Source organism: Mesoplodon bidens, assembly GCF_964165515.1.
Source record: "Mesoplodon bidens genome assembly, chromosome: 19".
Taxonomy (NCBI): domain Eukaryota; kingdom Metazoa; phylum Chordata; class Mammalia; order Artiodactyla; family Ziphiidae; genus Mesoplodon; species Mesoplodon bidens.
The window spans coordinates 4648074-4720162 of NC_138179.1; the positions used below are offsets into that span (position 1 = coordinate 4648074).

General features: G+C 48.3%; 1 protein-coding gene across 1 annotated transcript; it reads right to left on the bottom strand.

Moving 5' to 3' along the window:
- Positions 1-11582: 11582 nt before the first annotated feature.
- On the bottom strand, positions 11583-45595 carry AKAP1 (A-kinase anchoring protein 1). The gene is made up of 11 exons (XM_081218054.1): positions 45513-45595; positions 25492-27139; positions 22819-22952; positions 21180-21306; positions 20294-20421; positions 18252-18429; positions 16821-16971; positions 16353-16420; positions 15185-15258; positions 14917-14979; positions 11583-14492 (listed from the first exon to the last, which is right to left on the bottom strand). The coding sequence occupies exons 2-11, from the start codon at positions 27113-27115 to the stop codon at positions 14418-14420; spliced, it is 2622 nt and encodes an 873-aa protein (XP_081074180.1). The 5' UTR covers positions 27116-27139; positions 45513-45595; the 3' UTR covers positions 11583-14417.
- Between the last annotated feature and the right edge of the window lie 26494 nt (positions 45596-72089).

Consider the following 72089-nt stretch of genomic DNA (forward strand, 5'->3'; position numbering starts at 1 on the left):
GTACACTGGATGATTCCATTCCTATGAAGTTCCAGAATAGGTGAAACTAATCTTGAGGTGACAAAAGAATAATGATTACCTGGGGGAGGGAGCATTGACCAGAAAACTCCATGAGAGAAACTCCGGGAAATGTTCCTCTTTCTTCACCAGAGCATGGTTACCCAAGGTGTAATTATATGCAAAAATGTATACATTCTACACTCAAGATCTGGGAACTTTATACACAAATATAGAGTATACATTGTACCTCAAAGGTAATAATATATATACACACATGTATATATATTTACCTCAATGCCCAGGCTGCAGCCCAGCTCAGTTAAATCTGCATCTCTGAGAACAGGTCCCAGGCATTGGTAGTTTTAGAAGCAGTTCCAATATGCAGCCAGGGTTGGACACAACCAACCCCCCGGGACCAGTGCTTCTCAAACCCTGACGTGCACATGAATCACCGGGAGTCTTATTAAGATGATGTGGGTCCGTGGGGGGCCTGAGAGTCTCTCCAGGTGCTGCCAGTGCACTGGGCTTGTGGACCACACTTTGCTGCCCCAGTGAGGGCCTTCCTGGTCCACCCAGGGCTCTGGCCTGGTCACCCAACCAGGAACAAGGCCTTCAGCAGAGGACAGTCTACAAGACACAGAGCTGCCCCTACAGAGAATCCCAAGGAACCTCAAGATTCTGTAATTCTCAACGTCTGAAGACTTCACGGTTGGAAGAGGCAGGACATATTGAGTTGGATTTTTAAACTGGGGGGACAAGTGCACAAGTGTTTACAGTGGGGGGCGGCTCAGCCAACTTTCTCCGTAAAGGACTAGGTATTTGGGGCTTTGCAGGGCAGCTTCTATCACAGGTTCTCAACTTCCTGGCTGCAGCACAAACGCAATCCCTAGACAACAGGTAAACAACGGCCATCGCTGTGTGAGAGTAAAACTATTTACAAACACAGGCCTGGCTGTGGCCGTGTTTACGTCACACTATCATGCACGCGGCTGAAGAGGAACATGAGAATCTCATAATAGTCTCCCCGGAGAGGAAATGTATGTCTGGGGGACAGGAAAGGAGGCAGTCTTGCATTGTTATCTTCACGTATCTTTGGAATTGTGTACTGTGTACATTCATCCCCTTTTAAAAAACCAAAAACAGAGACAGAACTTGCCCACAGGACGTATTTGCAGACAGCCTGCTGTGAAGCTGCGTCTGCTCTTTGACAAGCCCCTTGTCCAAGTGCCGTGGGCCAGACCCACGGGACAAGCCCCATCTCAGCGGGAGGAGGGCCTTGCTTCTCCCCCCACTTCCCCCACTTTCCTTGGCCTCCCCTTCCTTCAGCGGAGCCTGGGGGAGGCCACCTCCTGCCGGGAGCCCCCCCAGCAGCACAGGAAGGTTGGCCTCACTTGTCCTTGTCCACATGGCTCCTTTGGCTCCATAAAGTGAAGCAGAGGCACTGCATGCAGGGAAAAGCACCGTCAAGTCTGGAAGGCTCGGGTTCAAGTCCAGCTCTGCCGATTCTGAGCCCCGGGTGCCCACCTCAACCAGTGGTTGCCAGGATCCCATAGGAAGTGAGGGAAGGCAGCTCCACAGCAAAGCGCCATCTGTGCAGACCTCACGGAGCCCACCTCCCAAACAGAGATGCTTCTTAAAGGGCCAGAGTGCGCCCCATCCTTGCAGCCCTCTAAGCAGGACGCTTGGCATACAGCAGGCACTCAATGGGGAGGAAGAGACTTGGCATACAGCAGGCGCTCAGTGGGGAGTAAGAGACTTGGCATACAGCAGGCGCTCAATGGGTAGGAAGAGACCAGTGGGAACAGTAGCAGAGCTCCTGCCCTTCACCAAGTCAGGGGGGCCGGGAGAGATGAGAAACCCACCCCTGGTCGAGCTAAGAGGTGGTCGCCTTCCCCAGCTTCTCACACGCCGACTGTCATCACCAGATGTCAGCTGGGCCTATTGCTAGCAACGAACAGCCAAGATCTCTCCTAGATAATCTGCTTTGTAAAAATACAAAATAAGTCAGCCTCATTAAGAGGAATCTCCAGGAAGGCCCTTACAGATCAGTCTAAAATCAAACCTGGACTTCCGGGTAAGATGGCGGAAGAGTAAGACGCGGAGATCACCTTCCTCCCCACGGATACACCAGAAATACAGCTACACGTGGAACCACCCCTACAGAACACCTACTGAACGCTGGCAGAAGACCCCAGACCTCCCAAAAGGCAAGAAACTCCCCACGTACCTGGGTAGGGCAAAGCGGAGAGATTCCCGCACAGAGGAACGGTGCCGAGCGGCACTCACCAGCCCGAGAGGCTCGTCTGCTCGCCCGCCGGGGTGGGCGGGGCTGGGAGCTGAGGCTTCGGCTTCGGTCAGGGCGCAGGGAGAGGAGTGAGGCTGGCGGCGAGAACTCAGCGTGAAGGGGGCTAATGTGCCACAGCTAGCCGGCAGGGAGTCCGGGGAAAAGTCTGGAGCTGCCGAAGAGGCAAGAGACTTTTCCTTCCCTCTTTGTTTCCTGGTGCGCGAGGAGAGGGGATTAAGAGCGCTGCTTAAAGGGGCTCCACAGACGGGCGCGAGGCGCGGACCCCAGAGAGGGGCGTGGCACACTGGGGCTGCTGCTGCCGCCGCCAAGAGGCCCGTGTGCGAGCGCAGATCACTGTCCACCCCCACTTCCGGGGAGCCTGTGCAGCCCGCCACTGCCGGGGTCCCGGGATCCAGGGACGACTTCCCAGGGAGAACGCACGGCGCGCCTCGGGCTGGTGCAACGTCACGCCGACCTCTGCCGCTGCAGGCTCGCCCCGCACTCCGTGCCCCTCCCTCCCTCCCGGCCTGAGTGAGCCAGAGTCACCGAAGCGGCTGCCCCTTTAACCCTGTCCTGTCTGAGCGAAGAACAGACGCCCTCCGGCGACCTACACGCAGAGGCGGGGCCAAATCCAAAGCTGAGACCCGGGAGCTGTGAGAACAAAGAAGAGAAAGGGAAATCTCTCCCAGCAGCTTCAGAAGCAGCGGATTAAAGCTCCACAATCAACTTGATATACCCTGCATCTGTGGAATACCTGAATAGACAACGAATCATCCCAAATTGAGGAGCCAGGAGTCAGTGCTGTGCCTCTGAGGTGGGAGAGCCAACTTCAGGACACTGGTCCACAAGAGACCTCCCAGCTCCACATAATATCAAACGGCGAAAATCTTCCAGAGATCTCCATCTCAACACCAGCACCCAGCTTCACTCAACGACCAGCAAGCTACAGTGCTGGACACCCTATGCCAAACAACCAGCAAGACAGAAACACAACGCCACCCATTAGCAGAGAGGTGGCCTAAAATCATAAAAAGTCCGCAGACACCCCAAAACACACCACCAGACGTGGACTTGCCCACCAGAAAGACAAGATCCAGCCTCATTCACCAGAACACAGGCACTAGTACCCTCCACCAGGAAGCCTACACAACCCACTAAACCAACCTTAGCCACTGGGGACAGACACCAAAAACAACGGGAACTACGAACCTGCAGCCTGCAAAAAGGAGACCCCAAACACAGTAACATAAGCAAAATGAGAAGACAGAAAAACACACAGCAGGAGAAGGAACAAGATAAAAACCCACCAGACCTAACAAATGAAGACGTAATAGGCAGTCTACCTGAAAAAGAATTCAGAATAATGATGGTAAAGATGATCCAAGATTCTATTTCCCAGATCCAAAATCTTGGAAATAGAATAGACAAAATGCAAGAAACAGTTAACAAGGACCTAGAAGAACTAAAGATGAATCAAGCATCGATTAAAAACACAATACGTGAAATGAAAAATACTCTAGATGCTACCAATAGCAGAATAACTGAGGCAGAAGAACGGATAAGCGACGTGGAAGATAAAATGGTGGAAATTACTACTACAGAGCAGAAGAAAGAAAAAAGAATGAAAAGAACTGAGGACAGTCTCAGAGACCTCTGGGACAACATTAAACGCACCAACATTCGAATTATAGGGGGTTCCAGAAGAAGAAGAGAAAAAGAAAGGGACTGAGAAAATATTTGAAGAGATTATAGTTGAAAACTTCCCTAATATGGGAAAGGAAATAGTCAAGTCCAGGAGGCACAGAGAGTCCCATACAGGATAAATCCAAGGAGAAATACACCAAGACACGTATTAATCAAACTGTCAAAAATGAAATACAAAGAAAACATATTAAAAGCAGCAAGGGAAAAACAACAAATAACACACAAGGGAATCCCCATCAGGATAACAGCTGACCTTTCAGCAGAAACTCTGCAAGCCAGAAGGGACTGGCAGGACATATTTAAAGTGATGAAGGAGAAAAACCTGCAACCAAGATTACTCTACCCAGCAAGGATCTCATTCAGATTTGATGGAGAAATTAAAACGTTTACAGACAAGCAAAAGCTGAGAGAGTTCAGCACCACCAAACCAGCTTTACAACAAATGCTAAAGGAACTTCTCTGGGCAAGAAACACAACAGAAGGAAAAGACCTATAATAACGAACCCAAAACAATTAAGGAAATGGGAATAGGAACATACATATCGATAATTACCTTAAATGTAAATGGACTAAATGCTCCCACCAAAAGACACAGATTGGCTGAATGGATACAAAAACAAGACCCATATATATGCTGTCTACAAGAGACCCACTTCAGACCTAGAGACACATACAGACTGAAAGTAAGGGGATGGAAAAATATATTCCATGCAAATGGAAACCAAAAGAAAGCTGGAGTAGCAATTCTCGTATCAGACAAAATAGACTTTAAAATAAAGACTACTAGGGGCTTCCCTGGTGGCGCAGTGGTTGAGAGTCCGCCTGCTGATGCAGGGGACGTGGGTTCGTGCCCTGGTCTGGGAAGATCCCACATGTTGCGGAGCAGCCTGGCCCATGAGCCATGGCCGCTGAGCCTGCGTGTCCAGAGCCTGTGCTCCGCAACGGGAGAGGCCACAACAGTGAGAGGCCAACGTACCGCAAAAATAAATAAATAAATAAATAAAATAAAGACTACTAGAAGAGACAAAGAAGGAAACTACATAATGATCAAGGGATCGATCCAAGAAGAAGATATAACAATTGTAAATATTTATGCACCCAACATACGAGCACCTCAATACATAAGGCAAATACTAACAGCCATAAAAGGGGAAATAGACACTAACACAATCATAGTAGGGGACTTTAACACCCCACTTTCACCAATGGACAGATCATCCAAAATGAAAATAAATAAGGAAACACAAGCTTTAAATGATACATTAAACAAGATGGACTTAATTGATATTTATAGGACATTCCATCCAAAAACAGCAGAATACACATTTTTCTCAAGTGCTCATGGAACATTCTCCAGGACAGATCATATCTTGGGTCACAAATCAAGCCTTGGTAAATTTAATAAAATTGAAATTGTATCAAGTATCTTTTCTGACCACAATGCTATGAGACTAGATATCAATTACAGGAAAAGAGCTGTAAAAAATACAAACACATGGAGGCTAGACAATACACTACTTAATAATGAAGTGATCACTGAAGAAATCAAGGAGGAAATTTAAAAATACCTAGAAACAAATGACAATGGAGACACAATGACCCAAAACCTATGGGATGCAGCAATAGCAGTTCTAAGAGGGAAGTTTATAGCAATACAATCCCACCTTAAGGAACAGGAAACATCTCGAATAAACAACCTAACCTTGCACCTAAAGCAATTAGAGAAAGAAGAACAAAAACATCCCAAAGTTAGCAGAAGGAAAGAAATCATAAAAATCAGATCAGAAATAAATGAAAACCAAATGAAGGAAACGATAGCAAAGATCAATAAAACTAAAAGCTGGTTCTTTGAGAAGATAAACAAAATTGATAACCCATTAGCCAGACTCATCAAGAAAAAAAGGGAGGAGACTCAGATCAATAGAATTAGAAATGAAAAAGGAGAAGTAACAACTGACACTGCAGAAATACAAAAGATCATGAGAGATTACTACAAGCAACTCTATGCCAATAAAATGGACAGCCTGGAAGAAATGGACAAATTCTTAGAAATGCACAACCTGCCAAGACTGAATCAGGAAGAAATAGAAAATATGAACAGACCAATCACAAGCACTGAAATTGAAACTGTGATAAAAAATCTTCCAACAAACAAAAGCCCAGGACCAGATGGCTTCACAGGCGAATTCTATCAAACATTTAGAGAAGAGCTAACACCCATCCTTCTCAAACTCTTCCAAAATATAGCAGAGGGAGGAACACTCCCAAACTCATTCTACGAGGCCACCACCACCTTGCTACCAAAACGAGACAAGGATGTGACAAAGAAAGAAAACTACAGGCTAATATCACTGATGAACATAGATGCAAAAATCCTCAACAAAATACTAGGAAACAGAATCCAACAGCACATTAAAAGGATCATACACCATGATCAAGTGGGGTTTATTCCAGGAATGCAAGGATTCTTCAATATACGCAAATCAATCAACGTGATACACCACATTAACAAATTGAAGGAGAAAAACCATATGATCATCTCAATAGATGCAGAGAAAGCTTTCGACAAAATTCAACACCCATTTATGATAAAAACCCTGCAGAAAGTAGGCATAGAGGGAACTTTCCTCAACATAATAAAGGCCATATAGGACAAACCCACAGCCAGCATCATCCTCAATGGTGAAAAACTGAAACCATTTCCACTAAGATCAGGAACAAGACAAGGTTGCCCACTCTCACCACTCTTATTCAACATACTTTTGGAAGTTTTAGCCACAGCAATCAGAGGAGAAAAGGAAATAAAAGGAATCCAAATTGGAAAAGAAGAAGTAAAGCTGTCACTGTTTGCAGATGACATGATACTATACATAGAGAATACTAAAACTGCTACCAGAAAACTACTAGAGCTAATCAATGAAGTTGGTAAAGTAGCAGGATACAAAATTAATGCACAGAAATCTCTGGCATTCCTATATACTAATGATGAAAAATCTGAAAATGAAATCAAGGAAACACTCCCATTTACCACTGCAACAAAAAGAATAAAATATCTAGGAATAAACCTACCTAAGGAGACAAAAGACCTGTATGCAGAAAATTATAAGACAGTGATGAAAGAAATTAAAGATGATACAAATAGATGGAGAGATATACCATGTTCTTGGATTGGAAGAATCAACATTGTGAAAATGACTCTACTACCCAAAGCAATCTACAGATTCAATGCAATCCCCATCAAACTACTACTGGCATTTTCACAGAACTAGAACAAAAAATTTCACAATTTGTATGGAAACACAAAAGACCCCGAATAGCCAAAGCAATCTTGAGAACGAAAAATGGAGCTGGAGCCTGGAGGGGTGGGATGGGGAGGGCGGCAGGGAGGGAGATGCATGAGGGAAGGGATGTGGGAACAGATGTATATGTATGACTGACTCACTTTGTTATAAAGCAGAAACTAATTTAAAAAAAATGGAGCTGGAGGAATCAGGCTCCCTGACTTCAGACTATACTACAAAGCTACAGTAATCAAGACAGTATGGTACTGGCACAAAAACAGAAAGATAGATCAATGGAACAGGATAGAAAGCCCAGAGATAAACCCACGCACATATGGTCACCTTATCTTTGATAAAGGAGGCAGGAATGTACAGTGGAGAAAGGACAGTCTCTTCAATAAGTGGTGTTAGGAAAACTGGACAGGGACATGTAAAAGTGTGAGATTAGATCACTCCCTAACACCATACACAAAAATAAGCTCAAAATGGATTAAAGACCTAAATGTAAGGCCAGACACTATCAAACTCTTAGAGGAAAACATAGGCAGAACACTGTATGGCATAAATCACAGCAAGATCCTTTTTGACCCACCTCCTAGAGAAATGGAAATAAAGACAAAAATAAACACATGGGACCTAATGAAACTTCAAAGCTTTTGCACAGCAAAGGAAACCATAAACAAGACCAAAAGACAACCCTCAGAATGGGAGAAAATATTTGCAAATGAAGCAACTGACAAAGGACTAATCTCCAAAATTTATAAGCAGCTCATGCAGCTCAATAACAAAAAAACAAACAACCCAATCCAAAAATGGGCAGAAGACCTAAATAGACATTTCTCCACAGAAGATATACAGACTGCCAACAAACACATGAAAGGATGCTCAACATCTTTACTCATTAGAGAAATGCAAATCAAAACTACAATGAGATATCATCTCACACCAGTCAGAATGGCCATCATCAAAAAATCTAGAAACAATAAATGCTGGAGAGGGTGTGGAAAAAAGGGAACACTCTTGCACTGCTGGTGGGAATGTGAATTGGTACAGCCGCTATGGAGAACAGTATGGAGGTTCCTTAAAAAACTACAAATTGAACTACCATATGACCCGGCAATTCCACTACTGGGCATATACCCTGAGAAAACCATAATTCAAAAAGAGTCATGTACCAAAATGTTCACAGCAGCCCTATTTACAATAGCCCGGAGATGGAAACAACCTAAGTGTCCATCATCGGATGAATGGATAAAGAAGACGTGGCACATATATACAATGGAATATTACTCAGCCATAAAAAGAAACGAAATTGAGCTATTTGTAATGAGGTGGATGGACCTAGAGTCTGTCATACAGAGTGAAGTAAGTCAGAAAGAGAGACAAATACTGTATGCTGATACATATATGTGGAATTTAAGAAAAAAAATGTCATGAAGAACATAGGGGTAAGACAGGAATAAAGACACAGACCTACTAGAGAATGGACTTGAGGATATGGGGAGGGGGAAGGGTAAGCTGTGACAAAGCGAAAGAGAGGCATGGACATATATACACTACCAAACGTAAGGTAGATAGCTAGTGGGAAGCAGCCGCATAGCACAGGGAGATCAGCTCGGTGCTTTGTGACCGCCTGGAGGGGTAGGATAGGGAGGGTGGGAGGGAGATGCAAAAGGGAGGGGATATGGGAACATATGTATAACTGATTAAATGTTATAAAGCAGAAACTAACACACCATCGTTAAGCAATTATACTCCAATAAAGATGTAAAAAAAAAAAAGAGAATCAGAATAAATAGATAATTCATGTTCTACAGGGACTAAAAAAAATCAAATCAAATCAAACCTGGCAAGTACCTCTGTGCTCATCTAATTCGGTCAAGGGGACAGAGAGGGCAAGGAGCTTGCTCCAAGGTCATGGCCAGAGCTCTGAGTCCTCGGAGGAAAGTCTGGGACCCAGAATGGTTCCATTGCTCAGGACAAGCTAGGATAGGCCACATGTGACCCCCAGACCTCGTGACTCATGCCAGACCTGCCTCGTACACCACACCCTGCCTTGGGTTGGCTGCAGCTCTGACCTACACCATCTTCATGCCGGGACCCAGGCACATGGACTAGTCTCCACCGGGAACTCAGTGGATGCTGGGCCAGAGGGAGAGGCCCAGTGAGTCACATGCTGGCTCTTGAAGCATCTGCCCTGGGATAAAGGCCACCTCGATCCACCTTTTGCTGAGATGCCCGAGTGCCAAGATGTGCAATCCTACTGTGCGGAGGGGAGAGAGAGGGTGGATTTTTTGGCAAGAAGATGTCCACTCCAGCAGAGATGCTCAGCCTGACAAACGCTGGTGTGTCAGGACAAAAAGACAGGATTCATACATGCAAGGACTCATACCTGTTAAGGAAACAAAAAAAACTCAAAAGAAATACAACAGACAAAAGTGAATCAAAATAAAGAACTTGGGAAGAGGTATATAAGAAACAGGTGAGCAAACAGAGCTCCCAGTAGGGAGCTGGACCAAAAACTTTCTTGATAACATGATTGAAGTTCAATATCACCATTAAAAGATTCCTGAGATAGAGGCATATGTGAGAAGTTTGTAATCCTGAACTGAATTCTACATGATTTCAACAAAACCCAGGAGACACAGAGTGTGTGTGTGTGTGTGCACACGTGCACTTGTAGGAAGGGCAAAAATTTGACATTCTGCTGAGTTTCTTCTTGTTCAGGGAGAAAGTGGATAACTGAAATCCACTGATAACATAGAATCAAGATGTTGAATGCTAACTTACTACAGGGAAAATTTTTGACCAAATAATGATGAAAGCAAAAGAAGAGCCAATTAGAAAACATAATAGGAAAATGAACTAAATGACAAATAATATTGCAACAGTAATCACAATCGACAAGTTAAATTCACCTATTGACTTTCCAGATTTCACCAAAAAAAACAAATTCCAGCAATGTGCTGTTTACAAACCACCTACCTCCTGTAAAGTGATAGAGAAAAGATGCTTTTGTTTTGAATATAAGTTCAAAACAAAAAGAACCAAACAGGAAGACATTTTATATTGATGAGAAAATACCATTCACGAGCTTTTTTTTTTTTTTTTGGCCACACTACGCGGCTTGCGGGATCTCAGTTCCCTGACTAGGGATTAAACCCGGGTCACAGCAGTGAAAGCCCAGAATCCTAACCACTGGACCACCTGGGAATTCCCACGAGCTTTTTAAAACTAAGCTTCAACCAAAACTTATAAAAAGAAGCTGTCGAGGAAAAAGAGGAAAACATGATAATACCAATATACAATCCTTTAATGTACTTTTCTTAGAAATGGACAGACAGTACAGGCAAAAAAAAAAAAGGGGGGGTGGAGGGAGACAGCAAAAAAGAAAAACAGATTTAAATAATTTACAGGCTGAATTTAATAGATTACATACAACTTTACACCAAACCAACAATATGTGTTACTTTCAAATGTGGTAGCACGTTTTCCATGATCCCCTCCCCCAGAAAATCATTCTAAAGTTCACCTGCAGAAATAAATGCACAAAAGAATCTAGAACGTTTTGAGTTAAGAACATATCCATGAGGCTGTTAGTACTGGTGTGATGGTGACCAATGGAACAGTCCAGTCCTGAGCTGTACAGACTGGCGGTCTCCAGCCACCTGTAGCTGTGGAGCACCTGAGCTACTGTGAGTCTGAACCCACAGGCTGGAGTGTAAAATACACACATGGGATTCCAAACTTTGTATGAAAACACTGTAAAATATCTCAATATTTCTAATGTCCATTACGTGTTGAAAAAATGGGTTAAACTATTATTAATTTCATCTGCTTTTTCCTTTTTATTGAGGCTCCTAGAAAATTTAAACTATGTCTACTGGACGGCACTGGTCCTGCAACGGGCCTGGGTTTTCAATTTTCTGTCCACATCCTTTATAACACTTGTTCATGGAGTCTCAGTCTTCCTTTCTGATCATCATAGAGTTAAAAATGTTCACTCTCTGGCCTAGATGCTGCCAAATTTCTCCTGGATTTGTTTACGTACATTTTAATTTTTCAAATAGGCAAAATGATGGATCTCTCCTGCCAGTGTTTTTCCAATTCTCAGTTCCAAAGCTTTCCTGTGGGCTGGTCAATTAGCCACTGCGGTGTGTGTTCGGGGAAACGGAACGAGGCATGATCGTCCTCATGTTGCTGCAGAGCAGTCGTGGTTGAGAAGCTGGCTTTGGGTCTCAGCTCCACTCCATCTGCAAAGTAGTCAAGTCCCCAGCTTCCACCTCTGGCATCAGGCCCTGCCTTGCTGGGTCGTCATGAGGACTCGTAAGTATTACCTGTAAAAAAGCACGGCGTCTGATAGGAAGTTCTCCAGCTAAGCCTTGTTCGATCTTCAGCCTGCAGTGGTTAGGTGCCACCTGTAAGCTGTAGAAGGTGCAGCAGTAACCCCAGAACCCAGCCTCCACGCTGACACCCCACGAGGTCTGGTCACTCCTCCCGTACCCAGCAGGGCCCCGAGGACCAGAGAGGGGCTACAGTGCACACCAACACCTGCGGTGAGAACAGGCTGGATGCTCTAGCTCCTGTGCTCAGCCATCCACCTCTCCCTTACACCCTGTCCGGCCCCAGCTTCTCCCGAGGTCAAGTTCACACTTAAGCTGGCCCCTGGATGGCCCACAGGTAATTCAAAGAACGTATCAAAAATGTACTCGCCGTAGGGTCGAGTGGAGGGTCGCCGTCTGGCCGGGGGGAAAAAGCACCTCTGTAAAACCGTAAACCCACTCCTCTGTAAAAGCAACAAGATTACCGGCAAAATGGTCAAACTCAACTTTTTCAGAACTCTGGAAATTAACCAAAGGCCCACAGCAATCTAAGAAGTGTTTATCCGAAGAGTACATGCCTTTCAGCAACTTCCAACTCACTTGTCCTCCAATATTCCAACCCTGAAGGTTAAAACCCGAGACACCAAGCACAGCCCACCTCCGCATCCCCACGGCCTCCCCTCCCCCGTCCTGGGGCCTTATCCAAGGACCCTGACCCCGTCATTGGTCAGACCAAGAGCCATCCCAGAGGAAGCCTGTCTCGGCTGGACCACCCTGGCTTTGGTCTCTGCTCCTTCCCCTCGCCCATCCTCCTCCCTGCACCAGAATCACGTGGTTCCCACCGCCAAAACCCCTCCAGGGCTCGCAAAGATAGACACCAAAGCCACACACCCAGCTTTGTGAGCCCTCCTCAAACTAGCTTGAAGGCTCCCAGACACCCCTTCCTGCTCCAGTGATGCACACTGTAGGGAAAAAGCTTAGAGCTGAGTATACTCCACCTTGGCCGAAGTCACACCCAACTGCCTCTGGGACTTACTAGGGCTGCTGGCAGGTAAGACCACACGAGAGCTGTTAGTGGGCCAAGCTCTGCACAGGCAGGGGTACCGGGTTGGCCCACAAGTTCACGCGGGCTTTCCCGCTGACACCTTACAGGAGAACCCAAACGAACTTCTTGGCCAACCCAACACTTCCAGCTCATTTCATGGCCTTACGAGGTTGCTACCATTATCTGATCCCACAGATGAGGGAATCTGAGGTTTGTATTTCAACCACTTGGTACCCACAGCCGGGGACAGTGGCTGCAGCTCTGCAGGAGGATGCCTTCAGTGTGAAAGACCCTGAGGCTATCTCAGCTCTCCGGAGACCCCTGGAGGGGTGGGCAAGCCCAGAGGCACAGAGGCCTGGGCCTACCTTTAAGAGGAGGGGCCCCTGGCTCAAGACTGAGCTCCGCTCTCACCATGTAAATGTATTTCTTTAGATCATTCTGAGTACTACAGTATCTTAAATAACTTCACAGATCTATTAAGAATGCACAAAGACTTTGGGAAACGAGTGCTTTAAACTCAAGCCTGGCTATTTGAGACCATCACTGGAGGAAGCCAGAAGAAGCTTGGCTGCCACCATGTGGGGCAAAGGCAGGGAAAATACCAGATGGAAATTTCTGGCTAAACTGTCTTCAAAGAGCCACGGGTCTCCTAGTTTAGTTGGGACCCTACAGCCCATCACACTTACAACCATCCTTCACTTCCCTTTTTCACATGGAAAAAATGCACTCAAAGTTACAATGTATACAACTTGAGATTTATATAAGTTTAAGTGATTTAAACTGCACAATGCTGAATGCAGTCTAAAAATGAATCAAACACACACCACTGCAAGGTAATTCAATGAGCTGCTTTTTTTTCTTTTCTTTTTTTTTAAACAAATTTGTACAGAAAAAAAAAAAAAATCCCCGGATCACACCTATACCATACAGTCACCCTGTCAGGTACGCAGGATGCGATGGGAGCTGGGACGGGCAGCGGTAGCCGGCACAGGCAGCGGTAGCCGGCACAAGTAACTTCTGCTCACAGACAACATGGGACGTGGAAAAATCGTGGGTTCCCTTTGTTCTCCAGTGTATCTTGTACAAAATAATTACATTTTTTAAACATATTTACAGAGTTTGCACAAATAGAAAATGGTTACAAATTACAACCAGGCTTCGCAAGACAACAGTCCCCCCCCCCCACCGCCACTGACCGAGGCTGGAGGTATGATTGCTTTGTATTTACAGATGCATTAAAAAGTCTGCCTTCTTAGAGACCTAGACGGAATTTATAAAAAAAGGTTAAATATCATAAAGTGATTTGTAAGCTGTACAAGTGATCGATGCCCATCAGTCAGCTCGTGTCTTGCTCCCTGAACATAGACTCTGAAGGTAAAAGAAACCCTTCCCCACAAGCAAGCAACACCTCCCCTGCCTGTCTGCTACAGAGGTTTGGGTTTGGGTTTGGGTGGAGGAGGAAATAGGAATGAGGGAGGAACGGAATGGGGGGTGGGCAGGACAACCTAGTTGAGACCGTTTTCCTTCCACTATTTTTTTTAAATAAACAGCTTGCAACCAGGTTAAGCCGACTGGCTTGTTACGCGCCATCCTATGGCTTTGAGAAGAACCCACAGTTCTTTCCTTGTCTCAGAGACGAAACATCTCAACATGACTACAGCACAGAAAGGACTTTCGGGGGAGGACAAATGTTTGTAATTCCGATGTACAGTCTTTGCCTTGAGTACCAAGCCCAATTTCAACAGTGCAAAAAAGACTCCAGAAGCGGCGTGGGGATGGGGTCAGAGGCTCGAGTAATAGCTGTCCACCCACTGAGCAAGTCCTCGCTCCACCAGCGACCGGTTTATCAACACCACCTAGGAGAGAAAGGTCTCTGGAGAGCATGGCCACGGCACCAGGGACCACTTCCCAAGCCAGCGTGGGTTCCCCCCTCACAGCCCAGGCTGCCACTCACTGTAGGCGCCTGAGTCATGGGGTGGAAATCTGATTCATCTTCTGGGCCAACAGGGGATTCACTTACAGGTTCTGTCGGCATGCAAATAGCCTTTCCAATAGGCTGAGGAAAGCTAGGCTTTAGTACCAGGAGATGAAGGAGAAAAGCCAAATGGACCAGGTCCAGGAAGGCTCACGGACATTCTGTTGTGGGGACTGTCACGTGCACTGTAGGGCGTTTAGTAGCATCTCCGGCCTCTACCCGCTAAGATGGCACTAGCATTACTCCCAACTGTGGCCCCCAACAGCGTCTCTGGACGATAAAAGGGAAAGAAGGCCAGGACTCACTTCATCCCCAATCACACTCCAGAGCTGAATCAGAGGGAGGCCGGTGGGACTGTAACTCGTCACCTGCAAACAAACACACACAAAACCCTCCACACCATGTTTAAAAGCTACCCCATGCACCTCTCCTTAAAGACCACTGGCCAACCCGGGGTGTGAGGCACAGAAGCCCAGAGAGTTAGGCGGGGCCGGGAGGGACTGCAGATGCCAGGCAGGAGGCTCCTGAGACAGAGCCTGTCCGGCCTGCCCCCCGCCCCCCCCAGCCACACACCTGGGCCAGCAGTGCTGCATTGCCTGTCATCTCGCTCACAGCTGCATCCGCCTCAGGTGAGAAGTGGTCATTATCTTTAGGAGAAGGAAAAGCAGCATTTAGACTCTGAGGCGAGGCACTCGTCACTCACACAGCTTGCAGGTGTTTTCCAAGCAGAAGACTTCACACACTCCCGTGGACTTAAGAACTCCATGGGGCGTAGCCACACCTACGGCAGGTTCAGAGCCCCAAGCCCCCCCGGGGCTCCAAGTGGGTACACTCGGGGTGCCTGCTGCATGCCAACCACTGGGGGACGGAGGGCCAAAGGGACAGAAACTCTGCCTTCAGCGGAAATACCACCACCACCACCACCGCCACTTATTTGGGGGCCGAACGGACTGAGCACGTTTTATGTGTCCTCACACCGAATCAAGAACACGCTTTACAGGCGAGAACACGGAGACACAGGCCCAGTGGCCAAAGGTCAACCAGCTCCCAGAGCGATGCAGGTGGAATTCAGATCCAGGCAGCTGGCCACACAGCCCAATTCAGGCAGCGACTCTAAGTGGGCAGGGCACGCAGACCACATGCTTTGTCAGATTATACAGGTCACGTCCTTGTACAAGGACATACCCAAGGCGAGGGACAGGAGGGGCAGGATTAAGGTCTGGGAACGAACTACGTTCTGGTAGGTGCCTCCGTTGGAAGCCTCTCAAAGCTGGAGGCCTGGGTAGAGTCTAGAACAGTGGACCTGAAAGGGTGGTCCACGGACCAGCAGCACGGGCATCACTGGAGAACTTGTTAGAAATGCAAGTTCTCGGGCTTCCGCCCAGACCTATGCCATCAGAAGAGTGGCAGCAATCTGTGTTTGCTTAAGCCCTGTAGGTGAGAACAAGGGTCTCAAAGAGAAAGACCTGGGCTTCCCTGGTGGCGCAGTGGCTGGGAGTCCGCCTGCCGATGCAGGGGACACGGGTTCGTGCCCCGGTCCGGGAAGATCCCACATGCCGCGGAGCGGCTGGGCCCGTGAGCCATGGCCGCTGAGCCTGCGCGTCCGGAGCCTGTGCTCCGCAACGGGAGAGGCCACAACAGTGAGAGGCCCACGTACCGCAAAAAAAAAAAAAAAAAAAGAGAGAAAGACCTACTTTCAACACCTGCCTGCACCCCCCCAAGCCAGAGGCCCCCCCGTTACCTGCCAGGGGCATCACGCTGTCCAGAAGGACCTCCGCTCCCTGGAACGGCAGGGTCACAAAGTCAGACCTAGAAAGGCAAGACAGGCACAAGCTGAACACGGACTTCACGGCTGACTCACTCTGGGCTGACGTTCACCTTCTGCTTAGCGCCGTGACCCCCACAACCCAGGGTGAAGCCACACAGAGGTGCACACGACAGGCAGCAGGCCACAGCGCCCAGCTCGCCCTGCCGCAGGCCTGGCCTCAGAGGCGCTGCTTGAATCCCGCTCCCAAAGAGAAGCCGCCTCACTTTTGCCTAATGACACTTGGGGGAATTCTTCTACCAGACGGGCCTTTCTAGCTCCGTCTGGCTGAGGCGAGCATGGAGTTTGTTTATATCATACTCTGCTAAAACAGAGTAGGCAGCAGCAGGGAAGAATCAACCCACGTCCCAGGCTCCAGCTCTGCAGAAACCACACCCGGCTCACCGGATTTGCCGGAGCACGTCTACTTTCACTCTCTTGTATCCACCGTAGTCAACGTAGCGAATCTCGACTTCATTGGTCTCCTCGTAGGAGGCCACCACTTGGGCTCGCCACCAGGCACCGTCCATGCCGGGGGCAGCGCAGATGACCGTTACTGCAGGGCCAGACAAGAGCATGTGCAAAGGCCTGGCGCAGGGCAGGGCGACAGCAAGCATCCCCCAAGGGAAGGACTTGGCCCGCCTCACATCCGTGCCGCCCAAAAAGCTACCCAGACCAAAAAGTGTTCATCCACATCTGTTTACTCGGAGACTTACTGAAGCCAGAGGTAGACACAGATTAATTGGAATAAGCCAAGTAAATCCCAAAATTCAGGGAATGGACCAGCAAATCTGCCTTATACTCTTTAAGGGAATGTCCCAGAAAAAAAATCGAGAGCCTTCAAGTGCAGATCTCAGTGGCTGGTTGCTAGCACCTGCTCTGGCCCATGACACCTCAGATGGAGGGCTCATCAGAAGGCTCCCAGGCCTAAACCCCACTCCTTCTGGCCTTTGCTTCAGGAAGGTACTGAGAGCACTAATGCCCGGGGCAGCCAACCAGGCCAGAGAGCAAGTGCCCCCAAGTGTCGCCAACCGCACCCTGGGGTAGCAGGGGTGGGGGCCTGTGACACAGCTGGCCACACTGTGTCCTAACCCTTAAAGGCAGCCCCTGGCGCAGTCACCTCCTGGCCTCCAGTTTGGTCTTTACTTCTGGGTTGAAGCAACATCAGAGAATCTGACAAAAGTGAAATCCTTATTCTTCTAAAAGAAAAACCATAAAAAAATGCTACCGAAATCTCAAAGGTTTTCCTCACGCCTTAAAGCCCTCTAGGGGCTCCAGGTTAGGAGTCCCTGATGGGGTGGGTTAGAGACACGTTTCGACATTCGATTCCCGCTAACGAGGGCAACAAAGGTAACAGCTCCTGCGCAGGGACCACCTGGGCAAGTCACTGACTTTCTCACCTGTCGACTAGAGATGACCCAACCCACCACAGACAGGACTTTGTTGCACTTGGGGATCTTCGATGGGACCTGCATCTGCATCAGGTACTGTGCATGTTTAACACACACAGTAGCCAACTGCAATTCCTAGATCAAGTGGGCATCAGCCCCACTCAACAGGTAAGTAGCAGAGCTGGATCCAAACCCAGGTGCCAACACTCTACTCTGACCCCTTCCCTCCGTCAGCCGATGGAAACGCCATATTGGGCTAGCCAGGAAACTCAGCCCAGCACACTCCATGCCAGCAGCAAGAACCCAGGGATGCTGTTCCCACGAAGGGCCCAGAACAGCCTCCTCTCAGTCAAGACCAAGGGCAGAACAACAGGAGACCCCCAAAGCTTCTCCCCAAGCCTGGTCAGAGCCCAGGTTCCCCTCTGACCCCCAGGGCAGCACTTACTTTCCACTGGGGTGGGCAAGGTGGGGATTCCAGGCTGCGAGTAGCAGAGGTACATCTGCTGGTCCAGGCTGCGCAGCGCATGGAAGGTCGGGTGTGTGTGCTGCTGCACAAACAGGTGCCCAGCATTGACCTGGTTGACCACGATCACCTCCACAGTGATGCCATCCGGGAGCATGAGCTGCAGAGAGGGGAGGGGTGGTGAGCACGGCAGCAACTCCTCTCATGTCTGGGATGAGCACTGAGGCCCCAGGGCAAGTCTCAGAACTATAGCACATCTTTGAAAAAGGCATGACTACCCAAAGCAACGTGGCACCCAGAGGCCGACAGAGGTGCAAGGAAAACTATTCCAGCCGTGCAGCGTCTGGCTCCACTGTGGCCCTTGCCCTGCAATACCACACGTAGCCACCAGAGGCGGCCTCAGCTCAGCTGGGCAGAGAGGCTCCCAGGAGCCAGCTGTGGATGGAACGTCCCGCCTCCCACTGGCCTGGGCACAACTTCCCTCCCTCGCCTCTTCCAGAGTCTATGAGACCCAGGGAAGGCAAACAGGAATGAGGTGGCCACTGAGAACAAGAATAAGAGGCAGGCCGGCCCTCGGACCCCTCAGCCAGCTCCCTGGGACCTGCAGCTGACCCCAGGAGCTCTGGTTTGACAGCATCTCTCTGCTCTGCCTTTCTACCAGCAAGCAGAGGCCTGAGGTCAGGTCCACTGTCAAGGTCTGCACAGTCCGAGTCATTTGTTCTTCTCGACTCTCCACTGACATCTTCCCAACTCACTCCCACTCTGGGATTTGGAAGGCAGGTTTGCTCGGTGCGAGGTCCCATGTTAAAGACCCCAGAAGAGGCCAAGATTGGTCTCTCAAAAACAACAACAAAAAAACTGTCCTTAAGGCACTAGCTTCCCTGCTACTAAGGCATCATCCGGGTGCGCTGGACACAGTAGGGCGGCTACTCCACCTCCCAGCCAGGCGGCCCCAAAAAGAGCCTCTGGCTGAGAGTTCTGTGCCTCCCCCCGCCCCGCTCCCGCCCCCGTCCTCTCAGTGCTGCTGGCTGAGAGGCACCTCACCAGTCCCACCCAGCCACGGAGCACAAGGGGAGGGAGGAAGCCTTACCAACCACTCACTTACTTAAAAAAAGAGTGGGTCTGTGGTCGAACCCGGTGGGAAAAACCCTATGATTCAGAAGTGAAGCATGGAGTGGGGTTCAGCCCACTCCCAAATACCCATGGGAAAGGAAAGGGACATTCACCTCTTCCCGCAAAGCACGAGGGTCTTTGGAGGGAGGAAGATACCCTCCCCTGAACAAAATCCAGGGAGGCCGTTTGCTTGGAGCTGCACACGCACTCCACCTGTGACATGCAGTGTTCTCGGCCTTCAGAACCCTACAGCTCCACTCCCGGTGAGACGGGGCTCAACAGGGCTGGGGGCACACAGCAGGGAAGGGTGACAGGCCCCAGAGAGCCTGCAGCCCCAGCACGCAGGCCCCCGACGCGCCCGCTCCCCCTCTGCCAGGGGTTCTTCTCCTTTGTGACCCAGGAGCCTCCCGTGAGGCGGGAAGGCGAAGGGGGGCCTTCGCCAGGGCCACCGCTGGACCTGGCTCAACCAGGAGGAGGGAACAACGACACAGCACGAGCCCGTTCGAGCCCCAAACGGCAGGTCCCAACCAGGTCTCAGAGGTGACCCAGGACACGGCACCAGCGCTAAGGAGTCCCGAGCCAGCCTGCACACACCCCGTCTGGACAGACTGTAATCCTCTCTAGGCAAATGCCCTGAAAACACAAAGGGTGCCCAGATGGCAGAGCCGGGGGAGAGTGGTCCTTCCAAGCAGGGACCGAGAGGCCTGCGGCTTCCTACCAGCACTCCGGCCCTCAACCCGACCCAGAGAACACAGGCTAGAAGCAGGACTGACGGGTGGAGGGCAGAGGTGAGAGGGCACAGGCATCAGTGCGCTCCCGGCCTTCCTGGCCCACGGTCTTGGGAGTCTCCTGTTTGGGGCAGGTTGGGGGAAAGGGGCACAAGCAGCCCCGGCCCCCAGGAGCATGCTCACCCAGGAAGTCATTGGAAGAGAAGGCAGTGCCAGCGAAGGCAGTGGGGGAGCGTAGATGTTGGTGAGGTTCAGTTCCTTGAACTTCTTCCCAATCAGGCTCAGTGCCTTGTCCACATGATGCTGAGAGCCTGAGTGGTGTGTGGGGAGCAGGACACAGTCACAGGGGTAAGACAAACAGCAAAAGTGAACTCAGGCACACCCCCCACTGCACGGGACTTTTCCTAGAGTTCAGGTACATCTTTAATGTGCCAAAATGCCAGGCCTCGCCTTAGGATGAAAGGCATCTAAAGAAGCTTGCCGCCTGTTGACCTTTCAAACGAGACCTCTATTTTTTTTTTTTTTTTGCGGTACGCGGGCCTCTCACGGTTGTGGCCTCTCCCGTTGCGGAGCACAGGCTCCGAACGCGCAGGCTCAGCGGCCATGGCTCACGGGCCCAGCCGCTCCGCGGCATGCGGGATCCTCCCGGACCGGGGCACGAACCCGTGTCCCCTGCATCGGCAGGCGGACTCCCAACCACTGCGCCACCAGAGAAGCCCGAGACCTCTACTGTTGTGACTACACTCAAGGTAACAGGAGCCTAGCAGACAGGGAGGCCTGGCCTTCATCCACCATCAACCCAGGACCCCTGGCCTGCCCCTGAGTGCCCACACCTTTCCTGACCAGAAGACCAGACTCGGGGTGGGGGGTGGGGGCCCGAGTCTCCTTCAAGCACCATTAGTGGAGATGAAGGTACAGGGAAGCCCCACTCCCTTCACCTAAGGGTGAGAAGCAGGGCTTCCCATTCAGAGACTTAAATGCCAAAAGGGGAGCAACTGGGACTCAAATGCTTCAAGTTCCTTACGTTTCAGGTGAGAAAACTAAACACCGGGCAGCAGCTGCCACTGACCTTCTATGTGGCAGATCTGGATGTTCTGGGTGTACGGGAGGGTTGAGATGTAGATCTTGGCACCAGACGTCTGCTTCAGAAAACTCACGTACCGTCCCTGCTTGCCAATCAGCCGACCAACCAGGTGCTTCCAGAGAGAAAGAAAGATGAGAACTTAATGAGAAATCAAGTCCCTGCATCCCCGAGACCTGCCTTTGTTTTATACCAGGTCAGGCTCGAACATAATACCTGTTAACACGTCAGCACTCACTTGTCAGGCACGGTTCTAAGCACTTACATTTACTCAGAGTAAATGTATGAAACAAACAGCATGTGTTTATCACCATTTTACAGTTGAGGGAACAGACCCAGAGGGGTTAAGTAACTCACCCAAGCTCACACAGCTACTAAGCAGGTGAACTAGGCAGTATGGTTCCAGGCCTCGGCAGTTTCCATTTCATCCCCGACAGTGGGGCCCATATTCAGAAGCTGCAAAGGCAGTATTTTCTCCTCCCAGATCCACACTATGAGATGTTTCACTAGCACAAAGTTTGATTTACAAGTCGTCCACCCCTCCAAGTCTGCTCAGGTCCGAAGAAAAGGCTCGATTTGAAAATAAAGGTCTATGAAAGAACCCTTGGGCTCCAAACTTAGCCACGATGTAAGACGAGCCCTGAAACATTCCCCAACGACCCCACCCCGAGGAGCCGCTAGGGATATGGTCACTCCTCACCCAGAACTGCCTGGGTGTGCCCTTTGCAACCACTGAAAGAGAAGAGGGCAGGACTGCCATCAGGGTCACCAGGGGAAGAAACAACTGAGGGAGCCAGAACCGCAGGGCAGAGCAGCCCCCTGGACCCCGAGTTCAAAGCAGTCCAAGTCTCCACCTCGGTGGGAGGCTAAGAGCCTCAGGAGAATGCAGTCGGCCAATTATTTCTGAGCCCCAGAGACAAACATCAAGATCAAGCTAGTAAGATGTAAGTTAGAAAAGAAGCTAGAAACCACTTAAGCACCCTGGAACTGGGGGACTGGTGAAGTAAATTGACATTCACACAATGCATAATGCAGTTAAAATTACACTTTCAAAGAACAACACAGGAAAACGAAATTGTTAAATATTTAAAAACATTAATTAGAGCAACATAATCTTAAGTTTTGTTTAAAAACCACAGGGTGCAAGATGAGAAGGAAATAAAAGTCCTCCCAGTCCCTCTCGGGTGTAGAATGAGAGCTGATTTTTATTTTCTTCCCACACTGCTACACTTCTCAAGCCCTCTAAGATACAATTTATGCTGTGCTCAATCATAAAACACACTTTGCGTCGGAGAGCATGAGCAGAGCACAGTGAGGGGACTCCTGGCCGGCCCCTGCCCTCAGTCCGGTCTTGCTGGCATCTCCAAACAGATCTGAGCCCCAGAACCACAAGAAAAGCCCCAGAGCTGGGGAGCAGGCCTGCGAGTTGGAAGAGGACGCTCCTGAAGGCAGCTGGAGGGATTCCACTCTGCAGGAAGCTCTCTGGACCCTGGCAAAGTGGAGCGCTCCCATCCCTTCAGCCTCTGGCTCCCTGGGAGCTTCTTCCGGTTTACGGCCCCTCCCTCAGACCCCTGCCCCCAGCCCGATGACGCTGCGCCTGGGGGCACCGAGAGCTCGCAGCCCTTACCTTAGGCACCTCGATCTCCCAGATGGTGAGGTCGACCTTCTTGGGATGGGAGCCTGCCTGGGCATTCTGGAAACCGTCAGGCTTCCTGAGGCCACAGCAGCTGTCCACCGAATCCATGCTGTTCCCGTCCGAACCTGCAGGGGAGGACGCAACACGCACAGACACCAGCCAGAGCAGTTAATAACGTCCAACTTCCAAACTCGCGTTCCTGGGAGGCCCCCGCCCCTTGCCCCCTCCCTCAAACTTGGCAGGTGGCTGTCAACTCGCAGCCTAGAGGCTCAGAACAGCCCCAGTGCAAGGAGGCCCGGGGGTGTAGAGGCACCTAATTTTAGCCTGTCACTTACAGTCCCACTTGCTTCATTGGCAGCCGCGCCCAGCACAGCTGCTGGAGCAGACAAGTGGTGAACTACGAAGAGAGCGACGCCGGCCCAGGAAGGGGGGATCCACGGGGGGCCAGCAGCTCCCACGGTCTCAGCAGCTGGAAGGAGGTCCAGGCCCCCACGGAGACCAGCCCGTCACAGCTGGTCCGCACCCTTCCAACCATGCAGCCCCTCAGACGAAGGGCCCCTGGTCCCCAAGGCCCCAGGCCTGGGCACACAGGCGGTGGCCTTCAGCCAAGCAGAGCTAGAGAGAGTCCCCCATCGCCCTTATCCCGGACAGGGCCCTGCCAGAGAAGGTGACGGAAGGAGGCCCCCCTTCCCTCTGCTTAGGCCTGACTCGTGCCCCTCTGAATGCTCTTCTGGGCCCAGGGTGGGTCTTCGACCCCCGCTCAAAAACCGGAGCGAAAGTTTGGTCCCGAGAGGAGAGAGCGGGAGCGGGACTGGCTCCGACAGGGGCTGCTCCAGTCCCGCGCGCGGTGTGCCAAGGGGCCCATCACAGAAAAACGGGGGCCAGACCAGCTTCAGAGAAGAGGCTCCGGCTTCAATACGGAAGGCTCAACTGCCAGGAGATCACGCCTCAGAGTCTACTAACCAGGTTATTTTCCACACGGTTCCTCCAAAAACCCTGGACGGACACGGTCCTCTGCCGAGCAATCCACATGCTACCTGGATGCCGAGGAGGCAGGCGCTGCTGCCAGCTAAGGACGAGCCACCGTAAAGTGACTCCTTCAACCCCGGGGGCTCAGACGGGCTTCACGCAGGGACCACCACCCCATCGGAGAAGCCTGCTTAGCCGACCTGCTAGAACCGGAGGTGGCTGACGGCGGGGCTCGGCTCGTACACGGCCCCCAGCCGCTGCCCGACGGAACAGGACGGGCCTGTCACCCCAGTGACACCTAGAGGCGGCTCCAACCACACCAGGACTCCGGCAAGGCCGGCTCCACTCAGCTGGGTGGTCCCTGGGCCACTCTAAGCTTTGACTTCCTCGCGCCCAAGGCAGGGCTGGGGCGGGAGAACGCTGGAAGGCTCGAGCCTGGAGCCGGGCACAGCTAGTGCTCAGTGGGTGGCTCCACCATGCTCCCACCTGCCATGCCCACGCCTCCCCGCTCACCACTCTCTCCCCTGCAGCCTGGACACATGTGAGTAGCTACTACAAACAAACTGGAGTCAGCACCGTGAGGCTGAGGGGCAAGAGGCGAAGGGAAACTCCTTTATTCCTAAAAGATTGTCACCCACTTTAAGATGCTTTAAAATAGTTTTAAAAGATTTTAACACCCCTGAAGTTGGGTGCATCTTACGGTCTCTGGCATCCTACACTCAGGAGCAGCAGCGTTTTTTTTTGCTTTTAGAGGTACACACAAAACAGTAGTGTCTTAATCAACAATGGCATCTTACAGGCGACAACTTGGAGCGTGTGGTACACACCAGATGCTGCTGACAGCCGTAAAATTCCCAAGGGTCCCAGCCTTCCCGGAGCCGAAACGGTAGGGAGTGGCTCCAGGACAGGCAAGCTGGCTACCCACGGAGGGAATCCACGGCCTCTTTCCGTGAGATCAATGAAAACACCCCAGGCAAGCTGCAAAACCGGGGACAGGAGGTGCTGCCCTGTACGTTAGCGGTCTGAACTGTCTACGCTGGGGTCAGCACTTGAAAAACCCAGTGGACACTTCATTACCAAAGTGCCCCTTTCCCGGGGGTGGAACTGCAGCTGCCCAGGAAGGAAACGGCTGAGGTTCTCTGCGAAGGAATAGGTGGCAACACGCAGGAAGGCGCGAGCCTCCCGCAAGGATTCAAGGCTGTGGCCATTCTCTGGGCACTTACCCCAAAAGAGCTTCTGGAGAAGGAAAGCAGGCGAAGACGTGGGAACAAGCACGTGATTAAAAGGAAATAAACCGTTAAAAAGCTTACCCATCCTCGGTACTCAAGGGAATTAACGCTGAGGCGGCCTCTCCTTTTCAGAAAAAAAGCTACTACGAGGTTAGCGTTTAAGAGAGACGCACACACTCAGGTTAATGGGTGAACCCAACTTTGAGCTGGTTCCTGCGGAAGGACTGGGAAGGGTCCCTGGCTGACGGACCAAGTGACAGTTCCCGTGGCTTTGGGGTTCAGGGCAGCTTAACTTCGCAGTTACCCACCAGCTCTATGCTGTACCCCGACTCTCTGCAGGCCGGCTGAGACACAGCACCGAAGAGCACCGTTACTTGCACAGGGAGCACAGGCAGGCCGGCTGCCTTTCCCGACCAAATAAAGGGAGACCCCCTGGTCCTGTGAGGGACACCCCAGGCCCTCCTACCTCCCGAGCGGTCTGCTTCCGCACCCACGGTCCATCCGTCCTCAGCCCCCAGGTCCGACAGCTCCCCTTTCAGCACCCCGTTGCTGAAGGGCACAGTACTTTCTGGCAGCAGCGGGGTGGCAGCCTTGTCCCTGGGGCTGGAGGTGGTCTCTGTACAAGAGTCTTCGAGCCCCGAAGTGCTGACGGAATCTGAGCACTGCCCAGAGGAGGCCACGGAGGGGACACCCTGGCCGTTGTTGGACACGCAGGGGACACAGGCGGCATCTTCTGCCAGGATGCCTGCCTCGTCCAGTGACTCTCCGAGGGAGGCGGCCGGTGGAGGGCAGCGGGCCAGGGACACGTGGTGCGCGGAGTTCTTTGGCTTCCTGTCCTTGGTGGGGCTGGACACAGGGCTGGTCAGGCGGCTCACGTGGGTCTTCGGTGGTGGCAGAGCCTCTGCCAGCGGGTCTGCGGAGGGTAAGGCGGCGTCCACCGGGCCCGTGGCTGCCTCCGCTGTGGCCAGAGCAGGCTCCGCGGCATCCCGGCCCGGGGCAGTTCTCTGGTGGGCTCGGGCACAGCTCTCCTCCTTCGGCTCCTGGAGCTGAGCGGCCGAGGCCTGGTGCAGCCGACCCGCGATCCTGCCCATCCTGGTGGTCAGCACCTCCTCGGTGGCCTCCAAGATCACTTTGGAGATGATCTGGAAGGCAACCTGCTCGACCTTCTCGTTTCTGTCCCAGGTCTCTGCCTCGCCCGGCTCCCGGCTGAAGTCTCCGTCCCAGCCTCTGCTGCCCCTGACCCGGGGCGCTGGCGTCTCGTCGGGCGCCGCCGGCTCCGAGTGGGCCGACTCCACGAAGGTACTCAGCAGCTTCCCCACGGGGTCCCCGTCCGCCGCCAGCAGGCTGCTCCTCCCTTTCTCTCCCCCTCCTCCCAAGGGAGCCAGGCTGGGGGCTCTGCTGCTCGGCAACTCGGGGCCCTGCTCCCGGGACAGGGGACCTTCTTCCAGCACGTTTTCTCCCATCACCGCGTCACCTGTGCCTTCGGCGCCACCCATCTCCCTGGTCTTCTCCCCGGGGCCCACCTTCTCTGCGGGGGCTGCAGACTGGCCCTGCCGGCGCCACCCTGCCGGCCTGCCCATCACGGTCTCTCGATTACACACCTCAGCTGCTTCGTGGGGGAACGGAACGCCTTTTGGGGACGGCAGGGGACACTCTAGAGGAGCAGACGTGGCTTCGTCACCCGTCAGAGCGAGCTCCACCCTGGCACTGTCCTCTTTGCGTGGTCCTGGTCGAAACCTCGTGTCCGCGGTGCTGGGAAGGCCGCCCGAGGACTCTGATCGCCGGTAGGCCGGGTGTGCCTGCAGCAGGGCCGGCGGCTCCACAGGGGGCTTGCTGGCGGTGGGGAGGAGCTCCCTCTCAGGCGGCAGGGTGGCACCGGGGGGCGGGGCCGCCGCTCCGGGACAGGGGTCCTCCACGGGGAGCGCTTCCTCCGTGGCAGGGCCAGCCCTCAGCTTCGCAGCGCTGGCCCCCATCTGTTTGTTGTGGCTGCTGATGTGCTCTTTTTTCCGAGAGAAAAACCACCACCAGCCGAGGAGCGTCAGCACTCCAGGCAGTGCCAAGGGGAAAAGGGAGCGGAACTGGATCGCCATCCCGGAGGCCTGCAGCAATTATACCTGCGAGAGCAGGAGAGAGAAAGGGGTGCTATGAGAGCCAGGTAAGAGGGTCCTGTACGACTGCACAGCAAAGACAAACAGGTTACGGCAGAGCCTTTGCTCCCCCACTCTCCCTGACCCTGGGAGGAGCATCCCTCCCTCTAGGCACACCCAAGACTCTGGGTGATCCTTGGAGGTGGGGGGGCAGGAAGACACACCTCCCCCCACTTCTGCTCCCTCATCCACGCGCACCCCCTTGAAACAAGCTGAGCCTTCTCTTGAGACCAAACCCCTTCCTGCATCACTTCTTGATGCCGAATTCTCCCTATGTTCCCCCAAGGGACTAGTTATGTTTAGTGCTTTAGTTCTCTAAACTCCCAGAACACTTATCTATTCAGGTGGTGTTGGAGCATTTTTAAATACCAACGGAATCCACTTGTACATGTCCCTCGCGTGCACCCCCAAAATCATGAGTCAATGAAATAGTAGTTATGCAGCAGTGAAGTCAGAACAGAGGATGAGTAAGATTTTTAAAAGGGTACGGGAGGACTTCCCTGGTGGCACAGTGGTTAAGAATCTGCCTGCCGATGCAGGGGACAAAGGTTCAATCCCCGGTCTGGGAAGATCCCACATGCCGCGGAGCAACTAAGCCCGTGCGCCACAACTACTGAGCCCACGTGCTGCAACTACTGAAGCCGGCGCACCTAGAGCCCGTGCTCCGCAACAAGGGAAGCCACTGCAATGAGAAGCCCACGCACTGCAACAAAGAGCAGCCCCCGCTCGCCGCTACCAGAGAAAGCCCACACGCAGCAACGAAGTCACAACACAGCCCCCCCAGAAAAAGGATAGGGGATACTCCAAGGTGAGGGACCAGTAAAACACACAGTGGCGTGGAGATAGGGTCATGTTTGAGAGTCAAGTCGTTTAGTGGGCTCGATGAGGGTCCTGCACCCGCTGCAGAGTCTGGACGTTTTCCTGCAGACAACAGAGAACCAGCTTTGGTCTGCAACGCACACACACCGAACTGTGTTTCTAGCTTATTCTGGGAGCAGGACAAAGAGTATCAAGCGAAAGAAAGCTGAAGACCTAGTCCGTTAGATCCAGGTAAGCAGAAATAAGAGCCCAGAGGAAGGCGGTAGACATGTAAAGGAGACGGGGAACTGTTTTCTTCACCTGTAAGATGGGGACACACCTTGTAAAGGATGGCTGGTATAAGGTCACTTGAGATACGTGTTAATCCTTGTAAAGCAGGGTTAGCTCTCATTAGAGGTATGTGACAAACTTATTCTAGAATACACACTTGTATCCTCTGCCTCCCATATAGCAAATTTTATTCTGTCTGCAAAAACTGTAAGTCTTCTTAAAACCAAAAATCCTCCACTGATATGGTGAATTACTCCTTAATTTGGTTTGTGCTTTGTTGCAGAGATGAATGTAAATGCTTTATAACAACTCTTATTTACTTATATCAATGTTTAATTTACTTATATCAATGTTCTCAGGAAAAACCAGAGCACAGAGTTCCCCAGGTGGTTCTAATGTTCAGCCGAGGCAAAAAAAGTTCAACCACTGCAAAAAAAAAAAAAAAAAAATTCCTGGAGACTTTGCTTCTCAAAGTGCAGTTTATGGACCAGAAGCACTGAGCATCACCTGAGAAACTGCTATAAATACAGTATCTCAGTTCTACCACAGACCATTTAACAAGACCAGCAAAGGACTCACAAGCAACATGACAGCTTGTGAAGGAATCTAGGAAAAGCGTTCTCCTCCAAAGTGAGGGGGTCGGGGAAGGGTGGGAGTGGTCATCTCCAGAAACTCCTTCATCTGTAAAGATAAACCTTCTTGCTAATATTTGAAGATGAAGCAATGGGATTGGAAAATACAAAGCAGAGTTAAACAATGGCCAGGGCTCAGAAGACTGTATTAATCCCTTCAGGCAGAAAACTTCAATGATGCTACCTTAGAGCTTCAGATTCAAACACGGAACCTCACTAGATGCTTTCCCTTGCATGGCTTAATCCTCAACCACCGGGTTTGGAATACGTATTACCATCCTAAAGGTTAAAATAACTCAAGGTCACACAGCCAAGAGGTTGAACTCAGGTTCTACTCCACATTAAATCTAGAACCCACTTTAACGAGTCTGTGCAGACGAGGCGTTGTACAGGCCAAGGGAAGGAGAGGTTTGCACCCCTCTTAACACTTGATGGCCCTACTTTTTGACCCACGTCCTCGAGCAATGGAAATAAGAACAAAAATACACAAATGGGACTTAATGGAACTTCAAGGCTTTTGCAAAGGAATCAATGGATAAAGGATTAATCTCCAAAATATACAAACAGCTCATGCAGCTCAATATCAAACAACAAATAACTCAATCGAAAAATGGGCAGAAGACCTAAATAGACGTTTCTCCAAAGAAGACATACAGATGGCCAAGAGGCACATGAAAAGATGCTCAACATCACTAATTATTAGAGAAATGCAAATCAAAACTACAGTGAGGTATCACCTCACACCAGTCAGAATGGCCATCACCAAAAAATCTACAAATAATAAATGCTAGAGAGGGTGTGGAGAAAAGGAAACCCTCTTGCACTGTTGGTGGGAATGTAAATTGATTCAGCCACTATGGAGAACAGTAGAATAGAAAAAGAATTACCATATGACCCAGCAATCCCACAACTGGGCATATACCCTGAGGAAAGCATAATTCAAAAAGACACATGCACCCCAATGTTCACTGCAGCACTAATTACAGGTCATGGAAGCAACCTAAATGCCCATCGACAGATGAATGGATAAAGAAGATGTGGTACATATATACAATGGAATATTACTCAGCCATAAAAAGGAATGAAATTGGGTCATTTGTAGAGACGTGGGTGGACCTAGAGACTGTCATACGGAGTGAAGTCAGTCAGAAAGAGAAGAACAAGTATCGTATATTAACGCATATATGTGGAATCTAGAAAAATGGTACAGATGAACCTGTTTGCAAGGCAGAAATTGAGACACAGATGTAGGGAACCAATGTATGGACACCAAGGGGGGAAAGGAGTGGGGTGGCATGAATTGGGAAATTGGGATTGACATATATACACTATTATGTATAAAACAGATAACTAATGAGAACCTGCTATATATAGCACAGGGAACTTAACTCCTCTTTGCTGTACAGCAGAAACGAACACAACACTGTAAAACAACTATACCCCAATTTAAAAAAACAAAACACCTTGATGACCCTACCCTATGACCCAAAAATCCCACACCTGGAATCTTTCCTTAAAAAAAAGAACCCCAGGCAGAGGTCTATATAAGAGTGCTCACTGGGGTATCATTTGCAACAAGACTCAAAGCAATGGCTGCTAAATCTATTGTAGACTCCACGGTGATACCAGTTTTGGAGAATGAAGCTGATTCTCATGTACTGACATGGAAAAATTGCCATGATACAGAAAATAAAAGCTGTAGACCACTGTGGGTATGTGATGTCTATGTCCACATAATCCCATGGAAAAACTGGGAAGGATCCATGCCAAGCCTTTCAGCTGTGGAAGAGGGGAAGGTTTGTACGTTGAGCTTGTATCGTACAAACCTTCCCAAACTTGTTTGTTTCCTTACCTGCAAATAGAGATAGTCTTGCCTTCTTCCTTTTGGAAAGAGAGATCTTTAAATTTCTTTACCAGAGATTCTCCAACTTGGCTGCCCATCAGCATCACTTGGGAAGCTTTTAAAATCTCACAGTGGTACCCAGATCAATTACATCAGAATCTGAGGGTGAGACCTGGGCATCGGGTTGTTTTTTTTTTTTTTTTTTTTTTCAACCCGGGTGATTCCAGTGTGCAGTCAAGTTGGGGAAATCACTGTTCTGTAACAACCTGCACACACCCGCAAAAAGGTGGTGGTAGATTATGGAGATTTGCTTTCTGTTCAGTGTCCTTCACATAAAAAAAATAAATAAAATGAAATTTGAGAAGGAAAAGAGGTTATGGGGGGCGGGCACACTCAGGATAAGGCCTGTTATCAGGAAATCAAGTCCCACCCAACAGATCACGTGCAAAAGCAAGTGGGGCTGGGGTCTGAACACAGGTTTTCTTCTCGTCAGTAAAGTTATATTCTAATTCCTTATTATTCTAATCCCGTTTCAGCAGGGCTTATAGCTGTGATTCCCATGGTATTCTAGCAATTCTCCGCTCTCAGGTGAAAGATTAAATGGAATGGGATGGAGAGGAAGAAAAAGAATCCTATGTCTTAACTACCCATAGGGGGCAGTCTCCTCACTTTACACACCAAGGACCCAAGGCCACAGACTTACATTGGGGTGTGTGTGTGTGTGTGTGTGTGTGTGTGTGCGCGCGCGCAAGGGGGGGAGTTGCTACCAAGACATAAACTGCTTCTCAAAGTAGCTGGAAGAAGCCCCCCCCTTTGGAGCTAAAAGCCGATCACAGGGCTCTGCTCTCCAGCAGGTGCCCCCACCTCACCCCCAAGATCACAGAAGTTGGCTACACTGTAATAAGGCAGAGGCCCAACACAAACCCCCGGTCTAGCTTTGGTTCTGCACTCGAGGAGATCCACACCGCGACCCAGGCCTCCCGTCACCTCACCTGTTCCGTCCCCACTCCTAGTTCAGACTGAACGCACAGAGCCAGCCGCCTGGGGCCATGACACGTGCTCCCTGCCTGCTGCTCTGTAGCCCAGGGACACCGCTGCCACTTGCCCACCTAACCCTGCCAGCCAAGCTCGGTGCCCAAGAGACTGAGGCTCAAGCCCCCAGATCCACCATCTATAGCGCCCCCCACCCCCCCGCCCCCCAACAGGCTACTCAGCTAATGACAGCTCAGGAAACACCGTCTGCATTTCCAAGCCAGACACATACCCCGTTGTTGTGCCAGAAGGGCCTCAGCGAAGGGGAGAGATGCTGCCGCTGTGAACCAGTGTCACCCACCCCACGGGACCCTGAGTGTCCCACCGGATCCCAGGGCCCACCACTCTCCCCAGGGACTAGAGCGGAGGCGCCAGGAGCCGCTGCCTCTACGTAAGGAGCAGCAGCAGCCCCTCTTGTCCACGCCCACAGGGACGGGAACTGCCCGACAGGGAGAGCTCCAGGCGCTTGAGAAAAGAGGTGTGAGATCCCCAGAAAGAAGGGGAACACAGGGCTCGTTTACCTTTAGCAAAACCAGGGGATTGGGACTAGTCCAGGAGCCCGCGCCACCGAGAACAGAGCCGGGAGCCGCCGGATCAGCAGACACCCCACCCAAAGGTGGCGGGTTCAGGAGGCCAGTGGGTTTCACCAAGGGCGCGGCGGCCTGGGGGCACCTCACGGGGAGCCCCACTTCTCACCAGTCAAGAAAAGTCCCTCAGTTCCTCGGCCCCTCAACTGCAAAGGGCCCTCTACCTGAGCCGATTCACTAAGACAGACTTGTGCATCGGTAAGGCGCCGTTTTCCCTGCTCTACCCGGTCTGATAGGCCTGGACAGGTGGTGCAGGACGCACCCACCTTCCCTGAATCCTGACGGTGCTGCCTTCACGCGCACACACAGCTGCAGCCCTCACAAAGGCCCACTGCTACCTTCCTTCTCTGGGCACAGACTCATGTATGAGCTGCTCTCTTTGCCCTGGTTTTGTGTGCATGTGGTTTTTTTTTTTTTTTTTTTTCTTTTTTAAACCTGAACCTCTAAAGAGGTTTGTAGTGGCATTTAACACTGGAGGTCTAACACGCACTCACTAATGAAGATGGCCTCCTCCCCCAGGGCCTCCCACCCCAGGCCCAGGACACTCAGGCGCAGGAAAACCTTGCAGAAGAATGCAGAAGAATGCCGGCCCTAGCATTGGTGGGGAGGAGACCTGGCTATTTTGAAGCTGGTGGCACTGAATAGCTGCCTGCTTATTTTTAGCAGGTCCATTTGCTGGGAAATAGATGCAGGCTGGCTGGCTGCCCAGTGGTCACACAGAGCTCAAGGCAGGCACGTGCCACAGCCCCACAAGGCTGCAGCATTCACCTGGTCAGTCCAGGTTCTAAAAAGATTTCTTCCTTCTCCCAGAGGAGCAGGCAGCTTCTCAGAACAGCTTACCTCTGGAGAAGTAATGGTCTCACGTCCAAGCGTGATGACCAGTGCAGTCACTGCAGTCTAGAGCCTTCTGCTAAATAAGAAGACAAATCTTTGGGAGATTTACTAAACAAGAAAACAAAGAGTGCTGCTTCCACTAAATCAATGTGGCTGTGGTTATTGTGGAAAAAGAGCTGCATGTGATTAATGATGGGGGAAAAAAAAAATCGATCCTAAAACAAGAGCTAAGGGGGCCAAGAGCCTTACAAGTCCAGTGTGGGCTTGGGCCTGGCCAGTGAAGCCAGGTCTACTCCGTGATCCGGGTCTTAGTTGCGGCATGCAGACTCTTAGTTGCGGCATGCATGCGGGATCTAGTTCCCCGACCAGGGATCGAACCCAGGCCCCCTGCAATGGGAGCTCAGAGTCCTACCAGTGGGCCACCAGGGTAGTCCCTACTCTGTTCTGAGTGGACTTTTAAACACTCTCCAAGAAACCTGAACATTTCTTCCATCATTCCAGCGTTACCTATTATTCACTTTTGCTTATGACGGTCCCTGGGTGTTCACCAACAGGGGGCACAAGACAGCCCCTCTCTAGAGTGTCCAGCACATCAAATTCTTGCTAAGGGGCTTCCCCTCTTGAAGGGGGCCTTCCAAGGACAGGGAACAGCTACATGACTCAGAACCTAAAGCCTAGCACTTGCTGCCACTGCATTCAGGGAATACCGGCAGGCTGCTGGCTAGGCCCATGTCGTCCCCCACCTGCCCCCCACCCCAGAGGAAGGCCACATACACAGAGGTCTTTACAAGACTACAAGGGTGTCTCTGGGTTTCTATAGGATGCCCTTACCCAATTCCTTATCAGGTTGAGGTGCAGCACATACAAATACGTTTAAGTCGCTGCAGGAAAACGCTTCTGGCCACCAGAAGCTCACAATCCGGATGGAGCAATCTCTGTCTCTCACACACAGATGCACCAGGCTGAGCCTGACTTCAGAAGTGGGCAAAGAGAACACAAGGAGGCTGTCTCAAGGAAGGCCATGCTTTCCTCAGGCTGTAATGGTGGGCTAACAGCATGAATTAAGGTTCTCAACCCAGATGCCTTGGGGGACGGAGGGGCAGTAGAGGAGGGCAGGACGAGTCCGGGAGCTGGAGCGGAATAGCTGGCGGGGCCAGACAAAAGGTGTCTGACCCTGACTGTCAGGACAACGGGAAGAAGCCGTGGCAGCTGTGACACGGCCAAAGCAGAGCAGGTCGCAAGAGGCAAAGGCCTGAGCCGTCCCCGAGGGGTGACTGCAGTCCAGGACCGGTGGCCACTTAGGTCACAGGGGGCTCCTGTCAATTTTATTTGATGTTCATTTAAATCTAAATAGCCACATACAGCTGGTGGCTACCTAGTGGACAGCGCAGTGCTAGATGGTGTCCCCAAAGACCTGAAGGAAACAGAAGAGCTGGATAAATGCTGCAATGGCCAGCGCCTACCTTGCTGAGCAGAGTCTGGTCCTGCCCCTGGGGGTGGGGGATCATGGTGAGCTGGGCCACTGACCCTCAGCAGCATGGGTGGGGCCCAGGAATCACAGCACTGGTGCCATGCCTCAGGCAGTTGGCCGAGGATGGGCTGTGACACCCTAAAGATTCCAAATTAGCTCACAGTGGGGACTGTCCCCCATACCCTCCATTGTGATGGCCCAGCACAACGGCCAGGGGAGCTAGTGCGGCCAGACCAACCACACTGCCCGTTCTGGGTGGACCAGCTGTCCCACAAAAGTCACGGAACACTTCCAGTCTGCTTTCCGGGAGACCAGAGGCTTCGCCCAGTAACATGTGAGTGGGAGAACCTGCTCACTGAAGCCTTCTCCAACCAAAGCAGAAACTCGGGGTCCAGGACCTGAGCTCCAGGTAAGAAGAGTCAGAAGCAAAAAATCCCATCTGGACATGGTCTCAAATTAAGAGCTCTTCCTCCTCCAGCTCAACTGAAAATTAAACTTCCACTTAGGAAAACTCGAGAAATCAGGGACCCACGCAAGGTTAACTGCCCAACCTCTCTCCTCCTCCTCTGACCAAACCCACAGCCATCCAGTCTCACTAGGCTTTAGATGATATGGGAAAATCAGTACCTCCTACAAAGGACTTCCCATTGCTTCCCTTGGGGGTAGGGATGTGGTTTTTAAAAACGTGAATGACTATGTCACATCCATCCTGCCCCTTATCCCTGGCTCCTGGCAACCTCCTTGCTTTACAAGTGGATTCTGACAGGTTTCTGAGGACAGTGATAGAGCAGGTGCCAGGAAACTGTTCCCAGGCACATGGAGTTCCCACCCATGACCACAGAACACAAGACTGCCCCAAAGGTATGAAGGTGTGCTCTGACCACAAGCTCACCTGAAAGCTAATAGGGGCGGCATGTGCCTTCAGCAGGAGTCAGAAAAGATGCTGGTATGGAGCAAAAGACCCTTCCCACCACCACCTCGGGTGGGAAAAGCCAAGAGGTAAGACAATGACTTTCCAAATGGCAGGCAGTGCAATATGACCAACTCAGAAATCACATGAAGGCATAAGGTAATTTCTACTCAACAAATATTTATTGGTACCAACAGGGTACAAAGCTCGGTGGGACACAGACAGGAACCAACAAACGCACTGCCCTCTTTCAAGCCTTTCAATTTCTTTGGGGGCAAAACCCCCCAGTGACCTGTTCTCCAGTGGGCCTGGTACTTCCACCCTCTGCCACTGACCAAAAGTCAGGCAAATGTCCTGGCTGGGCCAGGGGGCGGGGGTAGGAACCAGGCTGCCAGACACCCCAAATTAGGATGTTCTAGCGTCCTGGGGTGAGAGATGAAAGGACGTTAGCCTTAATGGCAGTGCCGTGGGAGCCAAGGGGGCTGGGGTGCCCCATTCAGCACGCAGACTTTCATTCTCACCACGACTTGGTACCCAGGTCCAGATCCCCTCTCATTTCAACTACTCCTGAAGCAAAGCCCGGCCTTTTGCTGGTGTGGCAGAAGGGACCTGGGGGCCTGGTTGTCTTTGCCGTCTTTCCACCAACCCTCCGCCTTCAGCTGCACAGCTCCGACCCCTGCCTTCAAAGGGGCTTGTCCTTGGGCACAGATCAGCGTGCTTCCGGTTGGCTGCCCACCCTCGCACACTTTCTCACCAAGACGAGGGAGTAAAACAAGAAAGGAGGGGGCACCAATCCAGGAAGCAACACAAGAGAAGGGGAGAAGCAAGTCCCAGGATGCAGGGGAAGCAGAGCCAGGGGACCGGGGATGCTTCCCAGGAGCGACTCGGAACTGCTGAATCTGCGGTAAGTTTAAGCACGAGAGGAGCTTCCCGGCCATCGACCCGCAGTGGCCAAGGCCCAGGGGAGAGTCAGAGAACTGGTGAGACATACAAAGAAAACCAAGCTAAGGAAACAAAGGAAATTAACTAGGAGAAGAGAAGGCAGGGGGGAGACAAGAAAGGAAATATGGATTGCAGCCATAGCTGCAATATTTAGATCACAACACTGCCATGGGACCAAATGTTGGGTTACCTCTATACTGAGAGGATGAGGGGGGGAAAAGCGTAGGAATGGGCCAAGTCCTTATCTTGCAGAGCAGAAAAACAAAACATAATATTTTTTAAAAGGAAGGAAGAAAAAAACGTGGTATACTATTTAGAAATACAGTCAGCCCTCCCTATCTATGGATGCAGAACCTGAGGACAGAGACTGTAAGGGACTTGAGCATCCACAGATTTCGGTTATCTGCGGGCGTCCTGGAACAGATGCCCCAGGAGACGAAGAGTCAACTGTGTAGAGGTAAATGGCAGGGAGGACGGCTGCCTCTAGAAGAGAACAGGACAGGGTGGGGACGCACTCCAGGCAAAGGGCTGTTCTTTCAAAGCTTAGCAGAGTGAAAAGTCAAATCTGTCTACAAGCAACGCTTTGATAGAAAATTAATACATTCTTAACTATTAACTACAATGGATGCTCTACTACCGTACAAGTTTATGTTTCTTGTTAACCATTATAACAAATATGTATTAGCACTCATTCATCTATGTACAAACTTACACTGCTTTATTTTCCCATAATAACTGATACCAGTCTTCCTTCAGAAACCCCCAACTGCCCCGCTGACATACAGTAACACTCAGAAAGAGAACATGCTTACTGACAGCTAGACCCTTTCAGAGACAAGGGGTATGATCTCCCCAGCCCGCTGAGGTCTCGCCAGCATCAGGCAGCAGAACCCCCCAGGGCTAGCCATTTAATAAAGATTTTAATACCCACAGCGAGCCACAGGTTCCACTGGGGTGTTGGGGGCGGGGAGATGGCGGAGCCCTCCGGAAGCAAAGGTGGAGGGAGGGGTAGGGAGTCACATTTCAGATGAGATAATACCGCAAAGACGCTGGAACCTGCAGCGTCTCTCAACAGATTCAGACAGCCGAGCCCTAGGCATCCCCTGCACGTAATGAATTAACCATACTCCTGTGCATCCAGAATGGTACCACTTGGCAGAGCTGAGAAAGCCAATCACTTTCCGTGCCGTGTAGATTAAGCGAGGAACCCGGGCTGACGGAGGCTGGCTCAAGTGTGCCTGGGAGGGGGGGGAGGGGGAGCTTTGGACAGGATGGTCAGGGAAGGTCTCTCTGCAGAGGTGGCAGGAGAGTGAACAGCAAGGAGCAGCTCTGCCAAGGTCTTGAGAGGACAGGGAAATGAGAGGGGGAGAAGGTTCCAGCGGGGAGAAGACGTGCCAGCAACCTAAGGCAGGAGCAAGCCTGGCTGACTCGAGAGACAGCGAGAAGGGGTGGCAAAGACGAGGCTGGAGGGCGGACGCCAGAGAGACCGCTGCGCGGTGTCACTGCGCAGGAGCCATGCTGGAGGTTAAGACCCTGGAAGCCCAGGTTCACCCAACTCCCTCCAGAGGCGGGGACCGACGTGCCCGAAGAGCCAGGGGACTGTAGTTTCTGAGTAAACAGAAGTTGACTGCAGCATCCACTCCAGGACACAGTGCCTCCGTGGCTGCTGGCAGGGCGGGCACATACTGTGCGAGCCAACAGAGGTTCGCCCTGAGTTCTCAGCGAATGCACCTGCCAGGAAGCCCTGGGGGCGTCAGCCTTGGAGGACCGCAGCTAAGCCCTCACCCACAGCGCCTCCACACCCTCAAGTGAATCTGTCCCAATAAGGTGGCACACCCCCCCCTCCGGGGGGGGCGGGTTGCGGATGGAGGACAGAGACAGACAGACACACACACACAGCCCCACAGAAGTCCCTGCCAGTTCTCTGAATCGGACTTTGCGAAAACAACCTTGTTCTCCAGCCAACATAAACCATAGGCAACAGAGGACCTTATATGGCTCTAAGCTTTCTTAATCAGAAACAAGAGAGATGGGCTGGAGCTGGCAGCTCCAAGTTAGAGGAAAGCAGGGACAAGAAAGGGGGGAGAGTGGAGGGCGGCGAGGAAGACAACTTGTTTGTCAAACCCCCTTTTCGTACCTCTTCAGCCTCAGAGGCTTCCCAGTAAGAACTCCTGCTGAAGGGCATGGGTTTGCCTTCTCTCGTGGTTTTATTTTGGCTTAAGTCAGAGGATGCCAGTTATCAGGCGGCCGCGGATTCACAGTTTTACAGAGTTTTTAGTGGCCCGTCCTCAGGTTGGGTGACTGCCCATGAAGATAAAACTAATGGGATTTCCTGAGAAATCGGCTGCTGGGTCGTCCTTCCCTAGGACAGCAATCCTGACCTAGGAGTGCCCGCTCACTGGGCTGCCTCGGTCACATGCCTGCCTGGCCCAGGAGGCAGGGGTGGGTCCTTGCCACAGGTCCACATAGAGAAATCAGCCCGGGGACCTCGTAAGTGACCGCACACACATACGCACCCCCCATGACAGTCTCTAGGGTGGCTTCATTCTCCTTCCTCCCCTGATTAGGAAAGGCAGCAGCTCTGGCACCAGGACCTGCCCCGTACACTGAAGCCACATGCACTTGGCCCTCCTAAAGGATACCACCTGCTAAAAATAGCACATGACAATACATGCTTGGCTGGGCGGGCCTCACCGAAGCCAAAGGACAAAGCAAGGAGGTTAGTCTCAGCATGGCCTCCGCTCATCCCCGTGCAGCTCGGGGCAAGCCACTCCTCTCTCTCAGGAGGGGCAGGAAGGGGGGAGGGGCAGGAGATCTGTCTTCCCAGCCCAGGCTGGAGGGAAGCCGGAGCGGGGCGGGCAGGGAAGCATGCTGAGAGCTGAGGGCTGCGCTTGAAGGGATCCTGCTGCCTGCTCCAACAGGGAGCAAGCCAAGCCACTCTCAGGCGACGGCCTGTTGAGGCCAGGGGATGGTCTCGCAACCCTGTGTGAGGTCTGACAGGCCACACTATTACTAGCCAGGGAATGAGTGACTTCAAGGCTGCCTTTTCTACCAGGAGACCAAACTAAGCCAGAGTCTTGAGAGCAGTTTTCCAGGCCCTAAGGCATGGTTACGCAGCTCAAAGGCACTGGATGGTTGCATAATTCTGATAAAACACTTGCCTTAAAGATCCTTAACTTCTGCTTCCTGTAAAATAACATCCAAAGAAATGGGATACAAACACCTCCCTCCTAGGGCTGAATGAGGCTGTAAGGACCTAACAGTCTGACTCAGTTTGTGGGATTTTATTCTTTTAAAAACCCAGTTTCACTTTCTGGATGAGGATGGAGGGGTAATGGGGCAGTTAACAAGAAACAGCCTCTAAGCATGGAGCTAGAGATACTGAACCCTGATCTAAGCCCCAAGACAGCCCAGTCCTGTGCCCTAGGATCAGCTTACCTTCCTCAGGGCCTCCGCTCCCACATACACAAACTAGAAATTCTTTTTTTTTTTTTAATTAATTTATTTTTGGCTGCATTGGGTCTTCACTGCTGCGCGCGGGCTTTCTCTAGTTGCGGCGAGCGGGGGCTACTCTTCATTGTGGTGTGCGGGTTTCTCATTGCAGTGGCTTCTCTGGTTGCGGAGCACGGGCTCCAGGCGCGAGGGCTTTGGTAGTTGTGGCTCATGGGCTCTAGAGCGCAGGCTCAGTAGTTGTGGCGCACGGGCTTAGTTGCTCCGTGGCATGTGGGATCTTCCCAGACCAGGGCTCGAACCCGGTCCCCGGCATTGACAGGCAGATTCTTAACCACTGTGCCACCAGGGAAGTCCACGAAGTAGGAATTCTTAACCTCATAGGATTGAGAGAGAATAAAAAGGGAATAACGTGCAAAAACCCTGCTAAATTATCAGGTATACGGTAGGTACTCAGTAAGTGTCTGTTATGCATCTTCTGCTGTCGGGGTCCAAAAAAAGAGTTCACGTTATATGCCAAAGGCCAGTCTAGTAGGGTTGAAACTACGCACACCCAGGACTAGATGAGGGGCATCTGGAAATAAAGCGCACTCCCCAGAGCCGGCTCCACACCAACACTTTGGGATCCCCACTGGGGACCAACTCTCCCCGAGGCCTTCGGTACAGCCAGGCCTCCTAACACTGAGATGGACTGGAGGAGCAGAATGAAAATGACGCTTGACCGCAAGGTGTCTGCAACCTGGTTCAGCAGAGGGCTCACACTGAGACCTGAAGGAAGTCATCAGGTGAGTGAAGGACCAAACAGCAAGTCTCCTGACGTGACGACCAAGACGACCAGCGAGGACTTTTACACTGATAAGCAGGCTCTCAAGCCAAAACGGCTTTCCAAAGGCTTAGCGTCTGGCCCCTTCACTTCACACTCCCATCCCCAGACCCGTCACGACACTCCTTTCTCAAACGGTTTCATAATTGATCACTGCCCCCCAAGCTGGCGGACCGGAACTTGTTCTGCTGAACATGCCATGGAGAGAGCTGATAAATAACTTGTCACCAAAGCTGTTGGGTTTGTGGAATATGGAAGACTAAGCCCAAACACATGATGCTTTACAAGGCGAGACAATGAAGCTTTTAGAGTTGGGCAAAGAACTAAGTCCAGTGCTGTCCAACAGAGCTTTCTGTCATGATGACAATGTTCCAGAACCTGCACTGTCCAGTACTGCAGCCACTGAGCACCTGAAATGTGACTGTTGCCACCAAGGAACTAATGTTTAGATTTTACTTCATGCTTTAAAAAGTTCGTATTCAACTAGCTACACATAACTAGGAGCCACCCTACAGGACAAGGCAGCTCCAGACCCTCAACCCTAAAGACAGATTCAGGAGAATAAAGATATTGTAAAAAATAAAAATATTTAGTACCTTAGAGTTAAGTGAACTTCAAATGCACCTAAAACAGTGGATTGTCATTTTTTTCTTAGACGTTGGCTTGTACCACCCAGGCATCCCCAGCCCAAACACACCCTGCCTCCCATACACAGCCCTGCAGGCAACTCGACCTCCCAGCAGCCCTAAGGGGCTGACTAACTCCAGGGCTCTTGGGGGCACAACCTGAATGCCTTTGATGTTGACCAACCTTCTTTCACCAGCTGAAGAAACTAAGACCCTGAGGGCCAACAGACCTGCCTGGAACCCCAGCCAGGTTTCAACCCTGAAAGCGGCACCCAGATCTCAACCTCCACTCCACCCACAAGCCCCAATCCAGGGCTCTTGCTAGCTAAGCCCAGGGTGAAACAAGCCTCATCAGCCCTCAGCACTGCATACCTTTACTTCCAGAACGCTTCTGGGGCCCTGCTTTGTTCCTAAGCACACGGGCCTCAGTGAGGACCGGCTAAGTGGAGGCAGCCAGGCTGTACTACCAGATGGGGACGGAATGTTTACTGTCAACTGCTGCACACTTATCAAACGCGCTGTAGAAACATTCAAGCTGGCAAGAACTGGAGAGAACGAAGACCACGTAGTAGAACCATTTAGGAGGAGGAAGAGGACACCTCGAAACTTCCTTCCAACTGAAAGCCAGCCCTCAAGATGCTGAATGATAGATAACACACATTCCTTTACTGCAACAAGCTGCTTAGAAAGCAACAGAAAGATGAGGTGAAAAGCCCATGGACTTGAGGACTCCTTGTCCTTCTCACAAAAGCCCTCTAGAGGACCGAGGTTAAGTCCAAACCCACACTTGTCGGTTTCTCTATCCCTCTATTTGTACTTTTTATTAGCCATTGAAACAATCCCGAATGAACTCTAGCTTCACCCTCCTCAACTGCACTCAGAGGTGTCAGGATTAAAGGATTAGGGAGGAGTTTGCTTGTAACTCACCTCCCAGAGTAACTATCAAGGAAGAGGTGTCCCCTAAATTTTAGTTTCCATGTCCCCACTAGCTATTTCTCCAGCTACGCTGTCCTACCCAAAACACTGTCACTGTTTTTTACACGGCACAAGCTTAAAACTAGGTACAAGGGCCAGCAGGTTTGCTCGGTGGAAATGCCACACACAATGGGTACTTGATGTTAAATGATCAAAGGTGAAACCTGTGTGAGACATTACACCAGAAAGGGATGTGGAAGAAACAACCTGCCCTAGAAATGAAGGTTTAGGATTAAAATACATCCCACAAAGATCAGCGACTCAAATAGTATGAAATGATTTCAGTGGGATACGAGGCCCATAAGGACCCACCACCACCTGCCCAGAGCAGAGGAAAACTCCCTAGAAAGGCAAGCTGAAGGTACTACATCACACCCAAAACTTCCCCACGAGAGCACAGCAGTCCAAACTGCAGAGAAGCCCATTCATTCTAGACTCACAGGGAAGATGAGGAAGGAGGAGCCTGGGGAGAGTGGGCTGGAAGGCACCAGCTCACCAGGCACGTGGGGTGTTGTAGGCTTGAGCCAGGAGGCTGGCTGGCGAAGTGTGGGGAAGCCAATTTGTTTTTCCCCTCCTTCCAACCAAGTTTCCAGGTCAGAGGTTGGGGAGTAGGGTACTTTTATTAAAATTCAAGTCACTTAACAGATTCAAGGGAAACTTAAAGTCAGTCTCAGAGACTCTTTAAGAAGGGGGGGGAAAAATCAACGCTTGAGCACCCATCATGTACCAGGCACAGTGCCATGCCCCACAAATATTATCTTAATTTGTCTTTAGGATGAGAGAACACTGAAAAACCTAAAACTAGCCTTCACCCACAGACGACGGTTATGACCTGGCCTGGGTTCAAGGCCCAAGAATACTTTGGGTTACCAGGTAGAGCAAAACAAATTACTTTTAAAATATTGATGCTGAGCAACCTTATACTGGAGACACATCCCCCTGGCACCTGAGCAGCCACTTCCAACAGACACCTTCACTGTCATCCTGCAGTGGCCAAGTTTGAGTGTACTTCCTAGAAACAGCTGGGAGGAGGAAATGATATTCACACAAAGGGCTCCAGCTAGACAGTAGACCAGTCTCACTCACAGGCTGGGAGGGGATCAGTTACCTGCAACTTCTGGGCCATCACCTGACAATACATACGACAATAGAGCCTATTTAATCCAGGTAGCCACAAAAGCTTCAAAGATTTGCATACCTGTAGCACCCAGAGAACCTACTCTAGCCTAGGGCCATTCTTCGTCTGAGGATATACCCAGGACTTACTACCCAGAACCCACAAAACTAGTTTTGAGGTTCAAGAGGAAAAGTTCAACGCAAGTCAGAAAAGCTCCCCCAAAATTACTTCACTTGTTTCCAGTGCTGACGAAAGTCTTAAATAATCAGCAGGTGAACCACCTGAACTTCAAGAAAAGAGGAACCTGATAAATGGTCAAATCATGCCGCCCTCTCTGCATTTCAAAGATGCTCTGTACCTTTAAGAGCAAAGAGGGTGGGTGGTGCTTACTAAGAGCCCAAACTTCTAAACAGAATTTAAAAAAAAAAAAAAAACTAATCTGGGAAGGACTTAGTTACAATAACAGGGTAGCAAGGTAAGGTTACTAGTTGCCAGAATTAATAGCTTCTTGTGAATGGTGTTTCTTGATCAATAATTTCGACAAAGGGGGTGGGGGGCTTGGATAGCAAACCAACCAACAGATATGACTGTACCAAGTGTCCAGCAACCCAGATTTCCCTGCAGGAAATAAATTTAAACACCAAGCAGCCTGAACTTCACAGGGGAAAGATGGCTAGTTTAACCTAATTGTCCTGCCCACACACCCTACCCTCTCACACCTGGAGTTAAGTGCACCGGGTTTGTGTTAGCAGAGGCCGGGGGGGCAAGAAGGCGCCGGCCAACCTCTGCATCTCCGCGGAGAAGGGAGACCGCGAAACGCCCAGGGCTTCCAAGCAGTCCCGGGTCTGTTCGGCACCACCCACCACACCAACAGCTCCTATCCGTCTCTTGTGCCTTCCTTGGAGGGGAAATGGGAGGAACCGCACCCAAGGGCACAAAATAGTAAAACTGGTGAAAGCCCGCCCAAACACACTTTGATCCGGAACCCCGAAACTAGCGTGGTCCCTCCGGCCCGAGGACCGGAGGTGGGTGCAGGCGGAGCCCGACACGTGACCCACAAGCCCGCGGACATTAAGTCAGCGGGCACACGGGACAGGACAGCCTCCGCCTCTCCTACACCCTTTAAGGGGCTGCAAAAGCTAATCCTCTTGAGAGACACCAAGCCTTTTACATCGGGGCCCTAACTCGGTTCAAACGGCTTCCCTCTGCCCGCAACAAGGTTCCAATCACGACCTATCTCCCAGCTCATCCTCCCGGTTCTGCAAACCGAGCCCCTTCCCCTGGTTCGCCGCACTGAACTCCCAGGGGCAGAGCGACCAGCTCCGGTTTGCCACCGCCGGCCTCGGTGGGGAGCACCCCCGGGCGATATAAAGGGGCCCAGAAGTTGGGTGAGGTTCCTCAAGTGACCAATTCAACTCCAATCCCTCAGGAGTGGGGAAGGAGTGCCCGCAGGCCTTGGGACATTTCCTCGCCCTTGTGAGCACCTGGCCCTGCCCACAGCCCGCCCGCCGGCGCCTCTCCCGGCTCAGACTGGGTACACACGACCTTTGAAAAGTAAACGCGTGTGGGGTTGGGCGACCTTGGGTGGAACGCACTCAGGTCCGTCTCTCGGGAGAGTGTGCGCGCTCGGGGAAAGTTAAGCCGCAGAGGGGTATCCCGGGCGTCGCGCCCTCGCTTCCCGCCCCCAAGGATGGTGACGCGCGTGGGTGACACCGCGCGGCTGCGGAGCGCAGCCCCAGCCAAGCACACGCGATTTGTCAGCAAGAGCCCGGCGGAGAAGGACGAGGGGGCGCGCAGGCGACGAAAGAGAAAGGGCCTGCTTGACAGCAGGCGACGGGCCGGAACGCCTCTGCACGCCCTCAGCGTCGGGAGCCTCGCACCCCGTGAGTCCTGGAGCACGCGACGCACCCTGCACCTGCACCCTAGGCTCACCATCACCCCAACGGCGCCGCCCTCGGGGCCCCGGCAGGTGATCCCCAGTTCAGCCGCTCCCTGCGGCCCCAACTTACCAGCTCCTCGGCGACCGTCGGGATGCAGAGTCCTCGCGCCGCCGCCGCCCCCTTGCCCCTCGGCCCCCGCCTCTGCCCCGCCTCTGCCCCTCTGCCAGGCCGGTACCGCAGCGTTGCACTCCGGCCGCTCCCCCACGTGCTCGCCCAGACCGGTGGAACACAGAGACATTAAATACTGAGGACGCGCAGAGACGTGCCCGCGGCGCGACGCAAGGCCCCGCCCCCCGCCCTCGTGCCCCCGCGCCTTCCCGGCTCACCTGCGCGTGCGCGCCGCCGGCCGCTCCCGCCAGCGCCTCTGCCAGCTGCGCCAGAGGGGGCGCGGTCTAGAGTGTTCCGCCAACATCCCGCCCCCGCCGCCCGCAGGCGGGCCTTGCTCAGGCTCTCGCGAGATGAGCTGTAATCTCGGCTGGGCTCGGGAGAGAGGCCTGGCTGGAGTCTTCGGAACGCCCCTCGCTCCTCCCCCACCTACGAACCTCGAAGCTCTGGACCCCCCAAGACCTGCGCCGAGTTCGCCCGCCTCGGGTGTGGGAGATCTCGAGGGGCCAGTTAGACCATCTGCCTGCCTCTGTATAGAGAGGCCCCTGGAAAAGGCAGAGGGGCAGGTGATGCGCAGGGCTCCTCTTGCCTCCCTTGCCTATATATACTATATATTATAGATAGAATATAGATCTATATTATATAGATATATTCAGTGTAATTCATCATTACATTGTACGCATGGTTTAGTGATATTAATAATTGCACGATAATAACTGCGTAATGGGAGTACGAGGCACCACTCAGATGCGGCATTCTTGCGCATTTTCACAACTTGGTGATTGTCAAAGTGAAACAAACTTTCCTCCAAAGGGGGTTAGGTTTTGGAATAGTTCCTGCCAAGAGATAGTCATCATGATCTATCAGTGACTCCCTGAGGAAACTTGGGAAAATAAATTGCCCCCAAACAGGTGGACAGGTTGGGTGTTCCTGCTGGCCAGAGACATGGGGACTTTAAGTGAAAAGAGATCATGCTAAGAACAATTACTTGGGAATATGGTTAATCCTAACTAGTTATCAAATGCAAATTTAAATGATGATGAGATACCTATTGAGTTTAAGTATAAGTTCATATATGTATATGAATCCCAATTGCATGCTGTGATTAGGGACATGAAGGAAACAATCAGGAAAGAAATAACAAGAGACCTATTTTAGGTTCTGTGGTTCAAAAAGGCCTAAGGTGAAACTTAAGCTGAAACCTACTTGATGAGAAGGAGCTGGCCTTGCAAATTGTACTTGAGAGTAAGGGCTGGGGAGTATTCTAGCAGAGGCAGCAACACTGCCTGTGTTGCAGGAAACAGCGTTTGATGAACTAGATTGGTGTGGATGGACTACAGTGAAGTGGGGAGAGTGCTAGAAAAGAAGGTTGGAGGCTATAAAGGGGGGAGGGTTTTTTGGGGGGGCGGGGGGTGTGAGGGAACTGGACCACTTTATAAACCATAGTAAAGCTTAGATTTTCTTCTCTGTTTAGCTCCCAGGCATACTTCTACCCCAGGGCCTTTGCACTTGCTATTCCCGCCAACTGGAATATTCTGCAGAGCTCAACTCCCTCATTTCTTTCAAGCCCTTTGCTCAGAGATCACCTACTCAGTCTCAGTGAAACCTTCCTTGGAGTCCCTGTTTAATAACTGTAAAGACACACACACACACACACACACACACACACACACACACACACAATTCCCTGTCCTTCATGCCTTCTTTATTTTTCTTCACAGCATTTACCACTATCTACATACTACATATTTCTTTTATTTCGTGAGTGGAGGCGTTGTTGAGGGTATGGCACATCGAGGGCACTCAGTAAAAATATGTTTAGTGAATGAATGGGAAGCCATTAAAGAGGGTTAAGTAGAGAGTGACACAGTATAATTTCTGTTTGGAAATGGGAGCTGTAGCTGCTAGAGGATCACTAGCATAGAAGCCGTGAGACCAGTTGGGAGGCTGGTACAGTGGTCCAGGTGAGAAATCATGTTGGCTGAGCCGAGAGTCATGGCAGTGAACATGAAGAGACTGCTTTGGACTCAAGACATTTTAGAAGCAGTAGCAACAAGACTCACTCATGTTGTTGGGGGTAAAGAAGAGGGAGCAATGCTTCCTCTGGCCTGAGTTACTGTGTGAAATGGGGTACATTTATTGAGACGGGGGAAGATGGGGGCAGAGAATCATTCGTTTCATTTTGGACCCATTAAGTTTGTCATGTTTTCGTAACATCCAAGTGCAAGTAGTAATTAAGCTGGATATGCAAGCCTGCAGCTCAGAGGACTTGGGCTCAGAGGAGTGGATGGGAAATACAAGTATGTATTGAAAACCATGTAAAAAGTGGATATTTTAAAGGAAGACAATGCCCTGGTGGTGGTGGAGGTAGGAAATGTCCACAAGGAAGAAACTGAAAGATGATGCCGGGGGGTGAGACCTGGAAAGGTGGCAGGAAAAAAATGGGGGGACGGAGGCAGGGGAGAGGAAGAGGAAGAAAGAGGGAGATGGAGCTATGAGTATGGTTATGAGGAGGAGGGACAGAAAGCAGGGGCAAAGAAGGCGGAGATGTCAGTCATATCTATGCCTGGGGATGAGGGCAAAGCCTGCCAGGATAAAAGGAATGAGGGGAGAAAAGAGGAGTGGGAGAACGGGAACACTAGGGAAGATACAAGACTCAAGTCCAAGGGGGAAAGGTGAGAACACAGGCTAACTGTAATCACAACTAGAAATCAGCCCAGCAGCTGTGGCTGAGGAGGTGACCACAAGGTCCGGGCAGTTCAGAGGTCAAAGAGTGATCCTAATATGAGATTGGAAGACAGAGGAATGAGAAGGGAGGTGAGGATGGAATGCGAGTCTAAGAACCTGGCCATGAGGAAAATAGGATTCTATTATTAGACTTAAACTCCAACATGAGCTCATAATGGGCAAAAGCCTGCTTAAGGCAGGGATTTTAAGCTAGGTTGCCCAAGCTTCTGGATGTCCATGAGCTCCCCGAAATTGCACACATAGTTTTATAAGTATGGTATTTTCTGTGGAAATAGGGTTTTCTTTAATATATTGTTTTTGTCTCATTAGATTAATATAACACCCCGAACAAAGTGAAACAAACCTCTCTTACTCTCCATCCCTCTCCCTGTTCCCTTAAACTGCAGAAGCATTTGGTTCTGCCCCAGGACATGTGTGTCTGCAGGGAAAAATAAATGATCTCCTCCTAGGGAAGTCAGTGGACAGAGTTGGGAAGTAACAACATTAATGGCTACTTAATACTTAATGAGCACTTAACGCACAGCACCGTTCACACACCTTATTCTAACCTCCATAAACCTCAGTCACACAGCAGCAGAGGCAAAGTTTTTAACCCAAGACATCTGGCTCGGAACCCATGGGTTAACCAGTTCACTATACTAGAGGCGGATCTAGGGATCCAGAGAGCAGTATTATACAGGAACGTGTCTGCTATAGATTGAATTGTGCCCCCCCCCAAAAAGATAATGATGAAGTCCTAACCCCCAGTACCTCTGAATGTGATTTTATTTGGAAATACGGCTGTTGCAAATGTAATTAGTTGAGCTGAGGTCATACCTGGAGTAGATTGGACCCCTAATGCAATATAACTGGTGTCCTTATAAGAAGATGGCCACGCGAGGACAGGGAAACAGAACATCATGTGATGACAGCAGATTGGATTTATGCATCTATAAGCCAAGGAATGTGCCAAAGATCGCCCACAAACCCCCAGAAGCAAGTAAGAGCCAAGGAAGGATTCCCCTGCAGGCTTCAGAGGGAACAGAGCCCGCTAACATCTTGATTTTGGACTTAATCCTTCCTATACTGTGAGACAATACATTTCTATTGTTTTAAGCCATCCAGTTGGTGGTACTTTGTCACAGCAGCCCTGAGAAACTGATACAGTGCCCTTCTTTCTTGAACCCACGGATGCCAGGTGGTACAAGAGAATGTGAAGTCATTCAGCAGTTGATAAAAGGTGGCTGTCCCCTTCCTCCCATCTGGACCCAAGGTGCCGTGGCTTCACAAGGCAGAGGCCTCATCCAAGTGGCTATGATGAAAGGGCCTCAAATAGGCACTACCCAGGCTCTGACACCATCACCACTACATATTCTTGGGAATTTTCCAGCTACGTATTTGAGATCTTAGTTCTGGTTCTGTTCAGTGGGTGTCTGGCTGGGGTATGGTTGGCCATTACCCAGAGCCCCCTCCACTCTTCCCAGCTTCTTCCAGTTTTGAAGTGGAGCCTGAGAAACTCTGCAAGCTACTCCAGATAGGGTGAAATTCTACCCCAAACCAATTTAGGTCCTTCAACTATAGCCAAGCTCGTGCATATAGAGAAGCAATTAAATCTTCTATAGATAGACTGTTACCTACCTCATTTTGTTCCATGAGAGGCGTCTCTTTGGGGCCAACTGTTGGGATCCGTAAGGCCACACATGCTGGGTGCTGTATGAATGTTTGAATTGCTTGGACTCTATAAGGAAAATTGCAGTGAGCCCTCTCTGGTAAGGTTAATAACTTTATGAAGTATGTTTGTTAGTTTGCATACCTTGCTGTGCACCCCTGCAGCTGGGATGGTCTGGAACAGCAAGATCCGGAAGTCTCAAGTAACTGCAGAGAGACCGGAACTTCCCTGGGGATGAGACATTCAGCCAAGGTGACCCACCTCTAGGAGGAACGGGGCAGGGCACATAGCACTGTGGGGGCTCAGACCCCCTCAAATTTTCCATTGCCCCCAGCCTCCGCACACCCTCTGCTATTCCTCTGGAACGGTTTCCTTGCTCTATCCATTCTAAAGCCTGGCAAGTTTCTTAGTCATCTCGGTCTTCCGTTTGATCAGGCATTCAGGTTTCCCATGGACTAGCACATTCTACGCAGGACTATCACTAGTCCACCCAGTGGCATTGTGCAGATTAGGTAACAAGGGTCCCGTCCCCCAGACAGACAGCTCTGTGCCAGGCACCATGGGGAGCACAGTGCAATAGCACAGCCTGGATTTCAGTCCCTACTTGCCCTTGGCCTGGATGCCCTTGTGCAGAACTTGCCCTGCACAACCCTCCTTGACATTCCTGTAGTTGGGAGGCAGCCTTCACAGAGCGAGTGCTGTCTACCATGACACAGCCATCCAACCAGACGCCTGCAGGTTTTGGGCACCATACTGAAGTGGCTTCATTCATCTAATTGCTGCCAAAGCCTAACACATTGCCTTGCTCAGCACAGGTACACTTGTGACCTCAAGGAACTTTGCGTAGACTCTGTTTCCTCCTCTGTAAAATGAGGATAATAATAAGACCTACTTCGTGACAAGTAAATGAGATATTCACCATAAAATACTTTGCACAGGGGCTTCCCTCGTGGCGCAGTGGTTAGGAATCCACCTGCCAGTGCAGGGGACACGGGTTCATGCCCCGGTCTGGGAAGATCCCACATGGCGCACAGTGGCTAGGCCCGTGAGCCACAACTACTCAGCCGGCGCGTATGGAGCTTGTGCTCCGCAACAGGAGAGGCCCACACACCGCGATGAAGAGTGGTCCCCGCTTGCCGCAACTGGAGAAAGCCCTCGCACAGAAATGAAGACCCAACACAGCCAAAAATAAATATATATTAAAAAAAAATACTTTGCACAGTGCTGAGCCCAAGAATAAAAGCAATTATTGCATTTCAAGTTCTTTCATCAATCAGTCAAGAGCAAGTCAAGGTTCATTCAACAAATACGTATTAACAACTATTTTGTGCCAGGCATTGTGTAGGGTGTTGTGGTTACCAAGGTGAATACCCGCAATGTGGTAGGGAAGGCAGACGTGAATGTACACAAAGGCTGTGGACAGTGGGATCAGGGCTGTGACAGAGGTCAGTACAGAGGTGGGAGGAGAGGTGGTAAATGTCAATGAGTTTCATTCTGCTTGTCTTAGGGTTAAGGAAGCTTGACTATATCATTGGTACTCCTTCTGCATTTGACCTTCACCAAAATAAAATGTATTGCTTTAGTTCTATTGTTGCGTATCAATTCACCCCCAAACTGAAATGGCTTAAAACAATCATTGAGGGCTTCCCTGGTGGCGCAGTGGTTGAGAATCTGCCTGCCAATGCAGGGGACACAGGTTCGAGCCCTGGTCTGGGAAGACCCCACATGCCGCAGAGCAGCTAAGCCCACGCACCACAGCTACTGAGCCTGTGCTCCAGAGCCCGTGAGCCACAGCTACTGAGCCCGTGCGCCACAACTACTGAAGCCCGAGCGCCTAGAGTCCGTGCTCCACAATGAGAGAAGCCACCACAACGAGAAGCCCGCGCACGGCAATGAAGAGTAGCCCCCGCTCGCCACAACTAGAGAAAGCCCACGCACAGTAATGAAGACCCAACACGACCAAAAATAAATAAATTTAAAAAATAAATTAAAAAAGAAAAATACCATTGATTGTCAGCTCATTGGGAGGGTTTGTTTCTGCTCCAGATGTTGTTGGCATGGTGACTCAACTGGGATTGGAGGATCCAAGATGGCATCACTCACATGTCTCGTGCCTGAGGTGAGATGACTGGAACAGCTGGGCTGGCCAGGCATTTACCTCTCCCTCCTCGTGGTCTCTTCAGCAAGGAAGTGAAACATGTCTATACAGTGGCTTGGGGTTCCAAGAGGATGAAGGCTGAATCTGCCAGGTGTCTTAAGACCTAGGTCCAGACCTAGGCAGCATCACCTGTGCTGCATGCTATGGGTCAAAATAAGTCACCAGGCCAGCCCAGGTTCAAGGGAAGCACCAATAGACTCCACCTCTGGGTGGGAGAAAAGGCAGAGAACTGGGGACGTGTTTAACCCACAACATCTGTTATATCATATTCCATTTTACAGCCTATTTTCTTTCTTTCTTTCTTCCTTTCTTTCTTTATGACTGTGTTGTTAGGTCTGTTGCTGCGTGTGGGCTTTCTCTAGTTGCAGCGATTGGGGGCTACTCTTAGTTGCAGTGTGCGGGCTTCTCATCGTGGTGGCTTCTCTTGTGGCAGAGCACAGGCTCTAGGTGCGTGGGTTTCAGTACTTGTGGCACTCAGGCTCAGTAATTGTGGCTCACAGGCTCTAGAGCGCAGGCTCAGTAGTTGTGGCGCATGGGCTTAGTTGCTCTGCGGCATGTGGGATCTTCCCTGACCAGGGCACGAACCCGTGTCCCCTGCATTGGCAGGCAGATTCTTAACCACTGTGCCACCAGGGAAGCCCTGTCTTTCTTCTTAAGTAAGGTAATAGGACTGGTAATAGAGTGGTTTCTTCTACCTGTCAGGGGAACACCTAACAGACCTCTAGTATTGCTTGCCCCTCCCTGAAAACCTCAGCAATTATGCTGTGGAGTTGAGGCAAGGCTTTGTGAATTTGTTCAACCTTTTGGAAAGCAATTTAGTAATCATTAACAAGAGTCGTAAAAAACGTTCATATCCTTTGACCCAATAACCAGATTTCAAGAAAATTATTCCAAGGGAACTGATTCAAAAGAAAAGCAAAATCCATATACATCAAGTTCTTCGTTGCCATTTTCTGTAGAATGGCTAAAAATAGAGAAACAGCTTAAATGTCTAGTAATAAAGAAATGGTTAGCTAAATTATGATACAAATAAAAACTTGTTGGAATATTACACGATTCCTAAAGTGACAATTATTATCACTACACGAAAGCATGGAAACAATTTTAACAAAATGCTGTGACAAATTCAGAATTAAAGAATTTCTCTACATAAACAACAACTAGAGACAAACAAGGGAAAAAATTGTGTTTGGGAAGTGGCTTTGAAATTGATTTATTTTCTTTAAAAATATTCCTTATTTTTTTTAATCAAAATCAGAAGAAAACTTTAGGCAGGGCCATGTGGGAAAGTGGCTTATTAAAAAAGAAATGCCACATCATAAGAGCCAGAGAATAAATTGCAGAGATTTTAAAAATACAAATGCCCAAGCTCCTCCCTGGAGATTCTAATTCAGAAGGTCCCAGATAGAGCCCAGTTATTTACATTTTTTCAGAGCTCCACAAATGATTTTGATGTACACGAGGGTGAAACTCATCATTATCCTTTCAAATGATCTAATAAACACTCTGTTTGATCAGAAATAGCAATACAAGGAAAACTTACCTAACTAGAACTTTTTTTCCCTAATAAAATTGGTTCCTACTTGTGAGCCTTCTCCATTTCCAGTTATTTAGCTGTACTCTGATAAATTGTGGCCTTTGTACATAATCCAGAACACAGAAAGGACAGCTTTCGATAAACATGTGTGGTTCTGTACAATGTAAGGAAACAACATGACATAAGAGCTGATGACCTGGAGTTTAGCAGGAAGGGTAATAGCACCAGAAAAAAAATCTCATCTCCATATCAGTCAAAAGATATTGACAGAATTTCAAGGATCATCTCCCACTGTGACCAGCTGTGGCCCTTTCTTGAGGAATAGAGGTAGTGGGTAGGCTCATGAAAATTAATATGCATATTTTTCTTTCTTTTTATATTGCTAACATTAACCCATAGACAGTTATTGGTTAAAAACGGAAGAGTAGGAACAGATAAAGCCAAATAGAGCCTTATTCTACCCAACTTAGCTTCCACAGAATATAGTGAAAGAGACAGTAGATCCTTTGCAAAAATCCTGGAGTTAAACAATTTCCACAATAACTCTTTCCTGAGACCATGATTTCCCAAAGTGAGCTCTTTGTAAAAAGCAGTTCCTCAGTAGGCTGAAAGGTATTGCCTGAAAAGGGGTTCCGTGATGAAATAACTTTGGAATGCAGGATTTAACTGAGGTAGAGAGGTTTCTTTGCAGGACTTGTCAGGGCCTTTGTGAATCTCTGAGAAAGAATTGTAGTATGGAATATGAAAACCTCCTCTTGGTCGATGAGACATGCTTTGCAAAACACTTCCATAGAACATATGATTTCCAGTAAGAGCTAAATAAATGTTAGTTGTTAAGTCAAAGAAAATTAAGACAGGGTATTATGATCCTAAGTTTACATTACTAAATTTGCATATTTCACCTAAGGAAAATTAACTTTTGTGTAAAAATTAGGAGATAAAATTTCTAGAAAATTCAAGAGCCCCTCCAGACAAATCCTCAGAACTGATGAAAAAGTTGACTACAATTTCCAGTAAAAAGAAAGTTGCAAAAAAAAAAAAGCAAATAATTAGAAAATTTGATTTTAAAAATACCATTCATAATAGGACAAAAATCTATAAGCTATATAGGAATAAGTCTTATAAAATACGGTCAGACTTCTATGAAAATCAATTTAAAGCTTTTACTGAAAGACTTGAAAGTATTCCTAAACAAATGGAGAGATGATACCATGTTTGTGGCTGGGGATACTCAATGTAGTAAAGAGGTAATAGTCTCCATCTTTCACTTCCTTTGCTTCCTAATGAAGACCTTTACTTCTCATCCTTTCATTTTCTTGTTTCTTGTAATGTCCAAAAACAAACAAGGTAGTAGCTCTTTCATTGCCAGAATGTCTTCTGCCTATCTTAATAAGCCTCTAGTGAGACACATTTTAGAGCTCCATCTAAAGATGCCCAATGGTATCCTGGTAGTTGTTTTTAAGGTTTCCAGTGTAATATTCATGTAATATCAGATTCTGTGAGGGGCCTAGGCAATTTATTTGTGTCTTCCAACCATTGGATAGCTCTTTGGATGGGGTAACTAGAAAGGGCTTTTCTTGTGTTCGAAACTGCCAATTTAATTTACTAAGCAGGGTGCGATAGAGATAAATGAAGGTAGTTTCCTGGCTCACAATACTACTCCTAGTGGCCACATTTGTGCTACAGTTCCCCTGATAATAAACTCAACCTCAAGTCACAGAGGTGGGCAAGCCATCCCACCTGGGTTAATTATAATGCCTCATTCCTCAGGCCTGTAATTGGACCAGTGGTGGATACATGACTTGAGCTGGGCTGATCAGTCTTTCCTGATAGAGGGAAGGATAAAGCTAACAGGAAAAGAGCAGAAGAGATAAGAGACTGATAGTTTCTGAACCCCTGGCTCCAGTCACCCCTCTTCTTTCATGGGTTGAGGATATAAGCCAAAAATGGTCCCTCTTTTGCTTAACTTAGTTCAGTATGGCTTTCCATCTCTTGCAACCAAAGAATCTTCACGATAAGTAAGCAGGTGGAAGCTTCCGTGCATGGATTTCCCAGGAGTCTCCACAGGCTACTAGTAATGCAGTCAGAGGTTATTCAGGGAAGCAGAAATGCTCCAAGTCATAGAGTAGGAATTTATTATAGGAAGGAGACTTACACAATGGTGGGAGAAACTGGTGAAGAGAAGGACCAGGAGGAAAGTTGGGGATCAGAGAAGAGATCACTGTTTGGTCAATCTGAGAAGCTAAGCACATCCAGCACCAAAATGAGACAGATGGCAAAGCCAAGTCTCATGGGAGGTCAGTGGGAAGCTGTGCCTTTGGGGAGCAACTGCCTTTGTGGATCACTGTCAAGCATCTGGTGTCGGGGGCCACTCTTAGTCAGCAGGGTTAGCAGTTGGTAAGAAGAGGCAGATCAGGGGCTTCCCTGGTGGCGCAGTGGTTGAGAGTCCGCCTGCCGATGCAGGGGACACGGGTTCGTGCCCCGGTCCTGGAGGATCCCACATGCCGCGGAGCGGCTGGGCCCGTGAGCCATGGCCGCTGAGCCTGCGCGTCCGGAGCCTGTGCTCCGCAACGGGAGAGGCCACAGCAGTGAGAGGCCCGCGTACCGCAAAAAAAAAAAAAAAAAAAAAAAAAGAGGCAGATCAGGGGCAGAGGAGAACGAGGCCGAGCTGGAACCCACAGGCACCTCTGCGTCCATCTGTAAGTGCTTCTGACCACAACAACCCGCAGAGGGTGATGGCTGCTGCTTCTCCTCCACCTTCCAAATCTCATGCCAGTTCCTTTTTTGGCCACATCCTACCTGGAACCATACAGAGTAGGGGATCCTGGGAAATGTACATCTCAACTTAGTCAAACAGACACAGTACAAATTACCCTAACTTCATCCAGGAGGCACACACTGAGAACTTCCTGTAAAGGTTCTCCATTGAGAAGGACAACCAGACGCTACTGCACTTGACTTGACTGTGGGCTCTGCAACAGTCTGACCCTCCAGGTACTTCTCTTCGGGCAATTTTTCTCACCCCCTTCCAGGTTCTTAGCTCTGCAGCCCTCTTCTCTTATACCTAAGAGCCCTTGATCCTCCTCCCAAATCTGTAGACTCAGCCCTGTCACAATTTCTAGGACCAACTCTAACTTTAGAAAAGGAAGATTAATGTTTAGTCTGACGATCAGGGACACAGCATAAAGGTAAGTTTGCTCTGAGATCATCTTTGACTTCTTGCTCTGTCCTAGGTTCCTTTGGCTGGGGCCAACAAGGCCCTTTTTATTATCACCCTAGTCCTCCCAGGGCTAAGTCCTTACCTTGCTTTGGCTCTCCCCAAGGCCCACCCAAGTCCTGCCTCTGAACTCCAGCTGGGAGAAATGGCTGCTACCTGCAAACATGCTTTCCCGAAATCGGCGCCTACAGGCTTGATTTCCAATTGCAGCAAACCCATGACATGCTTGAGCAATACTCTTCCAAGCCATTTCGAACCCCAACATTGTACAAGTGACTCTTGTTCTCCAGAATCAAAGGGTCACCTGCTTGTCGTGCGTAGCCTCTCATCACCTACTCACCTCCCTTTCAACGTTCACTAAAATTTAACTCTCTTTTGATGACCAGTGTCTGTGCCATACTCAAACAGCTTCTTTAATTTCTTTTTTTTTGTATAGAACACAAGTGGACCTGTTCATCCCTTCCAGCCCAGCACAGCTGAGTTTGACATTCAGTTATATTTCACTTTTCTGACTAAATTTCTCTTCAGTTTAATACCAGCATCAGCAGCTAACTTACTCTTTCAAAGAAAAAAAAAACCATTGTGGTTATTGTTATTTTTTAATTACCTAAGGAAAATTTCTGTATGCCCAACAATGAGCAAAGAACCACAGCGTCATGGTGAGATGGAAGACCAGTCACTCGCTCAATTAGCTCACACGTGCTCAGGTATTTAAGATGCTTGTCCTGGCAAAATGACAAATGGCTGCATGTCATGGATCTTTGGGGTCACTCAAAAGTATTTTAAGTGGTGACTGTGACATCCAAGAATGCCAAGGGTGTTAATTTATTAGCTGGTCTCTTGTTACCCTGTATCCGCCTCTTGTCATATCAGATGACCCTGATGTCTCCTATTTTACAAAACAACTGCTTATCATTGATTGCCCTGTTCCCCAGATTCCATGTTCTACCTGCCACACTGGAGAGCCTCCTAGCACCCAAACCTGTGGGCTGCATTCCCAGGGCATATCCTGGGTGGGTGTGTCAAGTGCCAGGTCCCCACCCCTTCCAGTGCACCTTGTTTCTTCAATGCTCTGGACCAGATTGGCTAGGATGGCTGCCATTACCAATAACACATTGAACACTGGATATACTAACTCATGGAAATAGTTTTAAATACCTCAGCTGGTTCCAGGGAAACATATCAAGAGAAAATACAGGAATCCGTAAGATATCTTAGATCATTAAATCACCTCTTATGAGCCATCTAAACTCTAACAAGTTGAGCAAGATTATCATTTACCCTTCACAGCCATCAAATTAGGCTCTAGTTCAAGTGTATGATCCAATGGCACTTTTATGCACTTACAGCTCATTGGGCTCTTGTGTAATCATGGCAGCTGTGTTTGAGTCTGTTTTATAGAAGTTGAAGCAGCACACTTTTATTGTTCTAGGTGATAACAGATTTTATAATCTTTTCTCCTAGGATGTGTTTTTGACCATGTCTCTGACTTATTTAATGCTGAGTCCTTGGTTAGGAGCCCACTGTCCCATTTTAATAGTATTCCTATGAAGAAATGAAATACATCTTTATTTTTTCATTCAATGAATATGTTAATGTTTAAATGATCCATTCTGCTACTGAGGACATCATGAGCAGTCTGCCTCTGATTTGTGCACTGAGTGTGTGTGTGTGTGTGTGTGTGTGTGTGTATAGCCAATAGTGAGGGATGGGGTGGTGTGGAATGGATATGATCCTTGGAGAAGAAGCTTTATTCTAGGACTGATAAGTGTGACAAGTTTCCCATATGGCAAAAAAAGTAGAGAGTCTGCTGGTTGGGATGACCCTGAGCCAGGCTCCCCCAAAGATTCAACACCTTCAGCTTCCCCTAGGTTTCCTCCCTTAGAATTTCAGCTCATTCTTGTTCTTTCTCTGGACAAAATGGAGCCATTCCTTTTTATCTTGACCCTACTTTGTCTAGAGGCCCTAGCATCTTTTCCCTGAAGCCTCAACCTCTCCTAAGTACCTCCCAGGGAGGTCCACATCTTAATCCCCAGAACATGTGAATATGTTATCTTGCAGGGCAAAGGGGACTTGGCAGATGTCATTAAGTGAAGGATCTTGAGATGGGAAGATTATCCTGGATTAGTTGTGTGGGCACAACATAATCACAAGGGTCCTTATAAGAGGGGTGCAGGAGGGTTAGAGCCAGAGAAGGAGATGTGACTATGGAAGCAGAAGTTGGAGTGATGTGGGGCTATGAGCCAAGGAATGTGGACAGCCTCTAGAAGCTGGAAGAGGCGAGGTAACAGTGTCTCCAGAAAGAAGGCAACCTGACCAATATCTTAGCCCAGTAATACCCATTTTGGATTTCTGAGCTCCAGAAAGAAGGCAACCTGACCAATATCTTAGCCCAGTAATACGCATTTTGGACTTCTGATCTCCAGAACTCTAAGAAAATAAATTTGTGTTGTCTTATGCCACTCAATTTGGGGTGACTTGTTACAGCAGCAATAAGAAACTAATACAGTGCCCCAGCCAACATTGACTAGAAGGTAGAGACAGAGGGCTTATCTAGAGCTGTGTTGTCCAATATGGTAGCCATAGCCACACATAGCTACTGAGCAGTTGAAATGTGGGAGGTCTGAATTAAGATGTGCTGCCAGTGTAAAATACACACCAGATTTTAGGAACTTCATTAATATTTTGGATACATTGGGTTAAATAAAATATACCATTAGGATTCCTTTCACCTGATTATTTTTACTTGTTTAAATGTAGCCACTAGAAAATTTAAAGTTACACCTGTGACTTGCATTATATTTCTATTGATCGGCGCTGTTCTAGGGATTTGGATGAATCTTGCTGCTGGGGTTTCTTTTACTGTGAAACCTGACTGGGTTGGACCAGGCTTTGCTTCCAGCTCAGATGCCTCTAGTCCCTGTTGAGTACTCCAGGATGCTGCCAGTAGGAGGAACAGTCCTGAAGTTCCCTACCTGTCTTGAGTCCTGGTATTCCACTTGAAAAGTTTTGTGGACTGGGGGCCACCTTTAAGAAAAAGAACAGAAAATTAGGTATTGCTGATCTGCCAGGTTTTCCAGTCTCCATAGATTCTCACTATTCCAAAGACAACATCCAAAGTGGCCACCACAGCCCTTAATCCAGGCAAAAGGGGCCCAAGCCTTGAGCTTTACACAACAGATAAGTGTATTAAGGAATGTAAGAGTGCCCATCATTTGGGGTTTGACAGTCAGTGTTACCACAGCACAATCCATAAACCCCAAACATTTGTTCTCATGACTCACACTGCTCAGGTCCCAAGAAATGGCTTCCTTACATTTCTAACCTTATGTCCTTGAAATACAAAGGGACTGAGACCAAATGCCATGAAGATTTGTCAGTGGTCCAACGCTAACATAGAGGTAGACATTGCCTCCGAGCGCAAGGAGGAGGAAGAATTTAAGAAAAAAAGACAAACCAATTAACTTGTCAAATCCTTCCTCTCAGCTAGCTTGAATGCAACAGATTCCTGCATATCAGGGTTATCATTTCCCGGTGGTGCACGGTTCTGGTATTTGCAAGAGTTGCAAGTAAAAGCTAAGGGATATTTTGTACCACTAAATAATTCATATCACTCTTAAATTTGTATATATGCAAGTTTAGATGCAACATTGAGGAAACATTCTATGAATTGGCAACTAGGTGGACAAATACAGTGGCAACTAGATGCACGTTGAATGCTAAAATGATGAATTTTCATGAACATTTGAATAAGATGTAAATTTTCCCAAAAATTAGGTATACATTTCAGCTTTATTTAAATAATCTTGAAAATGAGTACAAGATCATCATAGAGATAGAAAATCCAACAGTGAAGCTCAGTGAAGAAAAAAGATGAAGGAAAAGGAAGTATTGATAGAAAGCAGTCCGCTTACATAGAGAACAGACTTGTGGTTGCCAAGGGGAAGAGAGGGTGGGAGAGGAACTAACTGGGAGTTTGAGGTTAGCAGATGCAAACTCTTATATATAGAACGGATAAACAACACGTCCTACTGTATAGCACAGGGAACTATATTCAATATCCTGTGATAAACCATAATGGAAAAGAATATAAAAAAGAATATATATATATATACACATATATATGTATGTGTAACTGAATCACTTTGCTGTACAGCAGAAATTAACACAACATTGTAAGTCGACTACACTTCAATAAGAAAAAAAATCAGTGCTTAAATTTCTAAAAGCTAGAAACAATGAAAGTGAGCAGATTTCTGCTGAGCATGACCCACATAAAAAGACAGACAGGATTTTACAAATTTTTTACCTAATAAAGATTTCATTACCAATCAAATCACAGTGAACAAAAAAATTTCCAACTCATATTTTGGAAAGATTAGATGAAATCCCTGCAACTTCATATTCTCCATTAAATAAATGCTTAATTATTGATTAAAATGATAACAGCAACAAAAAGAATTATTCATAACAAAGTTATGACTCAGGGAGCCAAATGCAATTCTGGCCTGTCCGATAGCATATGAGGAAAATTGCATTTATAAAAGCTGAAATTGAATGTGCAAACGAAAAACCTCTGGAGCTTTACTGTGCTTCTTGGACAGTGATCCTGAAAAATGGCTGTCATGTCCCTGTGACAGTGTAAAGATATTTCTAGCAAGATGCAATCCAATTCAAATCAATGATTACAATTTTCCATTGCATGAATATGGCAGCATTAAATTTAGTATTTAATTTTACAGCAAAATTATTTCAGATGGAGAAAGAAATTGTAGAAATAGCTGTTATATGGTTTTATATCCTATGTCCAAAAGCAGTATTTTGTTACCGCTGTGACAAAATTTTAAAGCAAGCCTCGTGATCAGTTTTGGCCAATTAAGGTATTTGTTTCTGGAATCACTTAGGTTCTTGACTAAAATGAAACACCACTTGCACACAAAAAATATTACATATGCAACTACTACGATTAACTTTTTAAAAGATTGAATGAACAGCAAAACAAAAATATTATTCAACAGAGACAAATGATGCTCTTATATTATGTATGATGCTCTTATAAAATAGTATGTGTCCAGATGGCAAATAGGCACATGAAAAGAAGCTCAACATCGCTAATTATTAGAAAGATGCAAATCAAAACTACAACGAGGCATCACCTCACACCAGTCAGAATGGCCATCATCAAAAATACACATACAGTAAATGCTGGAGAGGCTGTGGAGAAAAGGGAACCCTCCTACACTGTTCGTGGGAATGTAAATTGAGGCAGTCACTAGGAGAACAGTATGGAGGTTCCTTAAAAAACTAAAAATAGAACTACCATGTGATCCAGCAACCCCACTCCTGGGCATATATCCAGACAAAACTATAATTCAAAAAGATACATGCACCCCTATGTTCATAGCAGCACTATTTACAATAGCCAAGACATGGAAACGACCTAAATGTCCATCAACAGATGAATGGATAAAGAAGATGTGGTACATATATACAATGAAATACTACTCAGCCATAAAAAAGAATGAATTAATGCTATTGCAGCTACATGGATGGACCTAGAGATTATCGTATGAAGTGACATAAATCAGAAAGAGAAAGACAAATACCATAGTATATCACTTATATGTGGAATCTAAAATATGACACAAATGAACTTACCTACAAAATAAACAGCCTCACAGACATAGAGAATGGACTTGTGGTTGCCAAGGGAAAGGACGATGGAGGACGGTTGGATTGGGAGTTTGGGATTAGCAGATGCAACTATTATGTATAGAATGGATAAACAACCAGATCCTACTCTATAGCACAGGGAACTATATTCAGTATCCTGTAATAAACCATAATGGAAAAGAATTTTTAAAATTAGAGGATAAAATAGTATGTGTCCAATATTTAATCAAGCATAATGATGCTTTTTGTGGCAATGGCAGCTCAATATTTACAGAAAACAATGGAAATTTTCTCAGTTTCATAAAAACTATTTTACAGCATAATGCAAAAATGTTCAGCATGGAAAAAGAGAAAAAAATAAATTTAAAAACAGAAAAACAAAAGATAAAAAAGAAAAAACAACTACAAAAAAGGGAAAAAATGTTAGCATGTAATATAGGTTAAAAAATGCATCAGATGATCACTATATAGAAAGGAGGACTCAAAATGAGATTATTAATCTAATGTGTTTTAAAGTAAGAGGAAAAATCATATACAACATACTTAGAAGTAAATTTTACTTAGGTACTCAATTTACTTAGATTATATTACAGAATATAATCAAAAGTATTATTTCTTTTTCTTTATTATTATAAAGGTAACATTTCAAAAGTCATGGAAAACAAGTAGTATATATTATATATATTGATGAACCACCAGAAGGAAAAAAAACAAACAAGGAAATTGAAATTAATATTCACTGCAGTAATAATTACATTCAGTTATCTTTGCTACTTTGCTGGCTTTAAGTCATGTTAAAAACCACAGCTTTATGGATTTAAAAAAAAAATTGTGTTGTCATGAAAGTATGTTTGTTTTGTTGTGATGAAGCTGTATGTGTTAGAATTTATTTTATTTAACCGTTTATTAGTTTGATTCTAAACTCTTAATTATTTAGACATATGGTACATGAATCTATTTAATATTCTTACTCGGGCCCAGCAAATGCTAGGTGTAGACCCAGCTGCCACCCACCACCTTTCTCAGGTCTGCAGACTCAGAGCCTTTAGGAACCCAACTTGCAGCTACACCAGTTTGCCAAGTCCTGGTCACACCAATTCCCAGCTTCTTCCACAACCCACATAGCTAGTTGTTGATGTACCGTCAGGTCTCAGGCACAAGGGCACATATGTAACTACCATAAAAGTCTCCAAAGTGTAAAACATACTAAATCAACCGTGTGTGAGGAGCAGCCTCACAGATGAACACTTTTACCAGCTGACGAAATGATCCTACTTCTTTCTCCCACACTCTAGACTCCCAGACAACTAGTGTTTGGAGTACCAGACCTATGGGAAGTGAAGAGAGATTTAAGTTTATACTAATCTTCCTCACCCAGAGCCTAATTACGTCATGGCCATTCATCTGTGTGAACTCAACTGGCTGTGTAGAGTCGGGGAAGTCACGTATTAATTATTCAAATTACCGATCTCCTGTATGAATTAGACCCTTACCTTCGCCCAAAGTCCCCAGCCTGGTTTCCTCTCTCATCAGCCACTCTCTTGTGGGATACAAGCTCTTTCGAATTGCCAGAGCAGTACATTTGCTGGTTCAAAAAACAAAAACTAAGTACCTGTAGATGAACACCGTGGGTTCAGTCACCAGTGGTTTGGAGGATCTCCTCATGTTTTATATCACTGCTCCTTTCTATTATCACAGATCCTTAAGAGTAGCTGCAAAGAAAAGAATTTAGTGGCAAGCTGTGCCCACATCCAGATAAGCGACAAACTGCTCCAGGCTCTTTGATGTCCAGGATAGCCTTTAGTCTGTGTGGTAGGATTTCCCTGAGAGCGGTGCTTGTATTCATCAAAGACAGACTGAGAGAGTGAAAAAACAAACACAAAACAAAACAAAAAAATAGGACAACTGAAGCCTGCCAAGATAGGCTGGTACCTTAGCCATCCCATGGCGTCTGGTCATGAAGCTTTGCTAGATCTTCCAGAAAAATCACTCAGTTTCTCTTTTATAGTGACATGTTTTTTTTGTTTCTTTTTATCATTCCATAAGAGTTGCTATGTATTGTACAAACTAGAGGAATTACAGGTTGGCAGAATAATATACAGCCAACTGCATACGTGCAAAGTAACATATAATTTAAAAAATCACCTGTAGTTCCAGCCACACTATCATTGGCAAACTCTGGTGTATATCCTTCCAGTTGTGTGTGTGTATGTGTGTGTGTGTGTGTGTGTGTGTATTTTAATAAAAATGAGATCATGTTGTAAATGCTATTTTGACAATCTGACTTTTTAATCTATAATATTATGAATGGTTTTTCATGGCTTCGAATTTTCTGCTATCTTATTATGATTATTATTATTGAAAATGAATTCTCAGTATATGATAGCTACTTCTATGTGCCATGTACTATACTAAGCACTTCACCTATGCCATTTAATCATTTCTGTGACCCTGGGAAGTAGGTATTATTATCCCCATTTCACAGATTAGGAAATTAAGTCTCAGAGAGATTGAATAAGTTAAAATATGCCAAAGAGTTAGTAAATGGCATAGCAGATTGGAGCCCAGTTCTCTCTGCTGACAGAGCTCAGGTTTTTAACCAATGTGATAATAATTCTGATTAGCAGAATTGAGTGTTCTAATAAACTTTTAGTTAGAAACATGGATAGATCAACAGGTAGTAGGGAGATCAACAATCAAAAGACATACATACACATATGTAAATATAGTTGAGCATATCATCATATACATGGATGTGCATGGGTATTTGTAGCCACACACACACATGTGCACACACACACACACACACACAGAAAAACAATATAATCCAGGATCAAAAGAAGGAAAACCAGTAGAGAGCGTTAAGGTCAGAGACAATGACGTAGAAAATGTTCTCATTCTTTCCCTGGATAAGTTGTGGATGTCTCGGAGAAGTAGAAACTACCCTTTAGTTCCCCTTAAATCTTTTTTTCTTCTATTGGAGTAAAATTGCTTTACAATGTTGTGTTAGTTTCTGCTGTACAATGAAGTGAATCAGCTGTATGTATACCTATATCCCCTCCCTCATGGACCTCCCTCCCACCCCCCCATCCCACCCATCTAGGTCGTCACAGAGCACCAAGCTGAGTTCCCTGTGCTATACAGCAGGTTCCCACTAGCTATCTGTTTTACACATGGTAGCGTATTTATGTCAAACCTCATCTCCCAATTTGTTGCACCCCTCTTCCCCACCGTGTTCTCTACATCTATGCCTCTATTCCTGCCCTACAAATAGGTTCATCTGTACCATTTTTCTAGATTCCACATGTATGCGTTAATATATGATATTTGTTTTTCTCTTTCTTACTTCACTCTGTATGACAGACTCTAGGTCCATCTACATCTCTACAAATGACCCAATTTCATACCTTTTTATGGCTGAGTAATATTGCATTTTATATATGCACCATATCTTCTTTATCCATTCATCTATTTTTGGACATTTAGGTTGTTTCCATGTCCTGGCTATTGTAAATAGTGATGCAATGAACACTGGAGTACATGTGTTCTTTTGAATTATGGTTTTCTCAGGGTATATGCCCCATAGTGGGATTGCAGGGTCATATGGTAGTTCTATTTTTAGCTTTTTAAGGAACATCCATACTGTTCTCCATAGTGCTGTTATCAATTTACATTCCCACCAACAGTGCAAGAGGGTTCCCTTTTCTCCACACCCTCTCCAGCATTTATTGTTTGTAGATTTTTTTTTTTTTTTTTTTTTTTTTTTTTGCCCTACGCGGGCCTCCCACTGTTGTGGCCTCTCCCGTTGCAGAGCACAGGCTCCAGACGCGCAGGCCCAGCGGCCATGGCTCACGGGCCCAGCCGCTCCGCGGCATGTGGGATCTTCCTGGACCGGGGCACGAACCCGTGTTCCCTGCATTGGCAGGTGGACTCTCAACCACTGCGCCACCAGGGAAGCCCTAATTTTTTTTTTTTTGATGGGTGGGATTGTGTTCCTGTCTTACTGGTTGTTTGGCCTGAGGCTTCCAGCTCTGGTATTTGTAGGCTGTTGGGTAGAGCTGGGTCTTGGTGCCAAGATGAGGCCCTCCCGGAGACCTCACTCTGATGAATATTCCCTGGGGTCTGAGGCTCTCTGTTAGTCCAGTGGTTTGGACTTGGAGCTCCCACCACATGAGTTCTGGCCCGACCGCTGGCTTGTGAACCAAAATCCCACAAGCCGTGTGGGGCAGCAAAAAAAAGAAAAGAATAAAAGGAGCAGAACTGTAACAAAGAGTAAAAAATAAAATAAGATTAGAAAATTAACAGATACGTTAGAAAGAATAAAAAAGTAAAAATATAGATGAAACAACAACCAGAAGGTAAAACAGAACCACTGTAGTAAAAAAGAGGAGACAGGGCTTCCCTGGTGGCACAGTGGTTGAGAGTCCGCCTGCCGATGCAGGGGACACGGGTTCGTGCCCCGGTCTGGGAAGATCCCACGTGCTGCGGAGCGGCTGGGCCCGTGAGCCATGGCCACTGAGCCTGCGCGTCCGGAGCCTGTGCTCTGCAATGGGAGAGGCCACAACAGTGAGAGGCCCGTGTACCAAAAAAAAAAAAAAAGAGGAGACAAAAAAGTAAAGAAGCTGGAAAAGGCCTTGGCTGGGGTGTGGGGCTTAGGCTTAACTCAGCAGGAGGGGCCCAGGAGGGCCTCTGGCCTTGGAGGTCAGAGGACCAGGTCCAGGACCTCAGCAGGCTCACTGGGCCCGAATGGGTGGGGGAAATGCTAGGCACGTTCCCCCCGATCCTCTGATCCCAGAGGGCCCCTCCCCATTGGCATCTCTTTTTCTTCCCCTCCCCTCCCTCCTATGCCCCTAGTAGCCATACGGACAGAGGGGGCCCCAGAAGGCAGGGAGGGGACCAGACCCGGAAGCCCAACAGGCTTCCTGGGGCCAAGTGGGTGGGGGAGATGCCCTCCATGCCACCCCGGATCCTCCAGTCCTGGAGGGTCCGCCCCCCACTGTCAGCCTCTCTCCTCTTCCCCCCTCCTCTCTCCCTCCTATGCCCCTAGGATCCACAAGACTGGAGGGGGCCCCAGAGAATGGAGGACCAGAAAATCATTCCAGGGAGTTTTGTAGGAAATAATGGGAAGAGACTCTTCCTTTCAGAGTTGGTGGATAATAAGAAACTGCTGGTGGCTATTTTTATCATGACTAGGGAGACACTAGCTGAGAACGAAGCCCTACCAAAAGGGAGCTGGATCACTGAAGATGACTCTTGAGTACCTAGGTCCAACTGTGTCTGAAGCCAAACGACCCCTAGACTCAGGTGAGTCAGCAAATTCCCCTTACTGCTCTGGCCGATTCAAATATGATTTGCCATCTGTAACTGAAAGAGACTTGCAGCGTTCACAGGGCTCGTCACAAACACTCTGCTTCTTTCTTTCCAGACACATGATAAGACTGTACTTCCACATGCTCTTTAAGTTAGGGGTGGTTATGGGACCTGCTTTGACCAATTACGTGTGAACAGATATTTTAAGAGCCAGTACAAGATCTGCCACTTTTTTCTCAGTGCCATAGCAACCAGCAATACTCCAGATAGCGTCTCGCCCATCAGCCTGGTTCCCAGCTGACCTGCAATGGACATGTAGCGTGAGTTAAAAATAAACCTTTATTTTTTTCAAGCTACTGAGATTTTGGAGTTTTTTGTTACTACAGCATAACCTATGCCATCCTGACCAACACTAATATAGACTAGTTTAGAAAGGAAAGGGATTATTGCTTTGTTAATCTGTGTATCATTTAAACATCGTCAGCATGCACAATAATGTAAATATACATACTGCCACTGAACTGTACTCTTAAAAATGGTTAAAATGGCACAGCCCCTTTAAGGGGGTTACAGTATCGTCACCACTTTACTGCAGGCTGTGATCCCAAGTACCGGAGCTGTGACATCAGTCACCTTCATGAATGATGCTCTTCATTTACACTTTAAAGTTGCTCACTCTCACCTAGCTCAGCACCAGACTGATGTAGCCCCTTCCACTTCTATCCATCCTCAATCCCACTACAGCACAGAGAGCAATGCAGGGGCATATATATGAGGTTTCTGATTGGACCGTAACCATGAGCAATACCAAGTTTCAAAATTCCACTCTCCAGTTCGGATATTGTATGATGCTCTATGACAGCTCTGAAGATATCATTAAAAGGCCAGGTTACTTTCTTCTGGAAAAAAAAGGTTAAAATTGTCAATTTTATGCTGTCTATATTTTATCATAATAAAAAATATCACCAGCAGGCAATCAGGTATTTATTAGGGCCCTATGGGATAGTTCCATATAAATGGCTCTGATGGCCAAAAAAATTCTTTGTTGCATTCATTCAGCAGGCCTTTATTGAGCACCTACTATGTGCCTGTCACCATGCTAGGCACTGGGGCTACAGAGACCACACTTTTGCTCTTGAAAAGCTTTCATCCAGCAAGAGGGCACTCATCACAGCTGTTCGCCATCCTCCACCCCCTGCCCACCCCCTCACCCCCACTTTCAAGTTCTTGTATTATCACTAGACCCATCTATAGCCCTCATCAAGCAGTAATGACTCAAAGCCGTTGTAGCCATTTAAAGAACACTCCCTCTTTCTAATCTTTTTGCCCTCCTCCTCACTAGGACAGTGTTTACGAGGATAGGCTGGAAGGTCTAGCAGGCAGAGTCAAATCCCAGCTCTACCAGGTAATAGTTTTGTGACCTGGGCAAGTTACTTAATCTCTTAAAATGGAGACGCAAATAGTAACTGCTTTGTGATGGTTGTGAAGATTAAATGAGGTATTTCACATAAACACGTAGCCCAATGCCTGTACAGAGTAAGTGCTGCATAAGTATTAGTTATCATCAGTAGTTGTTCTGAACTTCTGGTTTACCCTGTGATGCTCACATATCCAGCCCACTAGTGGAAGTTGCAGTCAAGGATTCTGTATCCCAGGCTTCTCCATGTTCTCCATGTCCTGATACTTAGAGTTGGGCTCACATTTCTTGCCTCTCTGCAGGGGACCATTGCTGGTCCACAGCCACTTGGGAGCACCCTTGAGTTAGGCACGACCTGTTCTTCCTCCAGACAGGTGGCTCCATTCCCAGCCAGCAGAATCCAGTCAGAACCTTTCACTTTCTCATTTAGTCAGAACTGGGCGTGTCCTCCCCGACACGAGGCTGGAGGCTGGTTCCCAACAGCTAAAGGAGGCCACCCCTGCTGAGAGAAGGCTTATAGCAGCTCAGTATCCCAACTTCCCAGCCTTGTCAGCAGGATCTGTAAGTGTGGCTGGAATAATAGTTCAAAGTCCCCCCCACTCTTGTCAAATTTCTGGAAGGCCTCCCTGCATACCCTGCCCTTTCACCCCTTGTGAACAGGAGTCACCCTTCTGAACCAGAGAACAATGGTGCAAACACCGGATAGTTACAGGCAAGATGCCGCTGGGCTAAACAAAGAGAGACCAAAGGGCACATGTGTAGAGAAAATCTGTGCGTACAATCCTTCTAGATGGTAATAATTTTCTTCCAGGTGTCTGTAGTTATCTCAACCAAATCTAATTCCAATGATTTTTTTTTTAATTCCAAAAAATTTTATTTTTTGAAAATTTCCAAAACATCTTATTTGGATTTTTTCTGCTATTTTCCTTATCTTTAAAAAATTTAGAGCAGACATTTTTTAGAGCAGTTTTAGGTTTATAGAAGAATTGGGCGGAAAGTACAAAGAGTTCCCATGTACCCCCTCTCCCCAAGTATACACGGTCCCATGGTATTAACATCTGGCATTAGTGTGTTATACCTGTTACAATGAATGAATCAGTAATGATGCATTATTATTAACTAAGGGCCCTAGGTGACACTAAGCCTCACTCTTTGGGTCATACAGTTCTATGGGTTTTGACAAATGCATAACGTCATGCACAGTATCAGACAACAGATTCACTGCCCTAAAAACCCCCTGTTCCACTTACTCATTTGTCCCGTTCCCAACCCCTGACAACACTGATCTTTTTACCGTCTCTGTAGTTTTGCCTTTTGCAGAACATCATATATTTAGAATCATACAGTATGTAATCTTTTCAGATTGGCTTCTTTCACTTAGAAATACACATTTATAGTTCTTCCATGGCTTTTCCTGGCTTGGTGGCTTGCTTGCTTGCTTTCTCTCTTCCCTCCTCCCTCCTTCCTCCCTTCCTTCCTTCCTTCCAGCCTATTGAGATATAAATTGACACATAATATTGTGTAACTTTAAGGGGTACAATGTGTTGATTTGATATTTATAAATTGTAAAATGATAACTACCATAATATTAGCTACCACCTCCAACCCATGACATAGCTACCTTTTTTGTATTTTTTTTTTTGTGGTGAGAACATTTAAGATCTATTCTCTGGGCTTCCCTGGTGGCGCAGTGGTTGAGAGTCCGCCTGCCGATGCAGGGGATGCGGGTTCGTGCCCCGGTTCGGGAAGATTCCACATACCTCGGAGTGGCTGGGCCCGTGAGCCATGGCCGCTGAGCCTGCGCGTCCGGAGCCTGTGCTCTGCAACGGGAGAGGCCACAACAGTGAGAGGCCCGCGTACTGCAAAAAAAAAAAAAAAAAAAAAAAAAAAAAAAAGGAAGATCTATTCTCTTAGCAACTTTCAAGTAAATGAAACAATATTATTAGCCATAATCACCACATTGTACCTCAGATCCCCAAACTTGTTAATCTTAGAACCGGAAGTTTGTACTCTTTGACCAATATTTCCCCCACCCCTGCCCCCAAGTGGCTTATTTCTTTTTATCATTGAATAATATTACATTGTATGGATGTACCATGATTCGTTTATCCATTCACCTATTGAAGCACATCTTGCTTGGTTCCAAGTTTTGGCAGTTATGAATAAAGCTGCTATAAACACTTGTATACAGGTTTGTGTGTAGACATAAGTTTCCAATGCATTTGGGTTAATACCAAGAAATATGATTGCTGGATCATATGGTAAGACTATGTTTAGTTTTTAAGAAACTGCCAGACTGTCTTCCAAAGTGGCTGTATTATTTTGCATTCCCACTCTTTTGGATTCTCTTTTTTTTTTTTTTCATTAATGTGCAGTGAGAATTTGCAGTCAGAGGAGATCTAAGTATAGCATGTTTCCAGATAATAATTCTCTTTCAGTCATTTGCAGTTATTTGAATCAAATCTCATTTTTTTTTAGCAGCCGTCTCTTATTGAGAAATCCCAAAACATCTAATTTGGAGTTTTCTTCTTCTTTCTTCCTTATTATCTTTTGAAAACCTTTTTATTATGGAGAATTCTGAACATAGTTCAAAGAGCAGATGGTCAGTGTAATGAACCCTATGTATAAGCATCGCCAACCCCCAACCAGGAACCCATGACCAACCCTGTCTCATCCATACCCCCAGCCATGTCCCCTCCATATTTTAGTTTTTCAACTAGTACTTTTATTGAGGTATGCCTTTATTGAGGTTATACCTTTATTAAAGTAAAATTTATATACAATAAATTGCATCCATTTTAGTGTACAATTTGATGAGATTTAATGATGTATA

Bases quoted from the DNA above. Each gene is read 5' to 3' on its own strand.
- AKAP1 (XM_081218054.1), bottom strand. From the start codon at position 27,115: ATGGCGATCCAGTTCCGCTCCCTTTTCCCCTTGGCACTGCCTGGAGTG. The intron at 20,422-21,179 runs GTCAGTGGCAGC...CACACCACTCAG, and splicing joins CCAGATCTGCCACATAGAAG to GCTCTCAGCATCATGTGGAC. The intron at 14,980-15,184 runs GTGTGTGGCTGG...GTTTGTTTGCAG, and splicing joins ATGCAGCACTGCTGGCCCAG to GTGACGAGTTACAGTCCCAC.